This window comes from Acinonyx jubatus, chromosome E3 (assembly GCF_027475565.1).
Source record: "Acinonyx jubatus isolate Ajub_Pintada_27869175 chromosome E3, VMU_Ajub_asm_v1.0, whole genome shotgun sequence".
Lineage (NCBI taxonomy): Eukaryota > Metazoa > Chordata > Mammalia > Carnivora > Felidae > Acinonyx > Acinonyx jubatus.
Window position 1 is genome coordinate 26092770 of NC_069398.1, and position 71443 is coordinate 26164212.

A 71443-nucleotide genomic window follows, 5' to 3' on the forward strand; every position below is an offset into this window, starting at 1 on the left:
CCCCAGGAGACTCACGCAGATTTCATATAAAAGGAACGTCACAGTCCGTGTTCGGTGTCTGATTTCCCGTGCTGTTACTGTGTCTGTGGGATTTGTCTACGTCGTTGTGTGTATAACAATAGCACATTCGTTTTCATCGCTCGTGGTATTTCATTTTATCAATTTACCACAGTTTATTTACCCGTGCTGATGGCAATGTACATTTGGGCTGTTTCCACGGTTTTGCTATCGCAAATAATGTCGCCGGGAACGTTCTTGACATTTTGCGGAGACATGTCCTCATTTCTCGTGGGTACAGGGCTAGGAGCGCAATTGCTGAAGTTTATGGTAATTGTATGTATAATTTTTGAGGAACTTCCAGACAGCTACAAAGTGGTTGTACGGGGGGGCGCCTGGCTGGCTTAGTTGGTGGAGAGTGCAACTCTTGGTCTTGGGGTCACGAGTTCGAGTCTCACCTTAGGTGCAGAGGTTACTTAAAAATAAAATCTAAAAAAAAGGGGGGGTGCAGTGGTTGGCCCATTTAATATTCCCATCAGCAATGTCTGAGTGCCAGTTGTTCCTCATCCTGCCAACACTTAAAATTGTCAACTTTTTAAATTTTAGCCATTCTGGTGGGTGTATACGGGTATCTCATTGTGATTTTAACTTTTGTTTCCCTGATGAGTAATGATGGTGAACACTTTCCCACATGCCTTTTGGGCTTTTGAACATCCTTGTTTGCGAAGTGTCTGTTCAAGTACTGTCCACTTAAAAAAAATTTTTTTTTACATTTACTTATTTTTGATAGAAAGAGACAGAGCACAAGTGGGGGAGGGGCAGAGAGAGAAGGAGACAGAATCCGAAGCAGGCTCCAGGCTCCGAGCTGTCAGCACAGAGCCCGACGCGGGGCTCGAACTCACAAACTGTGAGCTCGTGACCTGAGCTGAAGTCGGACACTTAACCGACTGAGTCACCTTTAGCTTTTAACATTGACCCAGAGAATTTTAAATCTCAGAGAGCCAGGCCTCAGCCTGCCCCCACATCCCCTCCCCGAGCTTGGTGGCCCCGGTGTCTGGGAAAACTCCCTTCCTCCTGGGTCACTGGCCTACTGCCGCTTTCCCTGGCCCCCGTTCTTCCTCCAGGCCCTGGAATTAATAAAAGCTCTGAGCTGCCTGTGGTTTTTGGAATGAGTGTTTGTTCCGTCAGGATTCAGGCAGCGAGTGGGGTCCCCCATCCCCTCTCCATCCGCACTGTTTTTTCCCATCTGGTGCAGGACAAGCTCACCGGTTCACACAGCTCGGTCTGAGGGTCCCCAGACTGAATCTCCAGGAAGCCTCCTCACCTGATCTTTTCTTCCTCTTTCCTAAACCCACCTGACAACCTGGACCTTCCTGGTCACTTCTCTCCACTCGTTCATAGATTCAAAGCCAGGGGAGCTCATCCCCTCTCAGGATGGCAAATAGCTTCCATCACCAACCATGTTTGCCTGGCAACGGTGGCCTGAAATGGGGTTAAGAAGGATTCTGAGGATATCCTGGTTTAGCGGGTGAGAACCATGCAGTTGCTTGGTAATGTCTGCCTGGGAGCAGGCGGTAGGGGTTGTGCTTTTCATGTCTCTGATCTAGTCTGAGTCCCCATTCCCCATTAGCACTAATCCAAAGTAGAGGTCAGATGCTTAAACAACTGAGCCACCCAGGTGCTCCCTCCCGCCCTTTTAAAAGTTTATTTATTTATTTTGAGAGAGAGAGAGAGAGAGCATGTGGAGGAGGGGCAGAGAGAGAAGGAGAGAAAAAGAATCCCAAGCAGGCTCTGCCCTGTCAGCACAGAGCTTGATGACGGGCTCGATCCCACTAACCATGAGATCGTGACCTGAGCTGAAATCAAGAGTCGGATGCTTAACCCACTAAGCCACCCAGGCGCCCCTCCCATGATTTTCTTGATGCCAATATTCGAGATATAGAATGAATGCATCCGGGGTTTCACGTGATGGTCACCTGCCCACTTCCTCCACCCTCTAGCCCCAGTCATTTTAAAAAGAATGGAACTTGGTGGCTGACTGTGGTTCCCCCTTTGAAATAGTTCTCTCCAGGCGACTTTCAGGAAAGGCATCCACAAACAAGGCGGGTAAACACAAAGGTGTGAAAACCCTAAGTGCTGATGAAAAGCACCGGGGGACTCTGGGGTGTCTAAAATAGTCCTTGGGGACTGCTCCGGCACCTTCTGTGACAAACCCACCCGTCTTGACCTGACGTACCACCCTTTCCCGCTCTGAGCTGGCCTCGGGATCCTCCACCCTTCTCCAGACGTGATACACACTTAATGGCACGCATACACGCGCGTGCACACACACGCACACACAGGGACGTGAACACAGACAGTGTCTCTCTCTCTTTCTCTCTCCCACTCACATGGCAGTTAAGAGCCAAGGTTCTGGGCTCATGTGCCTCAGGTTCAAGTCCCCACCGTCCCATTTTGAGTCCCAGTTTGACTCTGGGTGAGTCACCCTCCCCGAGCCTCAGTTTCCCCTGTGGTGAGGAGTCAAGGAGCACGTTGCGCACGTCGGCTGTGGGGTAGCCGCTCGGCAAACAGTAGCTGCAGCCTCCTTGCGGCCCTACTGGGATCCCTGGTGCAGGAAACTGGGGCAGTGAGAGGGGTGTGGCCCGGCCCCAGGGGCTCTGCAGAAAATTCGTCTCCATGCCCCCTGCCCAGAGCTCGGCACTGGGCCGGGGACATAGTAGAGGCTCAGTCAAGCCCTGTTGCGGGAGGGAGGGCAGGCGGGAGGACCAGGATTTTGCTCTCAATCTTGGGGTTGTTTTCCCTCTGCGAAAGACTTAATTTGTTTCAGAGGCATAAAGGGGCATAAATTCTGCCTGTTTCTGGACCAGCTAAGCTGGGAAAAGGCCGCTGCGGCCTCCGCTGGACGAGAGGGGCCCCGGGAGGCGAGCCCCACCCTGCTGCTCGGTCTCACTGCCCTCCTGGGCCCCATGTTCTGTGCCTTCTGTCATGTCCGCCACCCCGGCTGGGCCCCGGCCAAGCCCTTGCTCGCTGGTGAGGGCCAAGCCGCGGCCGTGCCAGGCTTAGCGGAGGCCCTTGGCCAAGAACAGCCGAGCCGTTCTCAGGAAAGCTGGGGGATTAAGCCGCGGGCCAGCGGGGACTCAGGTATCTGCCTCTTGCCGCAGCTTGGGGATGAGGGGCACGGCGACCTCCCAGCTGCCAAGGCTGTGAATGCGCGGGGACCGGCGCGAGCCGCCCACCCGGGGACATGGGGACACAGCGCTGCCTGGGCCAGCTCGCTTGGGGACAGCCTTCGGGAAGGAGCCGAGGCCACATGGCTCCTGCCTCCTGTCTCAAATAGTCCTAGGTCCCGGGGCCTGGAGCACTGTCCCCCCCCCCACCGGCCCAGGGCCGGACTGGAACCTGGATGACAGCAGCCTAGTTCCTGTCCCCGATGCCCCAGACGTGGGCTCTCAACTCCTTGGAGTCTCCTGGGGTTGGGTACGAGCTCTCCTCCTCACCTCCCATCTAGAGCGTGCCTCTCCAGTCCTGTCCTGTCCAGATCCAACCCATCCTTCCTTCAGGACTTGCTTGCCTCCGGGAGACTTCTTTGACCTCGGGCTGGATTGAGGTCTCCTTTGCCTCCCTCCCCCCCCCCCCACCCCCCGGGGCCCTATGGCGTGACATCAACCACCTGGACTGCCACCACCATCTGCAGTCACCTCTGTCTCCCTTAGACAGGAGGCCCTTAGAGGTCACCCTTCCCGCCTCTACTCCCCGGACTCTCTCTTGTGACCCTAATGTTCTCGTTGCCCTCTGGGCTGTGCCTGCCACTGGCTGGGCCCCATCAGAGCAGGTGGCCGTCTGACCTGGCCTGGTCCTCTGTCTGGGCCTCCTCTAAGGCCCCTCCCTGTGGGCTCAGGCGGGTGGGGGTGTCTGCAGGGACGCTGACTCAGATGTTATTTTGGGCTCCCCTTGGGCCCGGCATGCTCTGGGCCCTCAGGCCTGTTTAGACGGCTGGGCCGGATGTGACCAACTCCAGGCACTTGGTTCTCCGCAAGGCTGGGTGAGAGGCAGGCCAAGGCAAATGCCGGCTGGGGGTGGGGGGTGGGGGTCGGGCAGGAAGGACAGGCCTGGCAGGTCAAGGGACCCAAAGAGTGACCGAGGCCCTGCTCACCTCAGGCTCTGTTCTTAGCTCCAGGGGTCCTAGCAGAGGCCCTGAGCTGGGGGACAGGTGCACTCGGCCTTGAGAGGTCATTGTCTGGTAGATCCATGGTCTCAGAATCTCAAATTAGAATGCCGGTCAGAGGCATCAGATGTCAGAGGGCATGGCCTCGACGGCCCTCACACAGACATAACACCTGTGCCCCTGTGGCAGGGGCCTGAGGCCCATCTCGACCTGGGTCTCTGACTGTCCCCCTCTCCCATGCCCCATTTTAGAGCTGTCATCTCAAAAGCTGCTCAGCCAGAAGCCAAGAGGCAGGTGTCCTGTGGGCCCTGGGCAAGCTTCTTCTCCCGGTGGGCCTCGGATTCTTTGCCTGTGGAAAGAGGTATTTGGTTCCAACACCCTTTGGACGCTGGTGCCCTGTTCACCTGTGGGCCAGGACAACCCCGGTTCTGCTGTTCTGATGTGGCCCTTCCAGACGGGGGCTGGTCGTGCCTGACTCTCTCTCCCTGAAGTCGTCTGTCCTGAGCCTCTGCCCCGGGCCCTGGCCAGGAAGAGTCTAAGGAAACGTGAACATCTTTGCACTCTGTCCACCACGTCCAAATTGAAAGCAGAAGAGGCCGGAGCCTTTGCTGTTAGCTCCTGCAGAGCAGGTGACCAGCCTAGGGCTGCGGCCGGGGGCCCAGGTGCACCCCGGGGGCTGACGCCTGTGCAGGGTCCGTCACCGCCACCAGCTACCTCGGTGGGAGGTCTTTCTGAGGGAGGGTGGGGCTGGGCCACTGACACTCTCTCCAGCCGCCCTGGGGGACCAGGGAAGCACACCCATCCCAGAAATGTTCCGGCGCCACCTGAGTGCTGTGCGTGTGGACAGCGCTCCCCACCACTGCCACCTTGCTTGGTCACCTGCAGCACAAGGCCAGGGACCAAGGTGAGATGAGACAGAAGGCCGAAGGGGAAGGAGAAGCAGGGCATGTGGTCAGAGGAGGTGTCCCAGGGAAGGCCCCGTGGCTGGCTTCTGCGCTCAGAGCAGGAAAAAGGAGGAAGAGCGGTTGCAGGCAAGACACCAGCGGGAACAAAGCCTGATGTGTCCCTGTCGCCATGAGGTGAGGGCGTGGGGATACGGGTGGGCCCCTTCCTATGCTCCTGTCTAGGTGGAGACTCAAAAGTTTCTAACTCTAGACCCCTTGGAGTTGGAAGGCCTCGAGGGAGCCCATTGTATGGAGGGTAAGACTGAGGCTCAGAGAGGGGCACGGCTTGCCCAGAGTCAAGACCCGTGGCCAGTAGGGGAACTGGCACCCAGGTCTCTGTCTCCCACGTTCAAAGACAGTGCTTGGCCAAGAGGAACCTGGGCGTGGGTGGGGGGCAGTAGACCTCCATTCCCAGCAAACTGCCCCCCCTCCCCACTCCAACCTGATCCCAAACCCAGAGATAGTCCCACCGGGTCTCCCAGGCAGGTGGTGGAGAAGGGTGGCCTTCCAGGGCCTGGGCCCCTTTGGACTGAGGACATGGTTGGCCCGGGAAGCCCAGCGTTCAGGCAGCCGCCCAAGTATGTGGACGGCAGTGTGGACAGCATTCTCGCCACGTTCCCAGAGCATGCACCAAGGAAAACATGGAATGTTTCTTGGATGACACAGTCTCCATCCAAAGTCATGCATTCCTGTGGGAGGGCAGTGAGGAGGGGTCGTGGCTGTCTGCAGACGTGGGTCCCCAGGTTGTGCCCAGAGCCAAGGGAATCTGTGTTGGATGCATCACCTGGTGGCTGTGCCATTGGCTCGTGGCTGCAGTGCCTGGGCAGTGTGTCAGCAGACGCTGGCCTTGTGCGGACGGCCGACGCCCTGGTTCTCTTTCCTCCCTGGGGCGCTCAACTAGGACATCTCCCGACTAGCCTGCCCTGGCCCATGTGTATCTCCAGCCCCGAGCAGGCAGCAGGTGCAGCCCTCGACCTTGTACACATTGACTTTCCCTTGTTCATGTGTCCTGCCTGGGCACCAGCTGGTAGGTCCCGTGCCCTCTACTTAGAGGGGGGCGTGTCCTCAACCTGGTCTGGACACAGGGTCACTCAAGGCAGTTTACCAGCATGGGTTCTACCACCGATTGAGTTTGGCTTGAATAATGCGTCCTCTCCCCACCTCTAGCCTCAGTTTCTCCCTCTCTTAGCAGTCTTGGCCATTGCCTTCACAGTGGTCACTGTGATCAGGATGGAGGGCAATGGGCCAGGGCTGGGCTGGGGGGGGGGGCGGCGACAGAGTGAACATGTGAGGGGGTGGTGTGGAGGCCCCATCCTTTTGGTGTCTCAGTGATGGCCTCTTCGTAAAAGGAGGGAGCCTCTGGCTTTGAACTTGGAGATTCTGAGTCCTGGACAGTCCGAGGTGGAAGTTGGGGACCCGGAGAGGGCACACCTGAGGCTTCCGGCCTAGACAAGCCCAGTCAAAGGGGGTACAGTCTGGGAAGACTGCTGAATTCTCCGAGCAAGAAGGCTGGGCTGACACTGGGGGGCAGTGGGAGCTGAGGGCTCCCTTCCCTCTACCTTCGAGAGGCCGCGATGACTCTGGAAGAGCGGACTTGGGAGATGGGTTTTGAAGGTTGAATAGGAGTTTGCCAGCAGATCAGAGCAGAGAGGGATTTGGGAGCCAAGGCATCATGAGTGCAAAGGCCCTAGCGTGTCAAGAAGTGTGGGCACATCCAGGGACGTGCGGGAGGTCAGGAAGGCTGAGTGTGAGAAGGGCCATGAGGAGCCACGAGGGACGGACCTGGCCTGGGGGCAGTGATGAAGGGGCCTGAAGTCAGGGAAAATTCTGCAGCAGGTCTGCCTTGAGAGTGGATGCAGAGTTGGGCAGGGTTCAGTGATGAAGCAGAATCTGAGCGGGAGGCATGGGGATGGTCTGAGCAGTGGCACAGAGGCGGCAGCATGGGGAAGAATGAGGGGTCCAGGACGGCTGGTGAGGGAATCGAGGCCTGGCCCTGGAAGGCCCTGGAAGGTCCTGAGGCCTCCTTCTGTCCAAGATGGCTGCCTCATCCTGCTCTGGTCTAGGTGTCTCTGGCTGGTACGGAGAAACCGCAGTGCTCACCCCACTATGGTTTACATCGCTTGCATACCTCTGGGATCTTATCTCCAAGGGTCTGTCGTGCGTGCCCACCTTGCCAAGTGGTCCCGTCGCTACTTGCCTCATAAATCAGGCCTGTCTCTCTCTACCACCTCCCCGCTCCTGCCACACCCTCCTGGTGCTGCCTGGCCTCACCCCGAGTTCCACCCAGCTGGGGAGGCAGAGAGGGGCCCGGAAGCAAGCCCAGGCCCCGCCCGGGAGCTCCGGAGCTGCAGGGAGGATGTCCTGGCTGACCTGGTTTTCAGGAAATATTCCCAAAGATCTCCAAAGATGGCTCCTTGGGGGGGGGGGGGGGGGGCGGTCAAGCCTGCCACTTCCTGCTGCGGCCTGACCTAGGGTGGGGTCAGGAGCGGGCAGATCCTAGTTGCCATTCTCAGGAGGCTGGACACCAGCCCTCTTCGAAACTCACAGGCCTGGGTCTACACTCCACGTGAATTACAGCCACCACTGCTCTTCCAGGCCTCGCGTCCCTTGTCTGGAAATGGGTGCATTCACTCATTCATTCAACAAACACGTACTCTGTGTTTGTCCCTGTGCCAGGCCCCAGCATGGAGATAAATCGAACAGAGCCTCCTTTCTTAGAAAGAGGCAGAAGATAGTTGGGGTCTCCCGCCCTGCCCAGGCTGCGCTCCATCCACACCGGCTCAGTTCAGCTCACCCTGCAGGACCGCCTCTGACAGGACCACGGCTCAGGAGGCTCTTCCGGGCCAGAAGGCGGCTCTTTGCCTCCAGCACCCATCTTGCTTTCCCACTGGGCGTTTCTGGAAAGGGCCAGGGAAGGCTTGGGGCCCAACCCTCTGGTCTCATTCCTGGCTGCCCACATCAAAGGCATCCGCCTGGGAGCTCGGCAGATGCCCCTGAGGCCTCCCCAGACTCTGGGAGGACCTGAGCTCGAGGCATTTAGTCTCTGGAAAAATCTCCTTCTAGGCTCTTCTTCCCAGCAGTGGGCTCCTGAGAACTCAGGTGGGGTGGGGGGAGAATGAGGGTGGTGCGGCCTGTTGCCTCCAACGAGCCCGCCAAAAGCCACCTGTCAACCACTGGCCTCAGCCTCGCTGAATCTCAGACACGAAAGCAGGCGAGCTGGAGGATTCTACCTCTGTCAAGTTCAGAAACGGCCAAAGTAGTCTCTGGTGGGAGACGTCAGAGAGGGCTTCTCCTTGCCGGGGCGGGGGCCCGGTGGGGGCGGGGGGAAGAGCTGTGACTGGAAGGGGTTATCAGGCGGCTTTGCGGGGGGGGGGGGCTTGACCGAGTTCTGTAGGTTGACGGGGGGCTCTCAACTCAAGTGTGAATTTTCACAAACTGAACGCATTGGTTCAAAAAGGAGTTGTGATATTTTACAATATGTGTATGTATATGTACGTGTGTGCATGTGTGTGTGTGCAAATCTCTCCCTCTCTCTCTCTCTCTCTCTCTCTGTCAGTAACAGCAGCCACTTAGCTCTATATTCAGGACAATCTGGCTAATGCTCTCTCTCCACACGATTGGGTTCAATGCTGGGGAGGTGGGTGGGTGGAGGGAGGTAGGGACTATAGGTCCCGCCCTCTCACCCTGGACTGGCACCCTGGGGATGGGGAAGGGCCCCTGGGGCCCCGTCCAGCTGCAGGGACCAGCGGCGCTGGCCAGAGTGGACAACTGTAGCCCCCTCCCGTCCCTGCTAGCTGGCAAAAGGGGGCTGCCCGGGCTGTAAACCCCTCAGGGCAGACCTGTGCACCCCGGAATAGCTCATTGTTGACCAACCGACTGCCCAACATGCAGACTGCTGCCCACCGCTGGTCAGGATGCCCAGAGGCAGGCTGGAGGACGGTTGTCCCAGGGGTCAGGGAACCTTCTGGAAAAGAGCCGTTGGTTCAGCTGGCATAGACTCGGGGACAAAACAAAGGGGACAGATGGTTGGATATTTGCACACACACAGTCACGGACACATGTGGGTGTCCACATGCCTAGCTTGGCCCCACACATCCAGACACACATGTACCCTGCTGTTGAGGGGCATTTGTCCCACCCCGGACTCGGAGAGCCTTGGGGTCAGCGCTGGGGCCTGTGTTGGGTGGCCCTCTGTTGGATGACCAAAGGGGTGAGGCACAGCTACCTGGAGCACCCCAGGGCCGCACCCTGGTGGAGTATAGACACACTGGGAAGGGTAGACACATCCTTGCCAGGTCTCTCAATGGCTTCTCGGACTGGCTATGTCTTGGCTGGAAGGTCTGGCTCTAAAGAACCGTTGGAAAAACCAGAGAGGATTCTGGGAGGAGCAGTGAGGTAGGGGGGCACAGATGGAGCCCTACACTGGAGATCTTAGTCTAGGGCCCTCTGTTCCACGAGGATGCCACACGTGTCCCCGTCCCCTCGCCCCTGCCACCTCCTGATGGCATTAGCCTTTCACCTCCCCCAGCCCTGGCAGCTGGCCGGGGTCCTTCAAGGGTCTGCTTTTCCTGTGCAGCATTTGCCAGCGACCCCTGACCTCTCCCTGACCCCTCCCTGACCCCTCTGCTGCCTCCTGCCTCCCACCCTCATTGCATCCCAGCCCTGACCTCATGTCTGCAGGGCTGCGGGCAAGGGTGAGATAAGGCGGGCATTGCACTACTCCCTCCTGGGGACCAACGGGAAGGGCGGGCCGGGCTGCCAGCCTCAAGTGCGCCCATGACTCACCAGGTGGGCAGGGCCGAGGCTGGCATCCGGGAGGAAATGCCACTTCCTCTGGATAAGGCTGCAGGCCCTCCGGTTTTGCCTTATGGTGTGTGCACTTGGGGTTTTGTTTCAAGTTCTCCCCCTCCTATGTTACAAAGATATTCTCCAACGGTTTATTCTCCTCTTGCTTTTCCTATCTAGGTCTGTCTTTTATCGCTTTGGAGTCACCTTCTTAGGAGAGACTAAGTCTGCTTCGGTGGTAATTTTTCGCCATAGAGTGAGCCCATGTCCTCAACCCGACTAACCATTCCATCCTTAACCCGTGGACCTGGGGCTGAGTTCAGCTCCCTTTGAACCGGCTGATCTGTTCTGTCGCCCATCTGGCTGTTTTTGTACCCGGATCATACTGTCTTCCCGGCCGGGGCTTCGTAGTCTGTGCTAACAGGAGGCAGGGCCAGTCCTCCCCTCTTGGTTCTTTTTTTCTCAAAGTCAGCTAGCCACTTACAAATCTTTATTCTTCCATATATATATTTTTTTAATTTTCTTTTTTTGAACGTTTTATTTATTTTGGGGACAGAGAGAGACAGAGCATGAACGGGGGAGGGGCAGAGAGAGAGGGAGACACAGAATCGGAAACAGGCTCCAGGCTCTGAGCCATCAGCCCAGAGCCCGACGTGGGGCTCGAACTCACGGACCACGAGATCGTGACCTGAGCTGAAGTCGGACGCTTAACCGACTGCGCCACCCAGGCGCCCCTCTTCCATATATTTTAAGTGTTTATTGATTTTTGAGAGAGAGAGAGAGAGCAAGTGGGGGAGGGACAGGGGGTGGGGGGACAGAGGATCCCAAGTGGACTCCGTGCGGACAGCCGAGAGTCCGATATGCGACTCAAACCCATGAACCGTAAAATTATGACCTGAGCCAAAGTCGAACGCTCAACCCCGACTGAGCCACCCAGGCGTCCCCTCCATATATTTTAGGGTAAGTTTATCAAGTTCCTCAAAACTATCCAGCTGGAATTCAGGATCTTGGTTCAGAGGAGGACTCCACCGGCAACACGGCAGACGGGAGGAGGATGATATTTGTGCGTCTTAAGCAACAAGGGACTGCGGTTCTGGAATACACATGGGATGTGAAATGAGGACGGATAGACTGCAGCCCCTATAGCAAAATGGGCAAAGGGTATGAACTGGCCATTTGCAGGAGAGGAAATGTAAACAACCAGAGAAGAGAAAGAACCACTCAAACTCACTTATAATCAGAGAAATGCAAATCAGAATAATAAGAAGATACTGCTTACCACCCATCAGGCTGCCAGGCAGTAAAGAGGTAGGTACTGGCCAGTGTTGGCAGGATGTAAGCAGGAGTGGTCCCAATGAGGGGCCATCCAGCAGCGCTCCATTCAGTCAAGTGCATGTAGAGGCAGGGACAGGGCTTCCCCAGGTGCCCATCAGTGGAGTGTGTGTGCAAAAGGTGGCCACGCCCACACCAGGGCACCATGTGACAGTCACGTGTGAAGCCACAAGCCCAGTGGAGATGAGACTAGGTTGTTAGATCTTAAAAACAGAGCACGAGGGGCGCCTGAGGGGCACGTGGGTGGCTCAGTTGGTTCAAGAGTCTGACTTCGGCTCAGGTCATGATCTCGAGGTTCATGAGTTCGAGCCCCGAGTCGGGCTCATTGCTGTCAGTGCAGAGCCTGGAGTCTGCTTCGGATTCTCTGTCTCCCTCTCTCTCTGCCCTCTTCCCTTCTTGCACACTCTCTCTCTCTCTCAAACAAATAATATAATAAAACATTAAAAAGAAAGCATGAGTGGAAAAAATAAGAAAGAAGTACACCCCACAGCCCAACTCCACTCGTGTAAATAACACCCCCTCAACAGCCAGACACATTTGAAAAAATGAGGTGAAATTCACATAGCGTAACATTGACCCCGTTTTGAAGCATACAGTCCGGTGGCATTTGGTACAGTCACGATGTGGTGCAGCCACCAGCCTAGTTCCAAGACATGCCATTCCCCAAGAGGAACCTCCATGCCAGTTAAGCATCCAAGAATACACAGGAATAAAAAAGACATGCTTGGGAAAATTTGCCTGTGGGGGCACGAACAGGATTGAAAGGAACAATATAAATGAAGCTTCCTAGGCACGGGGAATATAGTCGATAATACAGTAACAGTATGATAATACGGCACTCGGACTTGCAGAACGCATGTGCATATGTATTGTTGTGCACCTGAACTCATACAATATTATTTTTTATTTTTTTTAAATTATTTTAATGTTTATTTATTTTTGAGACAGAGAGTGACAGAGCATGAATGGGGGAGGGTCACAGACAGGGAGACACAGAATCCGAAGCAGGCTCCGGGCTCCGAGCTGTCAGCACAGAGCCCAGCGTGGGGCTTGAACTCACGGACCGTGAGATCATGACCTGAGCCGAAGTCAGATGCTTAACCGACTGAGCCCCCCAGGCGCCCCGAACTCATACAATACTGTATGTCAATTACTCTTCAGTAATAAAAAAAATTAAATCAGTCAATCCTCTCTACTTGAGGGCCGAAAAGAGATTTAAAAATAACATATAGGGACACCTGGGGGGCTTAGTCGGTTAAGCATCTGACTCGTGATTTCGGCTCAGGTCCTGATCTCACAGTTCATGGGTTGGAGCCCCATGTTGGGCTCTGTGTTGACAGTGCAGAGCCTGCTTCAGATTCCCTCTCTCTCTCTCTCTCTCTCTCTCTCTCTCTCTGTCTCTCTGACCCTCCTTGGCTCACATGCACTCTCTCTCTCTCAAAATAAATAAATAACCGTTAAAAAAAAACCATATAAACTGGAGGTTCAGGTTCCCTCTACTCCAGGCATCCAGGGATCAAAGACCCTGGAAAGACCCCAGTGCCCCAGAGGAGTGTCCCCTATCCCCTCTCGGCTCCTGGCACACGGCAGGAGACCAGGGTGAAAGTGGTAATTTGGCCTTGGAAGGAGGTGGTCGGGAGGAAGCAGCCAGTGTCGGGCAGGGGCTGAGAGGTGGACCCTGTAGGGGGGTCTATGGGGTGGTGCTGTGGGGGTGGAAGGGGTGGGAACCTGAGGGCCGTGTCAGACACCCCCCTTCTGCTGGCCCCTGGTCTCCAGGGCAGAGCAGGGCTTCATTTTCTGAGCAAGAAACCCAGACATGAGGTTTGCCAGAGGCCTTTTTGTTTTTTTGGATTTGAGCATTTATTTATATGAAAAGTCTTACCAAGGTATAAACATTCTGGGCCTTTGCACATGCTGTGGACTTAGCTGGAATGTTCCCTCCAAGCCCCCCTCCCACTGGATGTCCGCCTGGTGAACTCCGGCCACCCCTGGGGGGCACCTCCTTCAGGAAGCTTTCTCTGCCCAATGTCTTTCTCTGCACCCCAGGGTGCTCACTCCCCCCCTGGGGGGACCCACAGCCCCTCACGTGTTGGTCGCCATCCGTTTCCATGTCAGTGCTCCCCCCCGCCGCTTGCTGGGGATTCTCCAGGGCAGGAGGCTGCCTTGTTGTATTTTCCCAGGTGGTGCAACCCCATGGGGTTCAGAAACGTCAGGTGCACAGATAACCGGTGGGTGTTTAGCTGCACCTGCCCAGGCTCTGGACCAGGGTGGGGGCTATCTTCCCAGCGCCCAGTCGTTGGAGTCTGAATCGAGGTGGTCTCCAGGACCCTCCTCAGCTCCCTAGGAGGCTGGGGCAAACTTATTCTCTCCTGCCAGAGGCTCAGGGCCTGTGACAGGGAGCTCTGGTCCCCAGGGTGCTGGGCATTCAGTGTGTGTGGGTAGTCAAGACCCCCGACTCCGGAAGGGAGAGGGGAGAGGGGGCAAATGAGGCTGTCACGTTGGGGGGCTTTCTGAAGGGCCCAGGGCTCCTATTTCCATCTCAGCTGCCCTCGGTTGGCTCGAAGGACGAGGACACATGCGTAGCCTGCTCACCACCCACCCCGAGGCCTTCCATGGGCCCCCGCCCCAGCAGCTTCGCATGCCTTGTCTCCAAATGGGTTCAGTCTTCCCAGACAAGGGGCCTTGTCTGGGCCAGTCTGGGGGACTTTTTTTAAGCCCCCAGTTTGGGAACGTGAGGGAGAGAAGGGATTTTTTTTTTTTTTTTTTTAATGCATGTACTTTGGTTTTCTGTGCAACCAGCTCCCAAAGTCACTGCTCCCCTCCTCGCTTGGCAGGGCTGCCCCCCTCGTGCTGTTGACCTTGGCTGCGGGTTTGCGGGGGCTGGAGCTCTCACACCATAAATTCCTGTCTTCTAGGAATCCAGCCTGGGAAAGAAAGGAAACACGGAGGAGAATATTTGATTAACATTTTTCCAATGTGACCACATCACAGAGACGTGTGGCCGGAATTCTCACCCTGGACTGGGCAGGGCAGGACTCGGCTCGTGCCCAGCCGTGGGGAGGGTGGGCTGGGCTGGGGGCCCTTCTGGCCCGAAGGAAGAGTGGGGTCTGAGCTGGCATTGTCCCTCGGGATGGAGGTTTTTGGATGGGAGCCGGGACAGGTCAGACCCCGGGACAGATTTCCCCTGGGCGAGCTCACCTTTGACCTCAGTGGTTCTAGGGCTGCACCCTGAACTCGGGACGGGCCCCAGAGATGCGAGGCTCTGACCTTGTTTTAACCGTCAGCTCTCCACTCTGGACAGAGCCCTCTCTGAGCCCAAACTGAATCTTGACCCTAATCCCAGACTCAGACCTGGCCCAGTGACCTCTGACTGAAACCCCAGGCCCAGCCGGGGCTTTCCTCTGTCACTGAACACTCACACAGAAGCCCTTCATGCTTCCCTCTCCGTCCCCAAACCCTGAGCCTTTGTCCTCAGCCTGGAACTAGTTCAGTGGGACTGTCCTCAACCTCACATCTCCAGGCCTCTGGCCAGCCGGCCCCTCTCCTCCCCTGTCTCTCCAGGACAGACCCCTTCTACCAAGGGGTGCCCACCTGCGCCTGGGCCCCTCCCCCCACCTGCTCGACCACCAGCTATCATTGGCACTTAAGCACTGCACCATCAAAGGAAGAAGACAACCTTCCCGGAGCCCCACTCCCACCTCTGGCTGCCCCGTCTCTCACCTCCCTGCCCCGGCCAGTCTCCAGAAAGCTGTCTGCATACTTGTCTCCACTCCTCACCTCCTTCTCACTCCCCAGCACACTTCGTCGGCCTCCTGCTCCCACCCAGGTCAGTGGGGACCCCACGGAGCCCAGCCCCACCGGCACTGCACTGGTGTCACCTCAGCCTCATCCAACACCGGACCACCCGCGCCCCCCCCCCCCATACCGTCCCCTTCCGGGCTCCTGGGGCCCCACTCGACCCTCCTTGGTCCAGATGGGCGGTGCTGTCTCTGCCTGGATGTCCGTCTCTGGCACCTCAATCTCAGTGGTCCAAACCCAGAGACCTCCTCTTCCCCCCAAACTGCTCCCCCCGCAGTGCTCTAGGTCAGCGAGGCAACTGTCCCTGTTGAACAAACCTGAGTCCCTTCCACACACGGGCCTCTTCGTCCCCGTCCCAGGTCCAGCCGCCAGCATGCCAGGAAATGTCATGCTTGTCCATGTCTAGATTTCCACTAGGACAGCCCTGTCCTGTTACCCACACCCACCGCTCCCTACCCTCGTCACCCCTCCCCCCTTACCCCTCTGCTCCCCGCCTTCCCCTTGAAGCTGGCATCCGATTTCCACCCTATCTCTTGGGACAGCTTTCCCACCCTACCCTCATCCCCTCCTGCCCCTTCTAATCCAGTCTGACCTGTTAAAAACGCCAACCGTAGAGTGTCACTTGCCTACCCCCCGCACTAACTGCCCACCACCTGTAGGACAACATAAGAAACCCTTGCCGTGCGCACAAGGCCCTGTGTTCTATGGCTTCAGACCCCCACAGCGATCTCGCCTCGAGTTCTCTTGTTCCGACTCTGGGTCGGCCACCCCGGACACACCCGGGTGTATCATGTGCCCCTCTCCCTGGAGTCCTCTTTGCCTCGTTCCCTCCGGCTGGTGGCGGCGTGACTGGCTCATGTCTGCTCAACCGTCGGCTTAGTGCAGACATCACCTCTAGCGGGAAGCCTTCCTTCCTTCCGAGGGCTGGTCTGGGCCCCCTGCTCTGGGCTGCCATGGGGACCCGCGGAGCACAGATCACATGAGTGATAATTTCCTGGCTCACTGACCTGAAGTTTGGAAGCCCCCCAGGAGCAGAGACCGAGTCTGGGCGCCCACCACTGTTTTCCCTGTTCCAGGAACACGGCAGTCCCTCCAAACCATTTTTGGAATGAATGAGACAGGGGGCGCCCGGGTGACTCAGTCAGTTCAGCATCCGACTCTTGATTTCAGCTCAGGTCATGATCTCACAGATCGTGACATCAAGCCCTGCGTCAGGCTCTGAAGCCTGCTTAAGATTCTCTCTCTCCCTCTCTGCCACTTCCCGCCCCCCAAATGCAATGAATGAACTAAAGAGAGCTCTAGGTGGGTGGGTCCCTGGCTTCTTTCCCTCCGTGTCCCCAGGGACAAGAAGAGGGCAGGTTCAGAGGAGGGGATTTGCGGGCTGCTGAACTAATGCATTCATGAAAAGCCAAGGTGGCAGTGGGGCCAAAGTGAAGGAAGGCTGTTTTCCCAGAAGTGGGGACTGACGGACCCAGAGTGGTGGGCGGGGAGGGACAGAGTCCCGGTAACTGAGCATTTCCCTTTTCCAGGGACCAGGAGGACATTAAGGCTCAAGGGAGGTAACAGGAAAAGGAAGCAGGCCTGGGTGTCTGGAGAGAGAAAGAATAGGTTGGGGGGCCCGGGGGACACCCCTCAATCAGGTTTGCAGCCCTGTGGCATGGAGAGGATCCTCACTTGATAAAGGGGCTCTGAGGCCCAGGGAGGGTCTGCATCTTGCGACAGCAGCCAGCGGCAGAGCTGGACCCTGGAACCAGGACCTGGACTTCGGTACACATTCTCAGTTCCCAGAAGATTACACCCCCTTGGCTTTGGTCTTCACTTCCCATGCTCAATCATCACCCCTGGTTGCCCACCTGGCTCTCCTCAGCTGAGAGCCCACCTGGCTCTTGGGAGCTTCCTCCACCGCTCACTCACAATCCCCGTCTTTGAGTCTCTGGACCTGGTTCCACACTGGTCTCCCATTCCCCAAACCCACTAACCTCTCCACCCACCCATCCTTCCTCTCCCTGCTGCCCACCTCAGTCCTGTACTTGAACCAATCCCACACCCCGCCCTCCCCGACCCCTGGGATCATTTATACATTGATGTAGCGTGTACTGAAATGGTGGGGGGTGAGCCAGGTATTAAGGACAAGCATTTTTTTCTTAGAACACCACCTATGGACCCGTATTTCATCTGGAAAAATACATGGGGGACATTTTTTTTGTAAGAAATTCAAAACAAGAGAAGGAAAGGGAACAGGATCCTGTGCATAAGAACAGTATTTGCTGTGCACCCACGTGTCAGACACTGTACTGAGTGCCTCACATGCATGCTGACTACAACCCCATGTGAGGTTGTCATGGGGGGAGCCTCCACTGCCATCCCCACCTCATATTTCTATGAGAAGGGACTTCACCAAGAGGACGTTCCTGGCCTCTCTCTCCTCTCTTGTTCCTCTTTCATCAGGATACTTGTATTTCAACTGTGGTCTGTAGTAACTTGATGGGGGAAGGCTCTTCCAGCAGGTGGAGGGAAGACCCAGGGGGTCCAGCACTACCTATGACACAGGTTCAAGTGTATCTAAGTCAGGGATGAAGGATCAGAGTGCCCACTGAGGCTTTGCTTTTTGGCTTGATTTTCTAATCATATTTTCATATCTTTTTCTTGCCTTATTGCAAAGGCTGGACTCTCTAGTACAACGTTGAATCAAGCTGTGGCAGTGGACAGCAGTCCTCAGTAATAAGGTTAATGTTTTATCTCTGTGACTTATTCCTGTAGCTATCTCTCAGTTTGTTCTGAACGTGTGAGGCAGATGTTATTTATAGAATTCCTAATACTCCATTTTACAGCTGAAGAATTCTGAGGTAGCTTGCCCAAGGTCACACATTTATTCAGTGGCAACGTTCCTATATATAAATCCCAATGAGTTCAACTTCAAAGACCATAATCTTAGCTATTATGCTATAAAGCCTTCCATAAAACATGTTCTAAAAGAACAATAATTTAATAGCGTGCTACTAGAGTAGATCAGAAACACGCACCATTGGAACAAAACACAAAGCAGCAATTATATACAAGAGCCTACTATATATAAAAACGTAAGACTTGGTAAAGCAAGTATTATAATGAATTTGGAGGGACAGCAATTTGGGGTGTGAGAAAATTAGCTAACACTTTATATTTATAAATTTATATTTAAATTATCTCCAGGCAGATGACAGAGTTAACACTTACATAAGTAAGTAATAAAATTCTACAGTAGCTAGTAGGAAACATTGCAGTCTTTCTTACCTTCTGGAAAAGCATTTATACATTTTTGTTAACTTCCTTAGCTTTTCTTAAACTTCCCAAGTGGTTTATAAGTTTCCAAGCAATAGAAGAAATCAGAAGGAAAAAGATGAATCTTTTTGGCTCTGGGATGGGTGGTGTGTGGGTGGCGGGGGGAAGGAGTAGTGCCCCAGGAGTGACCACGGGGGACAGGGCCACAGTGACCAGAAATCATCTTTGAAGATCGAGAAATACACACCAACACACCACTGCCAAGTCACCGGTGTCTGGAATCCCTGGGCAGCCTGTGAATGCCCACACGGTTCACACTGTTAGGGCACAGTCACACCCTTGGTTGTATGCTAGAACTCTGGTTTGCAATCTCACACCCTTGAACTTCCATAGACATATCTTCTCTTGGCTTTGCCATCCCCATCGACCTCCTGCCAACGCGCACCGTTGGGGACTTGCTTTGAGATGTCTGTGCACATGTAGGCGCTTGCACACCCAATGGGAAGGTGCAGCCCGTGGCTGGGCACAGGTCAGGGCTCCACCCGTCTGCACGGTCCAGGCCTCTCTGGGTGGCCACCTCTCTCCATGGTGTGGTAGCTGTGGACCCTGTTAGACTCCACCGGGCCAGGAGGCCTGAGCCCAACCCACTGGCCCAGTGGGAGCCCACTCGGCCCGCTGCTCCACTCCCTGCCCCTACATGGGACCCCTCTCCAGCCCAAGAGGGATGGCACATCTCTGTCTGCTCTGAGCCCTATTTGCAGGCCCTGAAGGTGAGTGGCATGTTCTTGGCCAGGGTGCAGGGTCCCATCATTCCTTTCACCTGCAGGGTCAGCTCTGTTCTCCAAGGGCACCTACCCAGGCTGAGGCACCACCACCTTCTCGGGGGGGCTCCAAGGGAGCAGGGCGGACCTCCACTTTGTGCCTCCCAGGTCTGCTCCTGCCCACCAAGCCCCACATCTGCCCTTTACCCTCCTCCAGTTGGTCCAACCCCAACACCCAATATCTGTCTAGGCTTGCCTCCCAGCCCCGGAACCCCCCCCCACCCCAACCCTCAGGATTTGAGCTCTACCCACAGCTGTGTCTGGAGCTTGGCTGAGCGTGGGTCCAGTCTCCAGGCCCTTGTGAGCCCCTTCTCTGGAAGGCCAGACCCCCATGCCCTGCCTCTGTGCCTGGGGACTCCAGCCAGAGCTGAGCACAGTGCCTGGCATATACCGGGCCCTCAACCAATATTTGCCAAGGGAGTCAATTCCTCGATCATCCCCTCAAATAGTCCAGTGAGCTTCTCGACCCATTCCCTTAGTCTGGACCCTACAGGTGGGCTGCTTTGGACCAGGGGATGAGAACTTGCTTGACTCCATTCTGTCCGTGCCCCCTCTTCCCTGCCCCCCCAACGTATGTATGCAGGGATGGTGCGTCCTTCCCAATTCAATGTGCCTTCTCCTGGACACGAAGGCCAGGCCTTAGTGCCACAAAGTACACTGAATGGTGCCCTTTCGGTTGACCTAAGGTCTTCTGCAGGCCTGGCTCACCCTGGACCATAGCCACTCTGTCCCATTTGCCAGTCCGGCTCTTCCACCTGGACCCTCCTGTGTCAGGCGACCTTATGCATTTCCCTCTCGGGGCTGGATGGAGGGTTTCCAGGCAGCTCCAAGGACATGCTGAACCGCTTCCCTTCTCAGCCAGCCCTTGCTTCCCCCTGCCTGTTGTCCTGCAGCCTGTGGTTCGAAATGAAAAAGGTGATGGGGGGAGGGTTAATCTCCTTGTAGGTCAATGTTGTGCAAGATTTACAAGAAGCGTTAGGGCAGGGGGGACCCATATCTCCCCACACGCCTTAGAGAGTCTCCCCGCCTTACTGCGCGATGACCTCGACAGAAAGCTCATCCTCCCATCTCTGATCTCGAAGAGCTTGGGTTTGCCCTCAGCCCCAACATGTGACGCCCTGTCCGGTGCACCCACAACAAGACAGGGAACTCTGGGAATAGCCGGTGTAGGGGAGATGCTTCTAGTCGCCTGCACCTGTGTCCCCGAGCTGGATGGCTAGTGTACCCCTCTGGCCGGGGACAAGGCTGCAAGTGGGGCTCAGGCTTTTTCTGGGCTTCAAATGCACTGACTTTTCCAGGGACTTGCCCCCAAACTTGGATTTCGTGGGTCCTCGCTGTGGCCCCCCACGGGACAAGTAGCCCGCTCTTGGGCACCCAGCCTGATTGCTGCCCGGCCTGAAGTCTTCGGGGAGGGAAAAGCATGTTTTAAAAACACACAAAAACCCCATCCTGTCTGAACTGAACATTTTCTCCTGCTTGTCCAACACCATCATTTACATTCTTGGGCTGGTCAGCAGCCAAGATATTTATAACATTGCCCTGGCACTCCATCTTGCCTAATTGGCGTGGCCGACGGGGCCCCCATCCGTCATGGTAAGTGGGCCTTTCACCGGCCTCTGGCGGGCTCTCAGCTGCCCGGGACATTCCCAGGCCTGGGGGAGGCTGCCTCCCCATGCCCCCCACCAGTGGGCCCGGCCATGCCAGAGGAGCCCCCAGAGCGAGCATGTGACTCAGGCCAGCGGCCCCATCCAGTCCGAGTGACTTGACGGCCTCTCCCAGACGTTCCCAGGCCTCCCTGCTGCCTTCGAGTTCCCAATCACCCCTCACTCCACCCTTCTGATGAACAAAGGTGGCTCTGTCATTCTGCTGTCTGGTGACTTCTCGGGCTCCTTGCTTTGCAGGATGGAGCCTCAGCTCCGTCAGCCCGGGGAGGACCATCACCATCCATCCCATGACCCGTCCAACCTCCTCGCTCGCTCTCCGCCCCAGCCACATGCCGTTTCCCACAAGGGAAGGTGTGCTCCAGACCTATGGGCCCTCCCCTGTGCCTGGCATGCTTCACCCCCTCTCAGCTTGCTTAACCTCTGTTCCTCCTCTGGTGTCTGCCTTCGACGCCCCCTCTTCTGTGAAGCCTCACCACCTGCACCCCACACTTCCCACCCTCTGGGGAAGCCCTGGGCTCTTTCACCACACCATCCAGCACATTCATCATCAGACTGTCCTTGCTTGACCTTGAACTCTCCGGGGGCCAAAAGGCGGGCCTCCTTTGTGCCCCCACGTGGTTACGGAACAATCCTCAGCACTGCTGAGAAATCCATTACTGTGTCCCTTGGGTCCTAAGGATTGAATGGTTTTTGTTCCCCAAGTACCGTATTTCACCAATTCCCAGACGACGACGGGGTTACCACAATCTCACATCTTTGAAATTTGGGATGGCGCGTGCTGATTTAGTTCTTGGAGTCTTTATCTGACTGAATGGGCCGTAAAACAGAGGTACACCTTGCAACCGCTGACTTCTCGGACTCGATGGCCTATAGCAAAGGCATTGAGGACGGTTTGTGACCGAGACGGCAGGGCGGCTAGAAGGTCAGACCTCAGAGCTGCCCGCCCTGGGCTCTGAACCTGGCTCTGCCGTATTCTGGTTGCGAGATCCTGGGGTGACTGACCCTGGCTTCTGAGCCTTGGTTTCCACGTCTGAAACTTGGGGAGTGTTGATGTCGCCTCCCTCGGTGGGTGGTGAGGTGACTGCATTCAACACGAGAGAGCGTTGGAAATGCTCAAGAAATAATGGCCACTGCAATTACCCTGCCTGGTAATGCATCCAACAGAGATTTGAATGCCATCCCGGGGTGGGGATGATGGCTGGCAAGGCAGACACGGCTCTCACGGGCCTTGGTTAGTTGCAAAGGCAAAAAGGTAAACACGCAGTTATAAATCAAGGAAAATTCCTACAAAATGGCTCTGAGGGAACGGACTTGGGGCGACCCGGTTTGGAGTGCTGAAGGATGCAAGGTACGTACCAGCCGGGATGGGAGGGACCGGGGGGGGGGGGACCCGCTCGGTGCAAAACTGCAGGGAAGGGCTTCTAGACAGAGCGAGCAGTGAGTGTCAATGCACGGATGCAAAGAGAGTGAGACAGCGCGGGGAGCGTAGATGGAGGTTAGGTCACGAGGTCATGCCAGGTCACGGGGGACCTCGTAGCCATCGAGGGGTGGCAGTTTGGCTCCAAATGCAGTAGGAAGCCTCTGGGAGGAGGCAAGAGAATGGTGGGGTCTGATGTATGTTGGAAGCTGGGGCAGGGGGCCGGAGGGGGTGGAGAGCAGCTTAGCGGTGCTGTCCAGGGAGAGCGGGTGGTGCCTTGGGCACAGCGGTGGCAGCGGGAACCGAGGGAGGCGGATTCGGGATTTATTTTGGAGGCAGAATTGACAGGTCTTGGCAATGGATCGATGTGGGTGGCAAGAACCAGGAGGATCCAAGGGTGCCTCCCAGTTTTCTGGCCCCAGCAACTGGGCGGACGATAGTGCCGCTTCCTGAGACAGGGAAGATACGAGGAGGAGCAGGTTGGGGAGGAAATCGAGAGTTTACTTTCGGACGCGTTAGGCTTGAGCTGCTATTTGCCTTTGCCTGGCTCACGGCTAACAGAGCTCCATGGGCCTCAGAGTTGCAGGGAGGCCAGAGAGCAGGGTGTCTCCAGCCCACATGTGGCCCCAGGAGGTGTCTCAAAGCGCTGAAATTGCTCAAGCATCTCTTATCCCTCCTTGTCAATGCCAGAGGCCACCAAGCCTTCCCGGTCCCTGGTAGCAAAAAGCCCTCCATCCTGCGGCCCAGAACGACCGAGGCCTGGTCTACAGGCCCAGCTGGTGGGGGGTGGGGGGGCAGGCGTCCACATCTCTCTTGGGACTCCCCATCTACTACACGAACTCTGGGCCGGCCCCTTCTTCATCCCCCAGTTCAGCCCCCACCTGCACATCCTGGAGCCTCTGTAGAATTCTCGAGAATCACACAGCCTCCAGTCCAAATTCCGCCTCTCCCAGCCACATCTACCAGTTATGAGCTAGGTGGCGGATGGCGAGCGTTCCACATCTGTGCAGTGAGGGTGATGACATCAGTGCCCCCCTTGGGGGGTGCTGTGAGCAGGCGTTGAGCCAACGCTTGTAAGAGCTTCAAACCAAGGCTGCTCCAAAGCAAGCCCACAGGCTGCTCTTTGCATTATTTATTATGGCGAGGCACCTCGGTCAAGCCGGCTGTAAAGCCCCGAGTGTGACATCCCCAGGCTGGGACCCCAAGCCTTCCCTTCTTTCCCAGCCTTCCCCTCTGGGGGACCCCCGACAACGCTTGGGTGGTGGGTGGCAATGCCAGTTAACGGGAAGGGAGGGGGCACTGAGTCACCCCCTATTGGCATACGGTGGCCTCTGGGGCCTGCAGGCAGGGTTGGCCTTGTCTGGTGACTAGAGCAGGAGCTGGCAGGGGGCCAGGGAAGGGGGGACAATGGGCCCTTGTCTTTGCCGAGCTTTCTCCTTCCAAGATGCTCCAGCCCCCAGACAAATATGACCTCACTCCTCCTTAAGGATCCAGGACGGAGGACAGACATCGGCCCTGAGTTGGAGCCACCCATCCCGTTTCACAGACTGGAACACCAACTCACTGCGGGGGAAGAAGACAAGGGGGCACTGAGGCTCTGGCCCCGGTACCTGGCCTGAATCCATGCCCTGTCGGGTGGTCACCCCCAGGGCGGGGACCCCAGAAGGGCCAGGCAGCCACAGCCCAGATGATAGTGGGCACGCTCGTGGGTCAGACAAGCTGTGATCAGGTCCCGCTGCCGCCACTCCCAGCTGTGTGCCCTGGGCAATTCAATCAGCTTCTCTGGGCTTCAGTTTCCACATCTGATAGGGGCCTGGCCGCCTCTTCCCTGCAGGGTCCGGTGTCCTTGAACATCCCTGATGAAGGACAAGGGCTCAGACCAGGCTGCTTAGAGCCGTGGTGCCCGCCCTCTACCGAAGGGGTGATCTTCCAGGGCAGACAGGTTTGCTTGGTGATGGGGATTAGGGCCCACTTAACCCAAGCCCCCAGGGGATGCTCATGCCCCAGCCTCCACCCTCCGCCCTCCAACCTCCACCCTCAGCCGGGGGCCCTGCAACAGGAGGGCCAGGTAGGGCCCGGCATTTCCCACTGACCCATTCTGAAAGGACATTTTCAGACACTGGTCCTGCTAGCCTCACACACCCCTGCCCGTGGCAGCCCTGACTTCTGACTACATCCACCCTGCCCAGAGAGTCTTCTTCTAGCTCGTTCTCCAGCCCCACCTCTTCCCGGGAATGGCCCCTGTGCCCCACCTCCTCTCTAAAGTGCCCTATTGGTGGGGCGCCGGGGTGGCTCAGTTGGTTAAGTGTCCGACTTCGGCTCAGGTCGTGATCAGGTCCGACTTCGGCTCAGGTCATGATCTCACTGCTCGTAGGTTCAAGCCCTGCGTCAGGCTCTGTGCTGACAGCTCGGAGCCCGGAGCCTGCTTCAGATTCTGTGTCTCCCTCTCTTTCTGCCCCTCCCCTGCTCACACTCTGTCTCTCAAAAATGAATAAATGTTAAAAAAAAAAAATGTGCTCATGGTAATCCATGCAGATGTGTGAGCCTCGGGTGAGAGCAGGGACCTCGGGGCTAGAACATGGTGGCCACAGGATGGGAGCTCATTTCATGACAATACGCATTCATTCTCAAAGGTCATTTAGAATAACCTCCCACTGCAATGAAGCAAGGAGGGCCCAGAGCGGTCAGCTCTCCACGAGCTCACACGGCCTGGGCCGGAACGTCTGGGCCCCATGTTAGTTCTCAGAGACAGACCCCCGTCCTGCAGGGTTCAGCCCAGGGACCCAGGTAAGGGAGACAGGCAAGTGAGGCTGGGGCTCTCCTGGAGGCCACCCAGGCTCTGGCCTTTCCCTTGGCCCCAACTTCCACTGTGCTGCATTCCCAGTGAGATAAACAAGGGATCAGTGGGAGCAAAATGAATGAAGTAACGGGGAAGATATGAGCAGCCGCGCCCAGCCCCCGGCCCGCCCTGCCCGCTGCCCGACAAGGAGGGCTTTGGAAGAGGCCAGGCACCCCCAGCCTCGGCCGGTGCCAGGCACCAAGGGAGCTCCGCCCGGGCCAAGCCTCGGCTGATCCCCAGGCTCAGGACACAAGCCCCTCTCAGAGCTCCTGGACCCTCCGTGGGCCCTGTCCCCGGGCCCCACCCTCCTCCCTGGCCTCTTCAGCCCCCAGCCCTCACCGAGCTGGAATTAGTTCAAATCTGGAGGCTTGGTGATCTGGGGAACGCCTCACTCCCGTGCGCAAACTGACCGAGCCCCCGAGCCATCTGGAACAGCATGGGGCTCGCCACCCTGGCTCAGTTGCGGCTAAGGTTTGGCCCGGGGCGGCCCATCCACGTCTGTGGGAACCCGCTGTGCCTCTGCCCGTGAGTGGTGGGAAAGCTGTTTATTCCTCAGACTTCCCCACGCCCAGTGCCAGCCGCTTGTCCCGCGGCCATCCTGTCCTCTCTCACTGGAACTCTGGGGGGCATCTCCAGGACCAGATGGGAGGCTGGCACTGCTGATTCGGCCTGGTCTCCAACCAGGCTGGATGCGGGCTCAGGCACCTTCCGCTGCTGAGATGTAGACAAAGAGCCAGTGTCAGCTGGACGGGGCCCCGCCCACTGGCTCCGGGGCCTGGCTTCCACTGCAGGGAACCGGGGCCTGTCTGTGATCAGGGACCCCCAGAGCAGAGTGCCCAGTTGCACCCTGAGCAGGGAGCCTGACACAGACGGGGCCCGCCCACTGGCCTCATCCTGGGCCTTCAGGCGCCCACTTTTCCAGCTGACTTCCCGCCACCCCCACCCCACGTACCTTCTGCTCTGACCATCAAGAGCCATGTCTGATTTCCTGACACACCTTCCCTCCTCCATGTGAGGGTCCCTCGATCTGGAATTCTTGTTCACCAGCCTCCTTCTGCACTCGACATCCTGGGCCTCACTGCCTGCTCCAATGTCACTCCGAAGAGACTTTCCTGCTCCCCGCCTTGTCTGTACTCGCCCTTCATTCTGACAGCTACTAGGAGCACTTGTCACCCTGGACTAACTTGCGTCCCCTCCTCACCGGCGCTGTCTGATGTCCCAGATGGGGTCAGCCCAAGACAGCTGGGAGAGAAGGGCCGACCAGCCTTGTGATTGTGCACACATCTTAGGGGTCCCGAAGCATGTATTAGCGTGTAGCTGGCTCTACCATTTTTCAAAGAAAATTGAGCCCCAGGCAGGGAAGTGACTTGCCCAGACTCACTCGGCTTCGCTGGCCCCAGGGCCACACTGGTCTGACCCCTGTGATCATTCCCTGCCCCGCCGGGGGGGTGGGGTGAAGGGGGAGCTCAGGGACCACAGCCTTGGATGGTGGTTCAGACACAGGCTCACCTGGTCCCAGGTCCCAGAAGGGGCTCAGGGGAACACATGGCAAAGAGAGAAAGAAGAGTTCTGAGATGGAGGACTTACCCAGAGCCGAGGCCCAGAGCCAGGGGCCTGGACACCGCGAGCAGCCAGAAGGAGACCATGCGACACAGGCACCCAGGACACACAGCAGCCCGCCCCCCGTGGCACGCCGGGAACACGGGTGGTGAGACCCGCCAGCTCACTTGAACTGGGGCCCAGAGCCCCACCCCACCCCCCAGCCAGCACTGTGTCTGCCCCCAAGGGCCTCAGGGCTCCCCCATGAGCCGCCAAGTAGGGCTGCCTCTCAGACCTGATGCTAAACACACCCGATTTCAGCAGACAGACGTGGGAGGCACCCCCGAAGAGGCCAGTGCCGTCTGAGCAGAGCAGCGATGAGGTGACCCCTGACTCCCTGCCAGGAAGCCACTTAGCGGCAGCTGCGGGCGCACCGGAGACACCCAATCTGTCAGCATGGGCCACGTGACTGGCCGGCGTCCAGCCATGGCCTCGAAGGGAGCCACCAGAGGAGGGCCAGATGTGGCTGAGGGCCCCGGCTCAGAGGCGGGAGGGGGCTAAAGTCACCATCCTGAAGGAGACACCTGGCTTGGTGACGAGCTCTGAGTTCTCGAAGCCAGCTTTGACGACAATCCACCTGCTGCTTTCTCTGTCCTCCCTGTGAGGAGCACCTCGGAGGCTTGCCCGGAGCACTAAGGTCAAGGTCCTAAGGTCTGTGCCTTGGCCACTTACGAACTGTGCAGTGGCTGTGGGCAGGTCCCCTCACTGCTGACCTTCATTTTCCTCTTCCATAAAATGCACAAAAAATCTCCATCTTGAAGGATGATGCCGAGCAATGCATATGAGGTGCTCAGGGAGGGGGGCAAGAGGAGAGAGAAGTTGGGGTATTTACCCCCAGGCTCTCTTCATACCTGGTCGTAGCTTTGACAGTGGTTGTACCTCTAGGGTCTTGGCTTCCGGGGTGGGGGGTCCGCACTCCAGGAACACCCTCCTTTCCGGGACCCCTCCAGGCCTGAACCGGGCAGATCTCAGCTCCCCACGTTTGCTGTGTTGGGCCTCAGCCTCCCTTCTTGGTTCCCTTGCCCCCACTCCTTTCTGCACACACTCCCTTCCTTATAGCCACTCTGTTAACCTCTTTGGAGGTGTCCCCACCCCCTGCCAAGACCCCCCTGATACAGAACCCAACACAGGCCCTGTTGTCCCGGAGCTGCTTAACAAATGATATTCACTCCCACCAGCTTCCTCACCCTGGTCTCAGAGCTGGGAACTAGGTCCTTTAGCCCTGAGACCTGAGACGCCTCCCCCACCCCCTACCAAGTTAGCTGACTTCTCCCAGTGGCTCAGGCTTCGCCTTTCCCTTCATCCACTGCACAGCCTGGTCCACAGGTCCAAGCTTCTGACTCAGTTTCCCTATCAGGACAAAACTCCCGCTTCCTTGGCTCAGGACTACTCACGCTGGCACCTCCTTCCTCATGGAAGCCAGCTGTGTCTACCAATGGCTGGCCTGGACCACCCCACTCCCGCTGGCCATGTGCATTGTGTATGGGCCAGATGGGGCATCCCCTATAGCCAACTTCCCTTCCCTCCTTACTGTGCCCAAGCCTTGCCTGATCTCTCTCCGGACAGTGCTGTGGGTCTTCTGTAGCCTTGCCTCAGCATGCCCAAAAGGTCCCTTAGGCTCACATCTGATCTAACAGGCTAAAGAAATGGAGTGGGCCACAGAGGCCTTGAATGCCGAGTCCAGCAGCTCAAGTTGTAGCCTGAAGGCAGTGGGCTATCGAAGGGTGCCAGCAGGGGCTGGTGACACTGCAGGTGAATAGCAGAGGGATAGAGGTGGGACAGGAGTCTGGGGGAGCAGTGAGGAGTTTGCTAGTACTAACCACGAGAGAGGAGAGGGGCTAGTGGAGAGGAAGCCCAGGCTGCAGGAGAGAAAGCCACCATGCTGTCAGAGGGGGACTGAGCCTCTGCTGTCTGCCCTGTGAGCCAGGATTTGTTCTGCCTATGCTTTTGGCTTTGAGAAAGACGGCCCAGGGAAGTGTGTTGTGACCTCAGGTGCCAGGGGCCAATGGGGCAGGAATGGAAAGAAAGGGAGTGGACAGGAGGGATATGAGCAAAATGGGGATTGTGTGGCTTCAGGCAACACAACAATGGCTCAGTTGTGTCTTGTGGGAAACTGAGGACACCCAGGCCTAGGAGAGCAGCAGTGACATATGCACAGTGACTCCTTGTCAACCTTGAGCCCTTCTCCTTCCCTGCTGTAAGAAGGCTTCCTTCAGCAGTGTCTGAAAGTATAAAATCTCTCCACATCCTGCCAACACTAAGAATTATCGGTTTTTTGCATTTTAGCCATTCTGGGTGTGTATGTGGGGGGGGGGGGGCGGGGCGTCTTATTGTGGTTTTTCATTTTCATTTCCTTGCTGGGTAATGATGTTGAGCACCTTCCCATGTGTTTATGAATCATTGGAATAGCTTTGTGAAATGCCTGTTCAAGTTTTTTTGCCCATTTAAAAAATAGGGTCTTTTTTTTTTTCCTTTTCGATTTATGAGAATTCTTTATATATTTTGGATGTAAGTTCTTTATCAAATATATACATTGCAAATATTGTCTTCTGGTCTATGGCTTGCCTTTTCACTTTGCTTCTTTTCTATCTTCTTTTATTAAGATATAACTTGAAGGCAATTAAATGCACAGATCTTAGGTACAGTTCAATCTTTGTTTTGAAAAATGCATGTGTTACAAACTTGCAACTAATAGACAGGCCCTGGAAGTTTAATGCATAGTATACCAAATATAGACAATGATATTATATTATAATCATCAGACCTGCTAACAGTCTATATTTAATTATTCCAACCACAAAAGAAATGATCATTATTGATATGACATAGGTGCTAGCTGTCAATACAATGGCAATCATATTATAATATATAAATGTGTCAAATCAACATGTTATATCTTTTTTTTAAAGTTTATTTATTTATTTTGAAAGAGAGAGTGAGTGTGTGAGCAGAGGAGGGACAGAAAGAGAGGGAGAGAGAGAATCACAAGCAAATCCTGTGCTGTCAGCAGAGAGCCCGATGAGAGGCTCGATCCCATGAATGAGGAGATCATGACCTGAGCCAAAATCAAGTCAGATGCTTAACTGACTGAGCCACCCAGGTGCCCCAACATGTTGTATATCTTAAATTCACACAATGTTATATGTCAAATATATTTTGAGAAAAAAAGAGAACATCTAAAAAAAAAAAAAAAAAAGGAAAAATGCATACGCTAACGTAAACCCTACCCCATCAGGACACAGAACATTTCCAGAAAGTTCCCTCATGCCTTTCCCAGTCAGCCAGCAACCCTGATCTATTTTGCATCATCATAGATTGATTTTTGCCTTTAGTGATGATTTTTGATAAACAGAAGCTTACAAATTTTAAGAAGTCCAATATATATTTTTTCTTTTATGGTCAGTACTTTTATGTCATGTTTATTAACAAATATTTGCCTGCTCCAGAATCATAAATTCCCTTATAATTTCTTTATGGTTTCTGCCTTCATATTTAGGTCTATGATCCATCTGGAACTAATTTGTGTGTGTGTGTGTGTGTGTGTGTGTGTGTGTGTGTGTGGTGTGAGGTAGGAATCAAGGTTCTTCCCGCCCCCGCCCCATACATATATCCAGGTGTTCCAGTAGCATTTATTAAAGAGATCTTTCTTTTATCATTCAACTGACCCCGTGCTACCAGCGCAGAGACCAACGCGGGGCTCAATCCCGCAAACCATAAGATCATGACCAGAGCTGAAGTAAGATGCTTAACCAACTGAGCCATCCAAGTGCCCCAACATGTTGTATATCTTAAATTTATTAATCTAAATTTACATAAATTGTATTTGTCCCTTTGTCATAAGTCTAGTGACCATACAGGCAAGGTCTGTTCCTAGACTCTATTTGGTTCCATTTGATTCCTTTTTATCAGCAATTAAACATGGTCACGTCTCCCCGCTGCCTAATCCCCTCTGACCCTCCCTTAACTCCATTCTCTCCTTCCAACTCTCTACTTCAAAACAAAGCTATTTTAACAGTTCACCATTTCCACCCCTCATCTCCCACTTTCTTCCGCAATCCCTTCCCAAGGTTGGCTCTGTCACACCCATAAAACAGCTCCCTCCTGGTTCACCAATGACCTTTTGTTGATTAATCCAATTCATCTCGCCTTTTGCCCCACGTGGCCACAGCCTTTGATAGCGGTTTCCACCTTCCAATCCATGGATCCCTTTTTCCTGTTCTGTGACTTGCACTCTTGATTTTCTTCCTATCTCTTCAGCTACTCCCATCTCTTGCTACTCTCCCTTTTCCATCCCTAAAGTCAGGGCTCCTTGAGGTTCGGTCCCAGGTCCTCTTCTGTCTCACTTCCTACATCCTCATCTGGGGCACTCATCTCCTCCCACGACTCAAATCACCCTCCACGGTGAGGGTTATCCACTCTGGCTGCACATTAGAATCCCCTCTGAACTATGGGGAAATCCCAGTGCCAGGTAGAATCCTCAGAGGTTTTATTGGTCTAGAGGTGGGGCCCAGGATTTGGTATCTTTCAAATGTTTCCAGTCTTCATTCTGAACCACTAAGAAGTATTGAGATCCGCTAGTGATGCCCAAATCCTTCACTCCAGCATGTCTGTCTCCACATAACGCCACCCTGCAAACTCAGCTCAAATCTGAGCTCACCTTCCTCTCCTTTCCAAATTCACACCCCAGCAGCATTTACTTGAGTTAGAAACCTAGGGGTTATTTTTCGTTCCTCAGCTTCTCTCACTTCGGACATCCTCATGGCTAGCCAAGTATTGCCAAATTCCTCCCCAGACAATTCACCTTTTTCCACCCCTGTGCCTACTACAAGCTGAACGTTAGGGGCATGGGGGTGAGCAGAGCAGACTTCCTGCCTTTATAGGACTTACAGTTTAGTAAAAGATGAGTGGGAATGGGAGTGAGTGAGTGAATCAACAATCATGTATTTAATCTCCCTGACATGGTCCTGAACATCGCCCTTGCCTCCCTGGTCACTTGGTGTAATTTGTACGTTTATTTTTTACAGCTTTATTAAGGTTCGATGGACATATATTACCAGCATGTACATTAACAGGCACAGTTTGTTATGTGTTGACTTATATACACCCATGGATGTGGGTGTATGATCTGATGGGATCAGCATCACATTTCAGATAACGAACACATTCATCACGCCCAACAGTTTCCTCCTGTCCCGTAGTAATCTCCCACTGCTAACCTCCCACCAAGTCCCCAGACAACTCGCTATAGATTTGCTTGAATTTTCTAGAATTTTATATACTTTTTTTTTTTTTTGGTCTGGCTTCTTTCATTCAGAATGATTATTTTGAGATATATCCATATTGTAGCAGGTATCAGTAGTTCATTCCTTTCATTCCATCAGAGGAATATGATTATACCTCTATTTGTTTATCCATTTACCCATTAATGGACATTTGGATTATTTTCAGTTTGGGACTCTTACAATTAAAGCTGCTATGAATATTCATATACCGTGTGTGTGTGTGTGTGTGTGTGTGTGTGGATAGATGCTTTCATTTCTCTTGGGAAGTACCTGGGAGTAGAATGGCTGTGTCCTGTGGTGGGAGTATGTTTAGCTTGTTAAGGAACTGCCACACTATCTCCCAAAGTTGTTTCATGTTTATACTCCCACCAGCCATGAATGAGAGTTCCAATTTTTAAACTGGGTTGTTTGTCTTCATACTGAGTTGTAAAATCTCTTCATATATTCCAGATACAAGCCCTCTGTTGGCTCTATTTTACAAGAATTCCAGTCTGTGCCTTTCCTTCATCATTTTCTCAATAGTGTCTTCGAGGAGCTAAAGTTTTGTATTTTAACAGCGTCTAGTTTATTGATTTTTTCTTTTATTATTTGCGCTTTTTAATATTGTATTTCAGAAATCTTTGCCAAACTCAAGTGGTAACTAGGACTTTCTCCTCCTAGGTTTTCTTCCAGAGTTCCATAGTTTAGCAATGACAGGTCTGTGATCCATTTTGAATTTATTTTTGTGTATGGTGTGAGGTAGGGGACTTCTACCGGTCTTACTCCTCCTCTAATCCACACTGTAGGGTGGTTTGGCCAACATTCAAATCTTACCATGTCACTCCCCTGCTTAAACGGTCTCCCACAAGGCAAACCAACCAGCTGCAGCTGTGTAGGTGCCTCGGCTCACAGCTGGCCTTAGCTGACCTCTCCAGTCTTTATCTCCTTGTTCCGTGACCACCAAAAGCTACTTCTCAGACATCGAATGTTCCTCCCTCGCCCCTGGGTTTGGCACATGCTGTTCCTTCTGCCTGGATGCACACTCTCCCCACAACCCCATCTTCCCTATCACCATAAACCTCTGGTGTTTCTTGTGGGTCCTTCCCAGATTAACTTAGACATTGCCTCCTCCCCCAGGAGCCTTGGACAGGGTTCAAATGATGCCTCTGAGCCCCCAAATTGTGCTGATACAGTGCTGGTCGCTGGAATCATAATTATCTAGTTATCTGCTTGTTTGTCCCTCACCCAGCTCCTTCAGGGCAAGGACAGGTTTCCCTCATTCAAGACATGAGTCAAAGTATTTAACAACCTCTCCAGGACACACTGGCTGAAAATCAACCCGGCCTTGGGGTGTTTGGGTGGCACAGTCAGCTAAGCATTCAACTCTTGACTTCAGCTCAGGTCATGATCTCAGGGTTTGTGGGATCGAGCCCCGTGTCGGGCTCCATGCTCTCGGTGCAGAGCCTCCTTGGGATTCTCTCTCTCTCCTTCTCTCTCTGCCTTCCCCCACCACCCTGCTTGTGCTCTCTCTCTCTCTCTCTCTCTCTAAATAAAATAAACTAAAAAAGAAATTGAAAATCAGTCTGGTCTTTATCTGTGTCCTCGGTGGCACGAAGGAGGCCTGGTCTGTTGTGGCGTGAACGCCCCAGGCATTATGCCTGCACACCGTCCCCTCTACCTGGGCATTTTGCTCCTAGGCACACTGACCTCATGTGTGCTCCCTTGGGGCGGGGAGGAGGCCTTTGGGAAAAGGAGGAGCTGGGGCTGGAGAGGGCTGCAAAAGCGGAGGTTTGGGCAACGCAGGTTGTGGAGGTTGAGGAAGAACGGGCCCAGGACCTCAGTTCGGGGTGGGTTTCGGGGCCTGAGTCGGGGCACAGGGGGGAAACCCTGGGGAGGATCTGTGATTCAGGAGCTCCGGGCCCCAGGCAACTTCAAGGCTTTTGCACGGTCCTGCCAGCTCCGGCCAGGCAAGGGGGTGAACCTGAGGTCACCCCAAGCCTCTCGCTTGCTCTCTCAAACAGCCGCCTACCACAGGGGACCCGGGAGGCCAAGTCAATAACGTGAAACCATAAAATGTCGAAGGCGTTGAAAGTTTGGACAGAGGAGCAGACGCAGCAAATGGGGCCTTTTCCCAGGCAGCTCGTGTGGAACAAGCAAAACAGATTTATGAGCGTCTGGTGGACACGGAGTTGTGGGGGTTGGGGTGGGCGCTGGCCCGAGACGCGGAAGTTTCTAGCGCACAGGGCAGATGATAAATGAGAATTAATTGCACAGGTCCCATGACCATGATTTAATATGCGCGAAACTCTGCCTCTTCCTTTTGTGTGCTTTGTTACAGTGTCATTTGGAGGAACATAAATGTATTTATCGGCGCTTTTGTGGGCTCTCCCAAGGCCTCCCAGTCCCCACTCAGTCCTCTGTTCTCCGAAAGGCAGACAATCAGAGAGAGATATTGGCCTCTGCGTGTGTATGGGGAGGGGGGGCTGCAAGCCCGTCCTTGGCTGGGATTGTGGGCTCCCATGTAGCTGCATGGCCTGCCTTGGGGTCATGGAGCACATCTCATTCTTGCTCTAGACTCTGGACCGTCCGTGAGGCTTCGAACGTGCACGTGTACGCGTGTGTGCACCCTTGAGCTTTTCCTGAGTGCCAGACTTTGCCATAGGGAGGACCGAGGAGCTTGGCTGTTCGGAACCATCCCTCCCTCCAGCCTGTCTCTCGGGGATCAGCTGCTTTGTGGGGGTATGGTTTTCCTGACACCCTCGGCAGCTTCTTACCTTCCAGCACGGTCCAGGAAAGATGATGCATCCATTTCTCAGATGCCCTTGGCTGGTGTGGAACAGGTGGAGGCGTCTCGGGTTCCAAGGCAGCCTTGAGACGTGGGAGGAACAGAGATTGTCTGGGCCTGGTCACCTCAGCCTCTTCGGGTCCTGACGGGAGCCCCTGTCCACCCAGGTTAGTGGAGATGGGTTGATCAGAGTCAGAGAGCCTGGGAGGTGGCTGCCTCTTCGGGAGCTGCACGTCCTTGGGCTGACCCTTCTCCTTCCCCAGGGCATCCCTGAGCCACCCTGCCTCAGTCACAACCACCCCAACCACCAGCACCTCGGCCAGCCCCAGAGGGCCCCGGGCTGGTCCCCAGTCTCCAGAGCCCTGGGCCCAGTGCCGGGGGAAGCCGCAGGGGCCCCAGGGGCTCAGAGGCCACAGCTCTGGGGGCTGGAATCCTAGGCAGGTGGCCGGGGACCTGGTGTCTTCGAGGAGCTTACAAACCCTCCGGGCCTGCCGTCTGGAGTCTCAGGCAGCAGTCGTCTGATTGCCACTGTTTGCTTCTGGAACTCCAGTCCTGACGGAAGGGAGTGTGTTTGGGAAGTGTTAGGCCAGGCTGTCAGCGCATCATAAAGGACGAGCAAGATCAACAAAGCCCCCGCCACCTTGCACACCACCCGGCTCTGCCACCGGGCGGTGTCCTCCCCTCCACCCACCCTCCCCAGCCTGGGGATCTACAGCCTATTGGGGGCCTGGTGGGGAAACCTTAGCCCAGGGCCGCTCAGCTGCATGAGTACTCCAGCTCCCGAATTTCCCGAGGTGGGGGCACCAACTTTGGTCATCAAACAATCTAGGGTGAAGGTGTGACCTCAGGTAACCTGTCATACTGTCATACCAGGGTGTCTGAGAACTGCCCCAGTATTTTGCTTCTGGGTGGAGAGAAGAGAGGCGCCGAGGGGCACCTGGGGACTCAGTGGGTTACCCATCTGACTCTTGATTTCAGCTTAGGTCATGATCTTGCAGTCCGTGGGTTCGAGCCCCGTGTCGGGCTCTATGCTGATGGGGCACCGGAGCCTGCTTGGGATTCTCTCTCTCTGTCTCTCTCTCTCTCTCTCTGCCTCTCCCCCACTCTCATTCTCTCTCTCTCAAAATAAATAAACTTCACAAAAAAAAAAAAAAAAAAAAAAGGAAGCGACAGGCCTGAGTAGCAGCTTTGGGTCCCTTAATTGTCTCTAGGGACATCAAGGTGACTGCCATCACCATCGTATTTTGCTGTGAAAAACTCTAGGCCTCTGAGGATTTTCCTGTCCAGACCAAGAGGTCTTTCACCAGAAGATTCGTGGAGGGACATCAGAGGACTTGCTAAATTTTACCTGTATGCTTACAGGTGCATTTTTCCAGGCAGAGCCTCAGAGGTCAACAACTGTAGCTCAGGGAGGGGAGGGACAGAGAGACAGGCCCCAGGTCTGCAGTGAGGGCTGAGCACAGCCCTTCTAGATGCCCAAAGGCGTGCTGTGAGGCTGGTATCGTTACAGCCCCCCCTTCTAGCCAAAGGAAAGTGAGAGGCGAATGAGGCCAAGGTCACACACACCTGTAAAGGAGAGAGCCGGCCTGGAAGCCTGGCCTGGAGGTCTGCGGGCTGTCTCTATCAGAGACAGAGCTACAGATGGCAGGCTCTGGGTGGTGTGTGTGTGTGTGTGTGCTCACACCCTCACGTGCAAGCCTCCCCACCACCCCCCCCCCACGCACATGCACACACACATGCACATCCATGAACGCAAACCCCAACACACACACGCGTGCGCATCTGTGAGCACCCAGGGCACGCCCTGCCCCCCGCCCCCCAGCATGTGGCAGAAAGAGAGCAGGTTCCCACCCGGCACCCACCGGCCGAGCCCTCGCTCACGCCCGTGGGTGATAAACTTTCCCACCACTGCTCCGGGCGGGTGAGGCTCAATGAAATGATGGATGAGAAGCCCGGGGGCCCAGGGGCCCAGGGCCCGGGCGACGAGCGAGGCCTCAGCAGGATGGCATGCAAACCCCGTCCAGACTGGGGCGTCACCCGGAATAAGATCATGAGGCAAACACGAGCAAGGCTGTAAACACGGGCAGACGATGGGGGAGACAGGCCCTGGGGCTCCATAAAGAGTGTCCAGCCCGCCAGAGCTCAGGGCCCGCTTGGCTCGGGGGCGGCCGAGGGGACGGACGGTGGGCGGGGGGCTGCTCCGGGCTTGGCCGGGACAGCCGTCTCGGGCCGCGGCTGGCCGGTCCAGCTCCGATTTGGCCGGGAAGCCTGGCCTCCGCACAATAAACAACAGATAAATCGCAACGTGTCTGGAACTGGTGGAGAGCGGGGCGAGGTGCACGGGGGTCACCAGAGGGCCTCTCTCCCTCCTTGGCGGCCTCCCCCTGGGAGGAGGGCCCGGCGCTCCAGGGGGACTCAGCCCTGGAGCCCCTAGAAACCGCTGGGGGTCAGGGGTGCTGGGACCAGAGACAGGATGCGTGGAGTATGTGGAGCCAGAGAGGGACTTTGAGGTGAATTTTCACCTGGAAAATTCCAAAGGAGTGTGAGGGCTCGGTGTTGGGTTGAAGGGCTGAAGGGCGGGGGGCAGGGAGCCCCCCCCGCCCCCCGCTCCTCTCCCCCAGCCTGCAAAGCCTCAGCTGCTCTGGGCACCCCCAGCCAGGAATTGGCCCCCAAGCACGGGACCCTCCCCTTTTCTAGAAGAGGAAGCGGAGACAGAGCAGTGAGGGCTTTGTCTTCCCGGCCTCTACCCTGCCTCCTCTTTGTGCACCCCCCCGGAACCCCTCCTTGGAGTCTCCCCCTCGCCCCCAGGCAACCTCATGCACCCGCTCCACCTGCTGAAAACCCCCTCCGGGGGCTGCATTCTGGAAACGTCCACCTGCACGGTCCCCAGGCTCCTTGTAGGCTCGGGCCCCAAAGGGCCCACTGCACTGCTCCCCTGCTGTGGACCTCACCCCTACTGTCCCAGCCAGAAGCCAGGGTGCTGGGCCTGACCCGCTCACCCTTCTCCACTACCGGGCCCATCAATTCCTCCTCCCCAGGTGGCCCTTCCTGTTCCCTCCCGTCTGCCCCCCACCCCCGGGCAGCTCGGCCTTCCGTTCCCCGTGGCTGACGCGGCGGCCGAGAGGTTCTGCGAGAACGACTTTGTTCCCCTCATTGGCTCCGCACAGTCTTCAGGACAAAAGCCCGTTCTTAGGGTGCCAGAGGGTCCACCTGGCCTGTCACTCGTCACCCATTACCTTCTGTCCTCTACCACTGGACACCCACCCAGGCGACCTTTTGCAGGGCCTTGAATTTCGCCATGTTCCACCCGCCACCAGGTGCTCCTGGAATGTTCTGGCAACTCACCCCCTTCCCTAGTCTGAGCAGGAGTTATGGCCTTGCCCCAGGAAGCTGATATGAAGGAAGAGACTTGGACCTGCCCTGAGAAGTAAGTTAGTCTAAGGGGGGAGACACAGTCATACTCTGCAAAGGGTTTGAGGGGGGAAGGCACAGCCTTGGCTCAAAAGTCTAGTCTGAGGGGGGCACGAGGCCTCCTCTGAGAAGCCGTAATCAGAGCAGGGAGCTGTCACCCTGCCCCGACAGCTGTGACCTGCGGGAGGATGTGGCCCTTCTCTGACAAGTCTGCATTCAACTGGGAAGGTCACTGGGTGTGGGCCTGCCCCCAGGACACCTTCAGTTCCGGGGAGGGCCTGTCAGCACCGGGTACAAGCCCGCATCCACCTTCAGGAAGCCCGGTCCCAGACGACGCCAGAGAGATGCCAGACACAGGGCCAGGCCCGATGACAGCGTTGGCCCTGCCAGCGGCTGTAGGGCCAAAGCTGGGCACATCCAATACTGGCCCCGACGGCCTGCCGAGGAGCGCAGAGGGCAGGGGCACCGGGTGGCCTGTGGGTAGGAAGGGAGGCGGGCACCCCTGTTCCCCTAACCCAGGCAGCCCCTTGTCCCAGGGCAGAGACATCTAGGAACACTCTGCTGCCCTCACAGGCCCGCCCGGCCACATCAGGCCGACCTCTGTGGGCAGAGGGGTCCCAAGTCCTTAGTTCTTGGAGTATAGGTCCCCAGTGGCCCACCTTGAACCAGAAGCTCCCTAGAGAACGCAGGGGTGGAGAGTCACTATCTGCCAAGTGCCCACCATGCGCTTTAGCAGCACCCCGGGGGGAAATGCCCTTGTAGGCTCAGATAGGGTGAGTGGTTTGCCCCAAATGCACAGCCAGGGGGTGGGAGAGCTTAAATTCAAATCCAAGCGCTCCCATGTACCAGGCTGCCTCAAAACCTCCTTGGAGGGGGTCGGGTCTCCCCTATCAGACACCGATAACTTGTGCCTCTCCTGGGTCCCATCAACTGGCCCCAGACCCTGTGGCTGCACACAGCTGTCCTGCTTGAATACGTAGTCCAGTCTTCAAAGAACACCCCAACAGTACCAAATGCAGGAATGAATGAATGAAGGAATGCATTCCTTGTGTCTCCTCTCCGGGCCAGATCCCACACAGGCCACTGGGACCACAGAGAGAAGGAAACAGGGTTGATTCCTGACTTAAAAAAAAAAAAAAAATTATGTTTATTTATTTTTGAGAAAGAGAGAGAGAGCGCGAGCAAGTGGGGGAGGGGCCGAGAGCGAGGGAGGCACAGAATCCGAAGCAGGCTCCAGGCTCTGAGCTGTCAACACAGAGCCTGATGTGGGGCTCAAACCCATCAACCGTGAGATCGTGAGCTGAGCCGAAGTCGGACGCTTAACCGACTGAGCCACCCAGGCACCCCTGATTCCTGATTTTCATTAGGAGGACAGCCTAGAACCCAAATCAGTGCCCCTGAGCATAATAGTCAATAAGCCATATGGGGTCACCGGGAGGGAGGGGCAGCCAGGGGGGAGCAGTCCACCCCTCAGGCCAGAGAGGGGAGTCAGCAGCATGCTTCATGGGGTGGGGGGGCATTCAGCCAAATCTTTGGGGAAGGATTTTCCAGGCCTAGGGCTGAGGAGATATTGCCAGACAGCCCAGACTTTCCAGGGGCCACACGTGTTTCACACAGGGAGACTGGGACCCAGGGAGCATGGAAGCCAGGGGCCTTGACGGCTGACTAAGGAGCTGGAACTTTCTCTGCAGTCAACAGGGAGCCAGGGAAGATTTAAGGCTCAGGGCGACACCCCCAGCTTGTCACTATTGTAAGCCCACAGTGATGGTCGATGAGGCTGGACAGGCAGGGTGGTCCTGGGGACAGAGGATGGTGAAGCGTTCCAGTAAGGGACGGGGAGGTTCGTGCTGGCACAACGGCCATGTGGCCGCCATTACAGGGCTGCCAGGACATTGGTGGGGGGGGAGGGGCTGGCAGGTTCGCTCGCTGAGAGAAGACACCCAGAGGAAGAGGGAGCGTGCTGGAGGGGAAGGTGGTTGGGTGCATAGGCCTCAACTTTCCTCCTTGTACCTGGGCCTCAGCTCCCCCTTCTCACCTCAGATAGCTTTCCTCCAGGTGGGTGGTGGGCAGTGAGGGAATCCTTCACCCAGGCAGCCTGGAGCTAAACTCAGATGACAGGCTTGGCCAGAGGCGGGCTCAGGGGCCTGATGCCTCCCGTTCAGTGAGGCTGTGTGCCCATAGGCAGAACCCAGGCACCTACTCAGACCCCGCGGCTGCCATGGCGGGCTGCAGGGCCTGGGCCTGCTTTGGATGGGCACTGAGGCCTACTGGTGTGAGAATCTGTGCCAGGGCCATGGGGAAAGAGGGTGGTGGCCCCAGGAGCTTGGGCGTTCCAGCCGCCCACAGAGCAACAGGCAGCAGGCCCTGGCAGGGAGCAGGCTGGACTGTGGGTGGCAGGGAGCCCTGGCCCGCAGGCAGCTGGCTTTCTACTCCTCCCCGGACCACCATCCAGCTCATCACTTTTCCCCACGGGCCCAGTCAAGTGGATGGAGACGGGGGGCTTTCGTGTGTGTCTCACGAGGGGGCATCAGGCTTGGCATCTAGCCCCAGCCCTGCTCTGGCTCAGTACCTTGGGCAACTGACTGAACTTCTCTGAGCCCGTCTCTCCACTCTGAAATGAAGAGATGAACTTGGCATCGTGCCTGGTCTCTGGTGGGGACTCACTGAAGAAGGGCAGCTGTAGACGAAGACAAAGCAGGCAGAGACCCCTGAGCGTGACTGCGGCACAGGAGGAAGGGTCTAGATCTCCTGCCAGAGATCCTAGCGTTGTCGTCACTGTCTTGATTATTGCCTCCTAGAGGCCTCCTCTGGACAGGGGCCCCGGGCCTCTGGGACCAGTACAAAGAGCACAGGAAGGGGGGGAATGTCCAGACTCCCCTTGACCACCCCTTGACCACCAGTCTTCATGACATTAGAAGGTTTTGCTGAGGGTCAGAAAGACATCACCAGCCCAAGGTGGCAGGAGGGAGGGGAGCCCACTTCTGGCTGTGGTTCCACCCTTACCTGGCCTTTCTCTGGCTTTAGTTGTCCTTTGTACCCAGTGGCCGGGCATCCAGCTTCTTTGACCCCACACAGGCCACTCCCCTTCGGTCTCCAACACTGCTTGCTCAGATTCCCATAACTGGGATGCCCTCTTCCTCTTCTCTGGTGTTCCGAGCCCTCCTGGGGCCCCAGCACTCGCCCAGTCCCGGGATCCTTGCCCCAAAGCAGCCCAAGTACTTTTCACGGAGTCCCACAGCCGGGTTTGGGCCTGTACATTCCCTCTCAGCCCAGCCTGATGGCCAGGGGCCCAATCTTCTCCCCTCTTTGGCTCAGGCCATGCGCTTCAGGGCAGGAAGTGGGCCTCGGTGTCCCCATGTACCCCTCGCAGCCTGGGCACGTGACCCCAAGCAGTGCTCCCCCCTGATTCTACCCCCACCAGCTCTGCGTCCCCCTCTGTAACGGGGGGCGACACTGCCCCCGTGTGCCTCGTGCACAGGTAAGAATTCGAAGTAAGTGCTGTCCGTGGATGTTCTCAGTGAATCCTCATTGCGGTCCTGGGAGGTAGAGTCTGTCGTTTATTCCCTGTTTATAGGTGAGGCGATGGAGGTTTGGCAGAAGCAGCGAGCGTCTTCCCCAAGGGCTCAGAGCCAGTGAGAGAGGGAGCCGGAAATGCACCCGGGACAGCAGACAGGGCGCCCCGCTGGGCCGCGCTGCCTTAAAGGAGCAGAGGCTGTGCACATACTGTGCACCCTGTCGAGCTCTCCGTGGGGAAAGGGAGGGTCGCTCTTGTCATCTGACCTGTGGGAGAGGGAATCAGTGACTTACAGAAGCCACGCTGAGCCCATGGCACAGCCAGAGTGCTGACCCCCACTTCAGGCTCTTCCCCTATCTCGGGACCTCCCATTTCCTTGAGTCACATGTGAGGACAAATCTCCTTGGCTCCAGAGCGCGTGCATCAGGTGGCTCCGACCATGATCTGCCCACAGAGTCTTAGGTGTTGGCTGCATGGGCACCGAGCCAGTCGGCCCCGACCTCTCCACCACCAGGCCACCATCACCGCGCAAGGCAAGAGTCCCAGTTTACAAACGCATGAGCCCAGAGGCAGCCGGGACACGCAGTTCTGGCCACACCCCGCATCTCGGATCACCTCTTCAACCAGAGACATGCCTGTTTGTTAAGAAACGTCTAGGGGCGCCTGGGTGGCTCAGTCGGTTAAGCGGCCGACTTCAGCTCAGGTCACGATCTAGTGGTCCGTGAGTTCAAGCCCCGCGTCGGGCTCTGCGCTGACAGCTCAGAGCCTGGAGCCTGTTTCGGATTCTGTGTCTCCCTCTCTCTGACCCTCCCCCGTTCATGCTCTGTCTCTCTGTGTCTCAAAAATAAATAAACGTTAAAAAAAAAAAAAAGAAAGAAACGTCTAATGTGGGGCACCCGGGTGGCTCAGTCAGTTGAGCATCGCCTCTTGATTTTGGCCCAGGTCACGATCTCACGTTTGTGGGATCAAGCCCCGGGTCAGGTTCTGCGCCTACCATGGAGTGTGCTTAAGATTCTCTCTCTCCCTCTGTCTCTCTGCCCCTTCCCTGCTTGCACTGTCTCCCCCCCACCCAAAAAAAGAAATGTCTAATGACGTCAGGGGTCCGACCTGACTGCTGGGTGGGGGATGATAAACTTGGTAGAGGTGAGGGTGGAGGTACGTTTGGAGGTGAAGGTAGAGGTGAGGGAGGAGGAAAAGATAGGATGGAGGAGATAACAGTGGTGACGGTGACACTGCTGTGGCGAGTGATATTGGAGGCAACAGTAACAGAATAACAGCTGGAGGAGAATTGTTGAGAGCAGCTCTTGCTTGACCCAGGCCCCGACCCTGAACATGGCTGCTCGCGCAGTCACAGATTTCACTTCAGTCTCAGGAGCCCCTCTCACCAGTGTCACTGATGAACATTTGGCTCCAGGTAGGATAAGGGGCAGTAAGGGGACCCAGTTGCCTCCGAGGCATTCGCTAATGTGAACGAAACATCAGGCGTGACTCAGGCAGCTGATGAGGTGGGGGTTCCCAATCCAGGAAGAGGCCCAGTGCCTGGGGGGGAGGGCGGGGGGCAGACAGTTGGGAGGTAACCTGGGGACAGCCCCTTCCGTTCCAGAAAGGAAGCGAGGCCCAGGCCGCAGTCATGCATGATAGCAAAGGCATTACTGAGTGCATGTGGAACGGCCCTGGGCTCCCGGGCTATCAAGGGAAGGAGGCCAAGCCCAGCAGAGGGTCTGCTGAGGATGACACTGGGACAAGAAGGCTCCAGGTGCGGTCCGAGCGTGCGCTCTGAGGCGGCCCCTGGGCATTCCAGCATCTTTGGCGAGACCCGCAAATCCCTCCTCTGTGGTCATCATCGACACGCGAATACTGCAGGCCCGCCATGACCAGGCCTCAAGCTTTTCCATTACCCACGGGCGTCCTGCCCCACCCTGCCGCCGGCCGCAGTCCCCCGGCGCACCCACTGCTGGCCTCTGCCAGGACCCCCGGCGAGGGCCTGGCCTGGAAGAGCCTTGCCGGGGTGCCGGCCAGCCTCCCCAGTGTGCTGCCCGGGCAGTGGGCCTTGCCAGGTGTCAGACTCAATTTCCCGACCCTTCTTGTCCAGAGAACCAAACATCTCGTCCCTCCACCCAAGGCAGGTCCTCCCAGGCCGCTTCCTTGGCAGCACGAAGACCCCTGGGGGAAGAGGGGCCAGTCAGACTCACCAGCCAGGCGGGGGGTGGCGGGGGGAGCAGAATGCAGGAAGGTCATTCACCCCATTTATCACCTACCTCTCAGCAGGCTGCCGGCCAAAAGGGAGGCAAGGTTGCCGGATGGAGGGGCCGGGGAGGAAGGGGCAGCTGCGGGCAGGGTGGATGGAGGTAATGGGGTGGGGGGACGCGGGGTCGGGGGGTCTGGAGACATGGGTTCAAGCCCCTGACTCACCCTGTCCCGTGGGCAAGACGGGCCCAGCGTTCCGCTGGTAAATAAGGTCAGTGAGTAACAGGACTTTTGAGGTCCCTCCCACCTTCCATTAGTCAGCAAACTTCCCTCCCACAGCCAATCCCACGTCCCTTGCACAGCTTTGCATTGGTTGTTGTTGTTGTTTTTAAACAACAGCTCTGTTGTGATAGAATTCACATACGGTATACTTCGCCCACTTAAAGTGTAAAACTCAATGGTTTTCAGCATACGCGTGGAGTTGTAAGGCCATCTCCACAGTTAATTTCAAAACATTTAATGGCCCCTTTAGCCACCACCAACACCCAACGCCCGATCCTTCCGAGACCCCCATCCCCCACCAGTCCTAAGAAGCTACTAATCTACTTTCTGTCTCTATAAACTTGCCTCTTCTGGACATTTCATGGAATCATTGCTCCTTTAGAGAAGGAGGACACTGGGCAGACTGACTGCCTGTTGCCCCCAAACCAGCTCCTGTCTGGGGCCCCCTACTGCCCCAGGCCCTGGGCTCCGCACTGCCAGGCCTTTGGGCCGCAGACTCGTTCTGTTCCCTCCATCTAGCGCGAGTCCCATCTCTCTCTCCTTCTTGGTGACCCCTTTCCTTTTCTTCCCCCAACACTCACCAGCCAAACCCCTCTCCAGGGACCACTGTGACATTGTCCACTTCTCACTTCCTTCCCACGGTGGGAACAGTCCTAAAGTAAAAACCCAGTCCAATCACCCTGACCCAGCACAAAATCTTTCTACAAGTCTCCATTACCCTCAGGATACAGCCCAGACTTCTGCCCCCGCCCCAGTGTGTTCTGATCTGGATCCCCCTGATCAAAGGTGTGTGTTTGGGAGATGATTCCAAGAGATAGGAGGGAGGAGAGGGAAAGCACGAGAGCCCTAAGAAGGCTCTGGAGATCTGCTATAGGCAGCAGGGGCTCAATTCTGCCAGAATCTCCGGGGATTGCACAGAATGCTACCCAGATTGCTCTGTTCCAGGGACAGGAGACGGGCATTTTTCGGGTGGCCCTCATCCCTCACGGGCCAGGAGAGCTAACCCCCATCCCCACATTCCAGGTTGTACTTGCTGTCGGGCCAAGAGGGCCCCCAGCTTGGAAGGCTCAGACAGAGAAAGATGCTGCAGTCAGTTCTCTTAGAGCACCCCACCCAGATCCCCTTTGCCAGGCTCTGCACCCACACTATGTGGGCTGTGGACCTTGGCCCTTCTCCAGAGAACACCCCTCAGCTGATGGGAATCATTAGCTTGGAAGCTGAGCAGCCTACAGTCTAGGATAAGCTAAAATGGGGGCTCCCTTGCCTCGGGTAGGGGGTCAACACTGGGATGCAGTTTATGCTCCAGACCTTCCCTGTGGATCGGGCCGAGAACCAACTTTCTCTGAAGCCACATTCTGCTTCCCCGTCTCAGGAAATCGTGGCACCTAATCCTTAACTCGGGCTCTGCTTCTGGGGAACCCAACAGAGCCAGGCACGTGTGTGCGAGGCAGGGCTGCTGACATCAGCCAGAGCTGCCCACCAAAGCAGCGGGGGAAATCCTAGGCGGGCGGCTACACCAGATCCGCAGCTTCTGACCACAGAGGCCCGACACGTCTCTGTGTCTCCCCTCCTATCTCATTCCTCCCAAACTGCAGCCAAATGCAGTAGCGCAGGAGGAAATGTGTCCCTGGGGAAATGTGGGGCCCACCCCATGTCATGACTGTCTTACTTTGGTCTGGACCACAAACCTCACAAGGCCACGAGGACAAGAACTTGGCTGCACGTGGGCCTCGGAATAGAGTTAGAAGGGCAGACTTGGGGACCAACAGCCTCGGGCAGAGTCTGGCTGAGGGTGGCCCTGTAACTGGAAGGTCAGATTTGAAAAGGAGAGCAGAGGGTCCCAAAGGCAGGCATCATTCAGCCTTGAGGGGGGCCCATGAGGGAGTAGCAGTGTTCTCACATGACATTCAAAGTCCCATGTGGGTGGGTGGATAGTCCAGGGAGCTGAGGGCCAAATACAGAGGCCGAGGAGGGGTGACTGGCTGGGGGTGGGTGGCGGAGACAGGGACTCAGGTCTGTTGCAGAAGGCTCAGGTCTCACAATCAGGGACGGCCCTGTGAGAATAAGGCCTGCACTCAGAGAGCAAACATGCGGTTAGATCAAGAGCCAGGCTGACTTGAGGTAAAGCCCCAGATGGATGGTCTAGAACTATTTAAGTCCCCCGGTCCCAGGGCAGGTCCAAATGGGCCCAAAGCCTGAGGTGGAGCTGAGCCCACCCGTGAGAGAACAAGAAAGAGGCTATCAGTACCAGGAAAGAGAGCTCCCCCTAGGTCAGGAGGCAGGTGGCGCAACTCTACACACCCAGCAAATTTGAATAAATGCCTGCTGACTGGCTAGCTCTCGTGTAGCCAATCAACAGCTCTGAGCACCAGTTATTGAACAGCACTCATGTTAGGTGATTTAAGGTCCTGTCCACGCACTTAGCATCTCTTCTGGAATTGGGTGGATACTGGCTTTCTGCAGACACATTCAGGCTTCTGCCATAGCCTAGCACCCCCAGAACTAAAAGTACCTTGGGACCCAGGATCATGCCCACTGACCCTCTCAGGGAGGCCCAATGAAAGGGGGCTCCTCAGAGTAGAACCACATTTCTCCTCGGGTTACAGCTGAATGAATAAATGAAAGTATAAAACTCACCTGGTAAAGGTAAATATATAGTCAAATTCAGAATACTCTAATAATTTAATGGTGGTATATATATTACTTTTAACTCTAGTATAAAGGTTAAAATACAAAGGGCTTTAAAATAACTATACCTGAGGTGCCTGGGTGTCTCAACAGCTAAGCATCGACTCTTGATTTCGGCTCAGGTCATGATCTCACAAATTTGTGAGACAGAGCCCCACATCAGGCTCCAGGCTCAGCATGGAGTCTGCTTAGCATTCTCTCTCTTTCCCTCTCTGCCTTGCTTTTACTCTCAAAATAAATAAATAAATAAACTTAAAGAAAACACAGCTATACCTACAAGAATTTGTTCATGGGAACAATTCTATTTACAATAGCATCAAAAAGAATAAAATACTCAGGAATAAAGGTAGCTGAGGAGGTGAAAGATCAGTAGAGCAAAAACCATAGAATACTGATGAAAGAAATTGAAAAAGACATAAATAAATGGAAAGATATCCCATGTTCATGGACTAGAAAACAACATTGTTGAAATGTCCATTCTATCCAAAGCAATTGACAGATTCAGTGCAATCTCTATCAAAATTCTAGTGACATTTTTTTTTTGCAGAAATAGAAAACACAATATTGGAATTCACATGGAATCATAAAAAAACACTGAATAGCTAGTGTAATCTTGAGCGAGAAGCTGGAGGTATGACACCTTTTAATTTCAAATTCTATTACAAAGTTATGGCAATCAAAATAATATGATACCAGCAAAAAACCCAGACATATCAGTTAGTGAAAGAGAGTAGAGAGCCCAGAAATATGCCCTTGCATGTGTAGTCTACTAATCTTAGACAAAGGCTCCAAGGATACACACTGGGGAAAGGATAGTCCCTTCAATAAATGGTGTTGGGGAAAATTGGATATTTACATGCGAAAGAAGGAAGTTGGACTCTTAAACCCCACACAAAAACTAAACATAAGATCTGAAACTGTCGGGATGCCTGGGTGGCTCAGTCAGTTAAGTATGCAATTCTTGGTTTCAGCTCAGGTTATGATCTCACAGTTTGTGAGCTTGAGCCCCACATCAGGCTCTGAGCTGGCAATTTGGAGCCTGCTTGGGATTCTCTGTCCCCCTCTCTCTCTGTCCTTCCCCTGCTCATTCTCTCTCTCTCTCTCTCTCTCTGTCTTTCAAAAATAAAAAGTAAAAAAAAAAAAAACCTTAAAAAAAAGATCTGAAACTGTAAAACTCTAAGAAGAAAACATAGGGGAAAGTCTTCTTGACATTGGTCTTGGCACCAAAAGCACAGACACCAAAAGCAAAATTAAATAAGTGAAGCTACATCACATTGAAGTTTCTGCACTGCAAAGGAATCAACCAACGAAATGAAAAGGCAACATACGGAATGGGAGAAAATATTTGAGAACCATATATCCAATAAGGGGTTAATATCCAAAATATACAAGGAGCTCATGCAACTTAATAGAAAAAAACAAAATGAAACAAAAATGAAAAACAAGGATCCTAACTTCAAAATGGGCAAAGGACCTGAATAGAGCTCTTTCTCCTCCAAAGAAGACATACAGATGGCCAACAGGTAAAAAAAAAAAAAAAAAAGGCTAAGAGGTATATGCATCATATGCATCAGGGAAATGCAAATCAAAACCACAATGTGATATGACCTTACGTCTGTTAGAATGGATATTATCAAAAAATTTTAAAATAACAATTGTTGGAGAGCCTATAAAAGAACCTATGGGAACCTATGGGGTGCCTGGGTGGCTCAGTCGGTTAAGCGTCCAACTTCGGCTGAGGTCATGATCTCCGGTTCATGGGTCTGAGCCTTGCATTGGGCTCTGTGCTGACAGCTCAGAGCCTGGAGCCTGCTTCAGATTCTGTGTCTCCTTCTCTCTCTGACCCTCCCCCACTTGCACTTTGTCTCACTCCAAAAAATAAATATTTTTTAAAAATTTTAAAATTAAAAAAAAAGGAAAGGGAACCTTTGGCATGCTTGGGTGGCTCAGTTGGTTGGGCATCCAACTCTTGGCTTCAGCTCAGGTCATGATCTCACAGTTCATGAGATCAAGCCCCCCATTGGGTTCTGTTCTGACAGCGTGGGGCCTGCTTGGTATTCTGTCTCCCTCTTTCTCTCTCTGCCCCTCCCCTCTCTGCTCTCTATCTCCCTCTCAAAATAAATTTAAAAAATAAAAATAAACTTAAAAAAAAGAAAAAGAACACTTATACATTGTTAGTAAGGATGTAAGTTGGTACAGCCATTATGGAACACAGTATGGAGTTTCCTGAAAAAATTAAAAATAGAATACCATATAATCCAGCAATCCTAATCTGGATAGCCATCCAAAGGAAATCAAATCACTATCTCAAAGAGCTACTGCACTCTCATGTTTATTGCAGCAATTGCCAAAGCCAAGATATAGAAACAAGTTAAGTGGCCACTGATGGATGTATGGATAAAGAAAATATGGCAGATACATAATGGAATATTATCCAGCCTTTAAAAAGGAAGGAAATTCTGCTCCTTGTGACAATGCGGATAAGCTTGGGAGACATTATACTAAGTGAAATAAGCCAGACACAGAAAGAAAAATACAGTATATCATTTATATGTAGAACCTAAAAAAAAGTCAAACTGATATTAACAACAGAATGGTGGTTACCAGGGTCTCAGGGTTTGCTGAATTGAAGAGATGTTGATAAAAGAGTGCAAATCTTCAGTTATAAAACGAATGAGTCCTGGGGACATAATTTACAGTATGATAGCTATAGTTAATAATAACACATTGTATACTTGAAATTTGCTATGAGAGTAGATCTCAATTATTCTCATGTCAAAAAAAGTATAACTATGGGAGAGGATGGATATGTTAATGATCTTGATTATGGTCAATATTTCACAATGTGTACATATATCAAAACATCATGTTGTGTATTTTAGATATATACAATTTTTATTTGTCAGTCATATCTCAGCAGAGCTAGGGGAAAAAGAAGAATTAACATCAGTTTTTCAAGAACTCATCCAAAAATAGGAGGCAACATTTCTCAACTCATTCTTTGAGGCCCTGATAACCAAAACCAGACAAAGACAATACAAGAAAACTACAGACTAATAATCCTTATGAATACAGACACAAAAATTCTCAACAAAGTACTAGAAAAATGAATCCACTAACATACAAAAAGTATTATACTGTATGACCAAGTGGGATTTATCCCAGGAATGCAAAGTTGATCCAACATACAAAAATCAACTAAGTTGATATACCATATTAACAGAATAAAGGGCAAAACTACATAATCATCTAAATAGATTCAGAAAATGTGTTTGACCAAATCCAACACCCTTTTTATAGTATGCACATTCAACAAACTAGGAATAGAAAGGAGCTTTCTCAATTTGATAAAGAGCATCTATGAGACATTCACTGTTAACATCATACATAATGGTGAAAGCCTGAAAATTTCCCCCTAAAATCAGGAATAAGAGAAGGGTGTCTACCCTCACCACTTCTATTCAATGTTGTATTGGACATTCCAGTTAGGGCAATTAGGCAAGAGAAAGAAATAAAAGCATTAAAGTTGAAAGTATCAAGCAGAATTATCTCTGTGGGCAGATGACCGCATCTTGTACATAGAAAATCCTATGGAACAGGCAGACACACACACACACACACACACACACACACACACGCCCCTTTTGGAACTAATAAATTAACCAAGCTTGTAAAATATAAGAGAACTACTAACAAATCACTGGAAATGAATACTTCAAAAATGAAACTAAGAAAACAATTCTTCTCATCATATGCAAAAATTAGCTCAAGTTATCATAGATCTAAATGTAAGTGCTAAATCTATAAAATTCTTGGAAGAAAACATAGGTGCAAATCTTTATGACCTTGGAATGGTGAAGGTTTATTAAATACAAGGTGAAAAACACAAGCAAAAATAGAAAAAAACAAATAAATTGGATTTCATCAAAATTTAAAACTTTTGTATATCAAAACACCATCAAGAAAGTGAAAAAGACAACCCACAGATTGGGAGAAAATATTTGCAAACAGTTTATCTAATAGAGGACTGGTTTCCAGAATATATAAACAACTCTTACAACACACTACTAAGAGATAAATAACCTATTTTTTTAATGTGAAAAGGATTTTAATAGACATTTCTTCAGAGAAGATGTACTTACAAATGGCCAATAAGCACATGAAAAGAAGTTCAACATCATTAGTCACTAAGAAAATGAAAATCAAAACCACACTATGATGTATCAAAACCACTGTGATGGCTATAATAAAAAAGAAAGACAATAAAAAGTGTTGACAAGAATAGGGAGAAATTGGAACCTTCATACATTGCTGGCAGAAATATAAAATGGTGCAGCCACTCTGAAAAATAGTTTGGCAGTATCCTGCAAAGTTAAACATAGAGTTACCAAAGGAACAATTCTACTTCTATGTATATACCCAAGAGAATTGAAAACATATGCTCACGCAAATACTCAAACACAAATGTTCAGAGCAATGTTATTCACGATAGCCAACCTCATGCCCATCTACTGATGATTGGGTTAATAACATAGTATATCCATACAATGGAATAATATTCAGCTGTGAAAATGAATGAAGCTCTGATACGTGCTATAACATGGACTTTGAAACTTGGACTATGCACTTTGAAAACATCATGCTAAGTGAAAGAAGCCAGCCACAAAAGGTCACATATTCTATGATTCTGTTTATATGAAATATCCAGGATAAGCAAATCCATAGGGACAGAAAGTGGTTGCCAGGGACTGGGAGGAGGAGAAAATGAGGAATGTCTGTTAATTGGTATGGGGTTTTGGGGGGGGCGGAAATGAAAACGTTATGGTATTAGATAATGGTGATGCTCGTGTGACACAATGACTGTATTAAAAAACGATTGAATTATACACTTGAAAAAGGTGAATTTTGTGGTATACGAATTATACTTCAATAAAAAAAGAAAAAATAAGAAATCTGTGTCTATATCTACTAAAATTTGTATTTTATAGTCAAAGTTTCCAACAAGGAACAATTCCAGGCCCAAATGACTGGAACTGGTAAATTCCAACGGCTTCACTGGTAAATTCTAGTAAACAATTAAGGATGAGGTAATAGTTAGAGACTTTTAGAAAATATAAAAAGAAATACTTCCCAACTAATTTAATGAGGCCAGTGTTAACTCTGATGTGAAACCAGACAAAGATATTGCAAGGGCAAAAAATCCTCACAAAAATAGATGAGGGGTTAGCAAACCTTGGCCTCTGGGCCAAAAGACAGCCTGCAATCTATGTTTATTAAAACATAGCCACACCCATTAATTTACATATTGTCCATTGCTGCTTTCAAACCATGGTGACAGAGTTGAGTAGTTGTGGCACAGATTATATGGTCTGCAAAGCCTCAAATATTTACTACCTGACTCTTTTAGAAAAAGTGTACTGATCCCTGCTATAGGCCAATAGCTGTCATCAACAAAGATGTAAAAATCCTTTAGAAAGATTAGCAAATCAACCAAGAAATATCCAAAACAGATAAAACATTAAAATCAAGTGGAATTTATCCCAGAAATACAATGTTCGTTTAAAAAAAAAAAATCTGGGGTGCTTGGGTGAGCTCAGTTGGTTAAGAGTCTGACTCTTGATTTCAGCTCAGGTCATGATCTTACAGTTCGTGGGATCGAGCCTCAAGTCAAGCTCTGTGCAGACAGTGGGGAGCCTGCTTAGGATTCTCTCTCTCCTTCTCTCTCTGCCCCTCCCCTGCTTGTGCTTTCTCTCTGTCTCTCTCAAAATAAATAAACAAACATTAAAAAATATATAAAAATATTTAACAATCAATGTAATACAACATATTAATGGAATAAAGGTTAAAAATGACACAGTCCTCTCAATAGTTGCAGAAAAAGCATTTGATAAAATCCAACATCCATTTATGATTAAAATACTTTGCAGCAAACTAAAAATAGAAGGGAAATTTTCCCATCCAGCATATAAGAAGTTTGGAAGTCACCACTCCGTCTTAACAAGTTGAAGGCTGAATAAACTGAAAAATCAACAACTCTTCTTAGATAAATCAGAGAAGTGAGGTCATGGGGAAAACTCCTGCCCCCAAAATTGCAGTGACAGATGAATAACAGAGAATTTACAACTTACTGGAGCAGAAACCCATGAGCAGAAACCAGCAGGAACCAGTGCTGGGATAGGGAATTTCTGGAAGCTCAGTGTAGACGAGTCTGAGAGAGAAAAACTCCAGGGGGATCTAGTCACAGGGCAAACCCCTGCCCCCCCCACTGTTGTGACTTTTACCTCCTGGAGCTCTCCCAGTTTTTCACAGTGAATATCAGAGAAAAATTCTCTCTCGCTTCTGGCAGAGGGAGGGAAAACAAGCCATTATGAAATACAACAGAGCATTCTGTTCTTCTTAGCAAAGTCTGCCCTCACAAGAAACTGTCTAATCAGAACCTCCCTTGCTGGGGATTTACCAGAGCCTCGCTGACTTGGGGAAAGAGAAATACCCAATGGCAGCCCCCTCTAGCTCCCCTGTCCCACCTAAATGGAATTAGATAATGATGATGGTTGCACAACTTGCAAATATACTAAAAACTATTGAATGGCATGCTTTAGAAAGGTGAATTTTGTGGTATGTGCATTATACCTCAATTTAAAAAAAAAAATAGAAAGCCCAAAAAAGTCTGTATCTACTAAAATTTATATATTATAGTCAAAACTTACTTCATAAAACTTTCACTTAGAATAATATTCAGAATATCAATCCTACAGTGTCTGCTCTCTGATCGTGATAGAATTAAAGTAGAAATCAAGAACAGAAAGACAGCTAGAAGATCCCCAAATACCTGGAGATTAAACAACATGCTTCTAAACAACGTACGGGTCAAAGAAGAAACCTCAAGAGAAATTAAAAAATACGTTGAACCAAATAAAATGAAAACGTCATTTATCAAAATTTGTGGGATGCAGCAAAAGCCGTGCTTAGAGGGAAAGTTATAGCACTGAATGTATTTAAAAAGAAGAAAGATCAAAAATCAATCAACTAAGCCTCCACCTTAGGAAACTAGAAAAAGAAGAGCAAATTAAACCCACAGTAAGCAGAAGAAAAGAAATAATAAAAATGAGAGCAGAAATCAATAAAATTGAAAACAGGAAATTGATAGAGGAAATTAATAAAACAAAAAGCTGGTTCTTTGAAAAGATCAGTTGAACTGATAAGCCTCTAGACTAGGCTAATTAAGAAGAAGAGACAAAGGGCTCAAATTTAACATCAGAAATGAAATAGGAGACAGTTATATAGGTCTTATGGACATTAAAAGGATAATAAAGGAGTATTTTTTTCGACTCTTTGCCCACAAATTTGATAGCCTAGATGAAATGGATCGATTCCTTGAAAGACACAATCTGCCATAACTCACATGGGTAAGAAATAGACAATCTGAGTGGGCCTATACCTATTAAAGAAATTTAATCAATAATTAATAACTTTTCCAAATGCAAAGCAGCAAACCTAAATGGGTTCCCTGGTAAATTCTAACCATGAGCTCCATTTGTTCAAGAGATAGAGAACCATTCCGGTTATCCATCTAATCATTTTTGGTAATTGTGGTTATTGAGGAATCAGTCCTGTGGGCTCCATTGGGATGTCTCCCATCACTACAACAGAACTGCTTGGGTCTGTGGCATGAGAGATTGGAGGAAAGAAAAGGAAAAAAAAAAAAAAAAGGATTTCTCTCCTTTCTCTGAGCTTAGGAAGTCCCTTCCCTGCTCCTCGGGCCAGAGCTAGAAGGTTTCGCCTGGACGTCTCGCTGTTTATGCCAATGACCCTTTTTGGTTTCCAGCTGTACGTGCTCGGGCTGCAGGGTACCATAGAGCAAAAGAATTAGTAGACTCACCAGTGGTTCAGGGGTACTCCAAACTTTTGCCTTCCTTCCCAACGGTCTTGCTAATATTGACTTTTCATCGTCCTCGGATAGATCTTCCATGTATTCTGTCCAGGTTTCACAGCTGTATTCAGTAGGAGAGACAGGGTGGAGTATACAAACTCCATTTTACCCAGAACCGAAACCTAAAGATTTCTGGACACACACGAAAGCGGAAAGAATTAATCGCCAGCAGATCGTCTCTTCAACAAATATTAAAGGAAGTCCTCCAGACAGAAGAAAAATGATACCAGATGGAAATATGGATGTACATAAAGGAATGGAGAGCGTCAGAAATGGTCAGGACGTGGGGAAACGTAAGAGCCTTTTTTTTTCCTTATTTTTAAAAACCTTTTCACAAGATCATTGACTCACTCGAGCAAAAGTAATGACAACGTATTGTGGAGTTGGTCACATGCACAAGCACAATATATGACAGCGTGAGCACAAAGACTTAGAAGGGGAAAACTAGAAATATAATAATAGGGCAAAGTTTTTACGCTATATTTTAAGTGGGAGTATGCTGCTTGATGGTACACTAATAAGTTAAAGATGTGTACTCTCAGCCATAAAGCAATCACTAAATCATAAAAAACTAAGAGTTATACCAAATAAACCAATGAATGAGATAAAAGAGAATCATAAAAAATATTCAATTAATTCAAAAGAAGGCCAAAAAAGAGGGAAAAGGCAGCAAAAAACAGATGGGTCAAACAGGAATCAAATACCAGGAAGGGAGATTTAAATCCCACCATGTCAATAATAACATAAAATGTAAGTGGTTTATGGCAGGGAGAGCAAACTATGCCTGCAGTGTGTTTTTACATGGCCCTCAAGCTAGGAAAGATTTGTATATGTATAAAGAGTTTAAAAAACAGAAGAGGAGAAGGGTAGGTAGCAAAGACCATATGTGGCCCACAAAACCTAAAATATTTATTACCTGGTCCTTTACAGAAAACGTTCTTCAACTGATGGTCTAAATGCCCCCAATTCAAAGTTAAAAGGCAGAGGGGCACCTGGGTGGCTCAGTCGGTTAGGCGTCTGACTTCGGCTCAGGTCATGATCTTGCCGTCCGTGGGTCCGAGCCCGACGTCAGGCTCCGTGCTGACAGCTCCCAGCCTGGAGCCTGCTTCGGAATCTGTGTCTCCCTCTCTCTCTGTCCCTTGCCCAGTTGCGCTCTGTCTCTCTCTCTCAAAAATGAATAAATGTTAAAAAAAAAAAAACATTAAAAGTTAAAAGGCAGAGATTGTCAGATTGGATAAGGAAAGGCAAGACCCAACGATGTTGCCTAAATAAACCAAAAAATTTAAAAATGAAAAAAAATATAGGAGTGGCTGGGTGGTTCAGTCGGTTAAGCATTCAGCTCTTGATTTCAGTTCAGGTCGTGATCTCATGGTTCGTGGGATTGAGCCCCACTTAGGGCTCCTTGCTAGGTGTGGAGGCTTCCTGGGATTCTGTTTCTCCCTCTCTCTGCCCCTCCCCTGCTTGTGCTCTCTCTCGGTCTCTCTCTCTCTCTCTCAAAATAAATAAATGAATACAAAAAAAATTTAATGAAAAAATATATATGATAATAGAAAAAATATATATATATGAATATAATATATAATATAATAAAATCTGTCTCTGCACTCAGTTCCTGGCACACAGCCCCTAAAACCCATGTAATTTCCTAAGTGATAAGAGCATGAGGAGCATCTTTTGTTTTAATATTTGGTCTCTGACCCCAGTTCTTAACACAGAGTTCCTAAATCCCTTGGAATTTCCTGGGTGATAGCATTGTCTTTTGTACTAACGAGCTGGCTCTTGGTGAGCTCCTGGATGGGGGCTGGTCATCCCATTTCCAGTCCCTCCCCCTTCTCTGTAGAATGGGATGTGGGGTTTAAAGTTCCAAACTTCTAATCATCTGTGAGCCACTCTAGCAAATAAATCAAAACTGAAGAGGGGGGTTGTGGGAACCTCAGATCTATAGCCAATAGGTCAGAAGCACAGGGTGACAACCTGACTTGCAATATATTTTACATATATTATAAATATATCTATATTTATATACTTATATATTTTATATATTTATATATACTTTTATATTTTATATATTTATATATTTATTTATATATATTTATATATTTTATATATTTATATATCTATATATAGACATATAATTATATATATTATATATTATATATATTTATAGATCTATAAATATATAGATAATATATAATATATTATATATTATATATATTTTTATATATTTATAATATACAGATGTCTACATATGTAGATATATCTATTTTATTTATATATATTATATGTATTAATTTATATCTAACACTAATCAAAGTAAAGCCAGAGTGCCTGTTATATAAATAACAGACAAAGTAGATTTTGAGACAAAGAATATTACCAGAGACAAGGAAGGTGATAATGATCACCTTTCATAATAATGAAGTGGTCAATTCATTAAGAGCCCGTCACGATCCTAAAGGATATGTTCCTAAAAACAGAGGTTCAAAATACATGAAGCAAAAACTCCATGCAGAGACAGATGTGTCAAGAACCATAGTGAGAAATTTTCAACACTATCCCTTCAACAATTGATAGGACAGCACATGGATAATCACTGAGGGTGTAGAAAATTCGAAAAACACTATTCACCAACCTAGCTGACATTTATAGCACCCTCCACTCAACAATAGCAGAAAATCTTTTTTTTTTTTTTTTTGGTGCATATGGAACAGTCACCAAAGTAGAACATATTCTGCACCAAAACACAAGGCTCAATAAATTGATTAGGAGTCAATTCTCAGAATATGTTCTCTGACAACAATGGAACTAAATTGGAAATCAGTAAGAAAAAAAAGATGAGTGGGAAATCCTCCCAAATATTCAGAACCTAAATAGGACATTTCTAAATCACCTATAAGTCAAAGGAGGAATTACATGGGACACTAGAATGTATTTTAAATGCATGAAAATGAAAAGATAGCAGATCACAATTTGTAGGATGCAGCTAATGTGGTATTTAGAGGGATTTTGTTTTTAATTCCAGTATAATTAACATACATTGTTGTATTAGTTTCAGGCATGCTATATAGTGATTCAGCAATTCTATACATTATGCAATGCTCATCACAATGAGTGTACTTTTCTCCATTTTGATTTATTTTCAATTTTTTAAGTTTCTATTTTTGAGAAAGAGAGAGAGAGAGTGTGAGCGTGAGTGGGGGAGAGGCAGACAGAGAGACACATACACACAAAGTGAATCTGAAGCAGACTCCAGGCTCTGAGCTGTCAGCACAGAGCCTGACACGGGGCTTGAACCCATGAACCGTGAGATCATGGCCTGAGTTGAAGTCAGATGCTCAACTGACTGAGCCACCCAGGCGTCCCTCATTTTTATTTTTTGAAAGAGAGAACACACGACTGGGGAGAGGGGCAGAGAGAGAGAGAGAAAGAGAGAAACTCACTAGGCTCCACGCCCAGCACAGAACCCATTGCAGGGCTCAATCCCAAAGCCGTGAGATCACGACCCAAGCTGAAATCAAGAGTTGAAAGTTCAATTGACTGACCACCCAGGTGCCCCAAGAGCAAAATTTTTAATTAAGAAATATTATCAAACATATGCAGACTCTTTCAGAAAATTGAAAGAGAGTACTTTCCAATTCATTTTTTGAGGCCAGCATTACCTTGATACCAAGAACAAAGATCTTGCAAAAAAAGAAGAAGCAGGAGCAGCACCTGGGTGGCTCAGTCAGTTAAGCCTCTGACTTGGGCTCAGGTCATGATCTCACAGTTCCCGAGTTTGAGCCCCGCCTTGGGCTCTGCACTGACAGCTCAGAGCCTGGAGCCTGTTTCAGATTCTGTGTCTCCCTCTCTTTCTGCCCCTCCCCTGCTTACACTCTGCCTCCCTCTCTCTCTTTCAAAAATAAGTAAACAAACATTTTTTTAAAAGGAAAAACTGCTCTTTAAAAAACTCAGTTTAGGATGCTGTTGTTGTAATTAACAGGCCAATATTTTAAAGCACTCCATTTATTTAAATTTAACCATAGGGGAGAATATTTTTGGAAAATAAATGGAAGGATAGAAACGCTCAGTAGAGAAATAGAAGATATTTGAAAAGAACCAAGTAGATATTTTAGAACTGAAAAGTACAATAATTAAAATTTAAAGTTCTCCAGATACACTCAATAGCAGAATGTATATAACATTAGAAAGAGCCAATAAACTTGAAAATAAGCTTTAAAAATTACCCAACATGAACAACAGAGATGGAATAGATTAGAAAAATATGAGCAGAGTATTAGTAGAGGACAAAGGGTGTGGTATAGAAAAATATATGAGGAAATAAAGGTTTAAAACTTCTGAAACTTGGGGGGGAAAATACACTTACAGATTCAAGAAGCACAGCATATCCCAATTAGCATAAGCTCAAGGAAATCCACACCCAGATACATCATAATAAAAATACTGAATACTAAAGAAAATAGTAGACCAATTTAAGAAAATACCTTAAAAGTAGACATAGAAAAATTACACATTACACACAAGGTAATAATTACTCGAATGATTAGGGATTTATCATCTGAAATTATGAGGGCTAGAAGGAGTTCAACACAACACCTTTTAAGTGCTGAAAGAAAAAATTTCTCAACCCAGAATTCTATATCTAGGGAAAATATCCTCCAGGGATAAATGTAAAAGGCATTACAGGAATAAGAGAATTTGTTGGCATAGAACTACAGTAAAAGAAATACTCAAGGAAATTCTTCAAACAAGAAAGAAGTAATACCAGAGGGGATCTTAGACCCTCAGAAATGAAGGAAGAACAACAGAAATGGTAAATAATTGGGTAAATGTAATAAAATATTTTTCCTTTTGGGTTCTTTAGAATATGCATAATTAGGGGCTTTATTTTTAGAACTCTTTTGGATTTTAATGGTGTTTTCAATGTATGTGAATGTAATACATATGAACATCAACAGGTTAAAGAGATCTATACTGTGGTAAAGGTCTTACATTTCACTACAAGTGGTAAAATATTAATTCTAAGTAGAATGTGAAAAAATTTTAGTATATATATATATATATATATAGAGAGAGAGAGAGAGAGAGAGAGAGAAATACTATATAGAGAGACTATATATATATATATATATATATAGTCATTGCTGGAGTAACCACTAAAAAAACTATATAGAGATATAGTAAAATGATCAAATGGTATATTAAGATGTAATACTAAACAATATCCAAATAACCTAAAAGAAGCAGTAAAAGGGAAAAAAAGAGGAATAAAAAACATAGGGAACAATCAGAAAATAATGAAGAAAATGCTATTTCTAAATCCAAACACATCGATAATTATAATAAATGTAAAGGGTTTAATCACACCAATTAGAACACAAAGATTGTCAAAACAGATTTTTTTTTTTTTAAGATATGACTATACAGTCTAGTAAGGTAGGATGAAAGTAATAGAAGGGAAAAAATATTCTGTGTGAACATTAATCAAAGGAAAACTCAAGTGGCTGTATTATCAGAAAACACACACCTTGGAGCAAAGAAATTTAACAGGGATAAAGAGGGAAATTACATGATGATAAAAAAACAAGACAACCTGATTTAAAATGTGAAACATCTAACCACAGAACTTCAAATATCTGAAGCAAAAACTGACAGAATTGAAGGTGAAATAGGCAAATCCACAATTATAGTTGGAAACTTCAATGCTTCTCTTTCAGTAATGGATAGAACAAGTAGAAAATCAGAAAACATAGAAGAACTGAACAACACCATCAACCAACTAAAATTGATAAAACACTCTATCCACAACAGTATAATATACATTCTTTTCAAGTGCACATAGAGTATTTATATTTATATTTATATTATTTATATATTTTTTATATTTGTATTTATATCCTCAATAAAAAAATAAGCCTTGGGGCGCCTGGGTGGCTCAGTCGGTTGAGCGTCCAACTTCGGCTCAGGTCATGATCTCACGGTCGGTGAGTTCGAGGCCCCCATCGAGCTCTGTGCTGACAGCTCAGAGCCTGGAGCCTGCTTCTGCTTCTGTGTCTCCCTCTCTCTCTGCCCCTAACCCACTCACATTCTGTCTCTGTCTCTCTCAAAAATAAATAAAAACATTAAAAAAAATTTTTTTTAAATAAGCCTTAATAAATATTTTAAAGTTAGAATTATATAAACTATGTTCTCAGATGATAATGGAATTTAACTAGAGATGAGAGGTCAGTAATAGAAATAAAACTGGAAAATATTTAAATATCTGAAAATTAGCACCACACTTCTAAATAATCCAAGGTAAAAGAGGAAAAATCAAGGGAAGTTAGAAAATATTTAAATTTGAATGAAAATGAAAACACAACTTATCAAAAACTATGGATGCAGCCAACATACTCTTCAGAGGAAATTTATAGCATTAAATGATTGTATTAGAATATAAGAAAGGTCTCAAATCAATAACCTAAGCTTTCACTTTAATAATCTATTTCTAAAAAGAGTAAACTCAAAGCAAGCAGAAATAAGGAAAAAGCAAAGATAAGAGCAGAAAACAATGAAATTGAAGGCAAAACCAATAAAGAAATCATTTAAACCAAAAGCTGGGTTTTAGAAAGGATGTAGAAAATTCTTAAGCCTCTAACCAAATAAGAGAAAGAAGAAAGAAAGAAAGAATGAAAGAAAGAAAGAAAGAAAGAAAAGAAAAAACTGAATTAGACAAATTTCTCAAAAACCACAAACTACCAAAACTTACCCAAGGTAAAACAGATAACCTGAATAGTCCCATACTATTAAAGAAATTGAATTTGTAGTTAAAAACTTTCCAAAGAAGAAATCTCCGGTTCCAAATAATTTCTCTGGAGAATTTTACCAAAGATTTAAAGAAGAAAAACACCAATATTATGCAATCCCTTCAAGAAAATAGAAGCATGAACACTCCCAAATTGGTTGTATGAGGCCAGCAGTACTTTTATACCCAAACTAGACTATGATAGTGCAAAAAGATAAGTCTACACAGACCCATGGTCCTTAGGAACATAGACATAAAACCCTCAGAAAGAATAGCAAATTGAATCCATCAATATATAGTGAAATAATACACCACAAAAAAGTGAGTTTTATGCCAGCAGTACAAGGCTGGTTCAATATTTGCAAATTAATTAATGCAATCCATTTTATTAACAGTCTAAAGAAGAAAAAGCATATGATCATATTAATGTATGCAGGAGAAGCGTTTGACAAGATTCAACATCCATTCTGGGTGCAACCTCTCATCAAAATAGAAATAGACAGAAAATTCCTCACCCTGATAAAGGTATCTACAAATTACCCAGAGCTAAAATACTGGTAAAGAACTGCATGCTTTCCCTAAGTTCAGAAACAAGATAAGAATGTTCACTGTCACCACTTCTATTTAACATTTTATTGGAAGACCAAGCTAGGACAATAAAACAAGAAAAGAAATAAAGAGCACACCGATTAGAAAGGAAGAACTAAACACTGTCCCTATTCATTAAACACATATAATCGTCTCCATAGGAAATCCCAAGAAATGCACGAAAAACCCCCAAAAACTATGAATAAATTTATAAAGATAGAAACATACAATTTTATATATATCTACGCACTATCAGCAAACAATTGGGAACTGAAAATTTAAAGACAGTACCATTTGGAATAGCATCAAAACAAGAAATACCTGGGTATAAAACTAAAAAAACAAAAAAACAAAAAGACACGTGCAGGATCTTTATGCTAGAAATTACAAACACTTTTAAAACGAATCTAGAAAGACCTAAATAAATGGAGAGGCATACCATGTTCATGGATTAGAAGACTTTTATAAGGAGGATGACAACACTTTCCAAATCAACATCTTAAATAGAGTTTTGTACATATATACAAGCTGATTCTAAAATTTATATGTAAAGACAAAGGAACTAGACTAGTTACAACAAATTTGAAAAAGAAAAATACAGTTGGAGGACCCACCCTTACTAAATTAAACAAATAGTTATCATATGATCCGAAAATCTCATTCTTGGGTAGGTATCCAAGAGAAATGAAATCATATGCTCACACATAGCCCCATATACAAATGTATACAGCAGCTTTATTATGATATATAATTATGTATGTAATATATATATTATATATTACATTACACTATATTATATATTATATATATAATTATATATTATAATAGTTTGAAACTGAGAAAAATCCAGATGTCTACTAAAAAGTGCATGAATTTTAAAAAGTGGTATATCCAGGTGCACCTGGGTGACTCAGTCGGTTGAGTGTCCGACTTCAGCTCAGGTCATGATCTCACAGTTCATGGGTTCGTGCCCCACGTCCGGCTCTGTGCTGACAGCTCAGAGCCTGGAGTCTGCTTCAGATTCTGTGTCTCCTTCTCTCTCTGCCCCTCCCCTGCTCATGCTGTGTCTCTCTCTGTCTCTCAAAAATAAATAAATGTAAAAAATAAAAAATAAAAATAAGTGGTATATCCATACAATGGAATACTACCCGCCAATAAAAAGGAACAAATTACTGATTTATGCAACCACATGAATAACTCAAAAAACTATGCTACTGGAGGAGTGATGTCAGTGAACACGGCAGAGGAAGAAACTCCAAAATCCCATCATTCAACAAAAGTACCAAGAAAAGAAATGCAAAAACCGTCAGAATAATTTTTTTTTTTTTTTTTTTTTTGCGACTGTGGAAATTAAAGGTTTGCCGCAACCCGAGAGTGCGTATTCAAGAAAAACAACGGAATCTCAGCAAAACAGCAAGCTTTGTGGCATTTAAACTTACCCCAGTCCAATCTCCCACTCTCCAGGGCCGTGGGAGTCTTCACAATTATAGCGCCTATTGCTAGTGGTGGAGGCGGAACCTACCTCATTCACAAAAAAGAAAATGTAATTTTTTAACTTCCAATCCGGTAGTAAGATCAGCTCAGAAGGCTAGCTGATACTTGCTTTTTTTTTTTTTTTTTGCCTGACGGCAAATGTTTTAGTCCCATTCTGCCGGAGGCACTGGATAGCAGTGGGGCAAACCACAGTATAACCAAAAAGCTTGGTAGGAAAGGCTGGGAATGTGTGCTCCATAAGGGATGTAAAAGCTGCGCCATATTTCTAAGAATCCAGAAGGTAATGCCTGTGCCCAGGGATGTATGCTTGCTAAGAAAAGACCTGACAAGGCCCTAAGCTCTCACCTCTGGCTGACCTTCGGGTTCGGCACAAGCAGGAAGTGAAAAGTATTGCGGAGCTATAAATTGCCAGGCTGAGGGATGAAGGAGTGCGCAACATGCATATGGAGACCTTCAACAAAGATTGGGAGACTTTTTGTTGTTCCCGGAAGGCATAACAATACTTCTATCCAATCCTTAGATGACCGCGAAGCTGACGTATAACAGGCTTCAGTAGCCACAGATGAGATAGACTACAGAACTGGTTCAGAAAAGCCACTCTACAAAGGCAACAGTCACACACCCTGGGGGGAGGGAGAGAATGATTACCAGAGTTATACATTATAGTATTCAAAATGTCCTGTTTTCAACAAAGAAAAAAGTATGACCCACACCCGGAGAGAAAAAGCAATTGATAGAGATCGTCGTGAATGGAGCCCAGACAATGGATTTTCTAGACAGGCTACAGCAGCTATTTTAGGTATGTTCAAAGAGCTAAAAGAAACCGTGTCTAAAACACAGGGAATATCAGTGGAGAATATCAATAAAGTTTCTTAAATCCTAAACGTGAACCAGATAGAAATTCTGGAGTTGAAAAGTACAATAACTAAATGATAATTTCACTAGAGGGGCTCCACAGATTCAGGTAAAGAAAGAATCGGAACTTGAAGACAGCTCAATCGAGATTATCCAGATAGAGAAGGAGTTTAAAAAAAAAAAGAGGTAGGGAGAGGAAAACTGAACACATCCTCAGAGACCTGTAGGATACCGAAAGCATAGCAACATAAGCGTAATGGGAATCTCAGAAGGAGAGGGAAGAGGGAGAAGGGGAGAAAGAATATTTCAAGAAATAATGACCAAAAATGTCCCAAAGTTGATTAAAACATGACTGTACATATCCAAGAAGTTTAAAAATCTTCAACTAGGAAAAATGCAGAGATCCACACCTACATTCATCATAATCCAACTGTCAAAAGACAAAGAAAGAGTCTTGAAAGCAGCAAGAGATAGTGATTTATCACATACACAGGATCCTCAATAAGGTTAACAGCTGAGCTCTCATCAGACGCCATGGAGGCCAGGGGCAGTGGGTGACATATTCAAGGTGCTGGAAGGAAAAACCGTGCCTGGCTGGCACAGTTGGTAGACCATGAGACTCTTGAGCTTGGGGTTGTAAGTTCAAGCCCCACCTTGGGCATAGAATTTACTTTTAAAAATAAACAAAAATAAGGGCGCCTGGGTGGCTCAGTCGGTTAAGCGTCCGGCTTCGGCTCAGGTCATGATCTTGCGGTTTGTGAGTTCAAGCCCCGCGTCGGGCTCTGTGCTGACAGCCAGGAGCCCGGAGCCTGCTTCGGATTCTGTGTCTCCGTCTCTCTCTCTGCCCCTCCCCCACTTGTGTTCTGTCTTTCTCTATCAAAATATAAAGAAATAAAAGAAAAAAAAATATTTTTAAATAAATAAATATAAATAAAATCTTAAAAAAAAAACCCTACAAACAAAAAAGGAGAAATTAAGATATCCTCAGATAAACAAAAACTGAGAGTTTGCAGCTAGCAGATCTGTCTTACACAAATGGTAAAGGGAGTCCGTCAGGTGGAAATGGAGTAACACTAGGCCGTAACTAAAATCCACATGAAGAATAAAGACCGCCAGGAAATGTAGACGCATAGTTAGATATAAAAGACAGTATAAATATATTCTTTCATTTGTAACTCTTTTTTTTCTATCTGATTTAAAAGACAATTGTACAAAGCAGTAATTATAAATCTATGTTGATGGGCCCACCATGGATAAAGATGGAATTTGAACACGAACAGTATGGTTGGAGGTAACAAAGCCTTATATAGGAACAAACTGTGTGTATACCATTAAAATTAAGTTAGTATTCATCCAAACTAGATTGTTATAAATTAAAATGTTGGGGGGGGGGGCGCCTGACTGGCTCAGTCAGTGGACGATGCAACTCTTGATCTTAACAGTCATGGGTTCAAGCCCCATGTTAGGTGTGGAACCTACTTAAAAATAAATAAATAAATAAATAAATAAATAAATAAATAAATAATAAAGATATGAAAATTTAAATTTTAATTATAATCTCCAGGGCAATTTCAAACAACTAAAAATATATATAATAAAGGAACAACAAAGAATTAAAATGGTGCACAAGAAAACACTTTAAAACACAGAAGGAAGAAATAATGGAGGAACTGGGGGACAAAAAGATATGCAACCTATTAGAAGACAAATAGCAAAATGGCAAAAGTCTTTCTTTATATGTAAACACATAAATTAAACTGATGAATGGATAGATTGGGGCGCCTGGGTGGCTGAGTCAGTTAAGTGTCCGACTTTGGCTCAAGGCATGATCTCAGGGTTTGTGGGTTCGAGCCCCAAGTCGGGCTCTGTGCTCGTAGCTCAGAGCCTGGAGCTTGCTTCAGATTCTGTGTCTCCCTGTCTCTCTGCCCCTCCCCTGCTCGTGCTCTGTCTCTGTCTCTCTCTGTCTCTCAAAAATAAATAAACATTTTTTAAAAAGACTCTAAGAAAAAATTTTTTACGGAAGACAAAGAAAAGACATTTCTTAATGACAAAGGGCCAATCCATCAAGGAGATACAATTGTAAGGATATGTGACCTAACAACAGAGCCTCAAAGAACAAAAAACAAAAGCTTAAGGAATTGAAGGGAAAAATAAACAATTCAACAAGAGTATTTAGACATTTCAATATCCAACTTAAAATTTTTTTATGTTTATTTTATTTTTGAGAGAGAGAGACAGAGACAGAGAAAGAGACAGAGACAGAGTGTGAGGGGGGGAGGGGCAGAGAGAGGGAGACACAGAATCCAAAGCAGGCTTCAGGCTCCGAGCTGTCAGCACAGAGCCCGACGCGGGGCTCGAACTCACGAACTGTGAGATCATGACCTGAGTCAAAGTCAGATGCTCAACTGAGCCACCCAGGTGCCCCAATATCCAACTTTTAATAATGAAGAGAATAACTACACAGAAGATCAACAGGAAATGAAATATATACCAGCTAGACCTAACAAACATCTTTAGAACATTCTACCTAACAACAGCAGGCTATGCATTCTTCTCAAGTGAATATGGAACATTTTCCAGCAATGAGGCCATAAAACAAGTCCCAATAAATTTTAGATGATTGAAATGATAAAAAGTATGTTTTCTGTCCACAATAGAAAGAAATTAAAAACAAACAATTGAAGCAAATTTGGAAAATTTATGAATATATGGAAATTAAACAATATACCTGTTGGTTAACAGGTGGATCAAAGAAGAAATCACAAGGGGAAATTGAAAAGTATTTCAAGATTAGGGGCTCCTGGCTGGGTTAGTCAGTAAAGCATGTGACTCTTGATCTCAGAGTTTTGAGTTTCAGTCCCACGATGGGCATACAGATTATGCAACAAAAATATTTCAAGATTAATGAAAACAAAAATACAACACACCTAAATTTATGGGATGGAGCAAAAGCAGTCTAGGGGGAAATTTGTAGCTATAAATGCCTAAATGAAAAAAAAAGAAGAGAGATCTCATATTAATAACCTAATGTTCCATGGTAAGAAACAGAAAAACAGCAAACTAAACCCAAAGCAAGTAGAAGGAAGGAAATAATGAAAACCAGCATGGAAATAAATGACAGAAAATAGAAAATCAGTAGAGAAAATCAACAAAAGAAAAAGTTGGTTTTCTGAAAAGATCAACAGAATTGACAAATTGTTGTCAGCCAGACTGATGAAGGAAAAAAAAAGAGAGGAAACTCAAATTACTAAACTCAACAACTAAACAAGGGGACATTAATACAGACCTTAAAGAAATAACAAAGATTATAAGGGAATGCTATGAACAATAGTATGCCAACAAACCAGAAAGGCTAGATGAAATGGAAAAATTCCTAGAATTGCACAAACTCTCCAAAAGGACGACTGAAAAAGAAAAAGCAAATCTGAAAACGTCTATAACAGAATTTTAGTTAGTAATCAAACAGATTTCAACAAAGAAGAGCCTGGGTAAGAAGGCTGCACTGTTGAATTCTACCCATGGTTTAAAAAAGTATTAACACCAATCTTTCTCAAACTCTTCCTCAAAAAGAGGAGGATAGAACACTTCCTAAGCCATTCTATGAGGCCAGTATTACCCAGTTACCAAAACCAGACAAAAAATATCACAAGGAAAGAAAATTACAGACCAATGTTCCTTATGAAAACAGATGGAAAATCTTCAATAAAATATTGGAAAATTGAACCTAGCAGCATACAAAAATGATTATACACAGTGACCAAGTGGAATTTTTCCCAGGAATGCAAACTTGTTTCAATATACAAAAATCAATCAATGAAATGTAACATATTAACAAAATAGAGGAGGCAAAGACATGATAATCTTAATAAATGCGGAAGAAGCACTTAACAAAATCAACAGCCTTTCCCGATTAAAACACTCAACAAACTAGCAATAGAAGGGAGTTTCCTCAATCTGATGAAGGCCATGTACAAAAATTCCAAAGCTAACATCATATTTAATTGTGAAAAACTGAAAGTTTTGTTCCCTAAGACCAAGAATAAGACAAGAATATCTGTTCTCACCACTTCTGTTCAACATTGTATTCGAGGTTCTAGCCAAGACAATAAGGCAAGAATTTGCCTGTCCTCCTTGTGTAGGGGACATGCTAATGTTGACGATAAGGCAAGAAAAAGATAGGCATCCAGATTAGAAAAGAAGTAAAACTCTATTTGCAGATGCCATGACCCTAATACACAGAAACCCCAGCTCATCAAACCTACAGGATACAATGTCAATATTCAACCAGTCATTTTTCTGTACATCGGCAATGAACAGTCTCAAAATGAAACCAAGAATATAATTCCATTTACAAGAGCATCATAAAGAATAAAATACTTAGGAATAAATTTAACAGAAGAAGTATGAAACCTATACAGAAACTAGGAAACGCTGGTGAGAGAGATTAGAGAAGATTTAAGTGAATGAGAAAACATCCCATATTCATGGATAAGAAGACATAATATTGTTAATATGGCAATAATTCCCAAATTGCTCTACATAGTCAATGCAATCCCCTTCAACATCTCAACTGCCTCTTTTCTTTTTTCTTTTGCAGTTGGACAAGATGATTCTAAACTTCCAACGGAAATGCAATGAACCTCAAATAGCTAACAATCTTAAAAAAGAACGAAGTGGGGCGACTCAAACTTCTGGTTTCAAAACTTACTACAGAGCTACGGTAATTAACACCTTGTGGCACTGCCATAAGGATAGACACATAGACCAATGGAATAGAATTGAGAGTCTGGAAATAAACCCATATAATCTATGGTTGGTTGATTTTTGACAAGATGGTAAAACCATTAGATGGAGAGAGGGCAGTGTCTTCACAAAAGAGTGCCGGAACAACCAGATACCCACAGGCAAAGACTCAAGTTGGCCCTTCACATGACACTGTATACCTTTACCTCACACCATAACTCAAAATAGATCAAACACCTATAAGAGCTAAAGCTATTAAACTCCTTGAAGAAAATATAGGGATAAATTTGTATGATCTTGGATTATGTGATGGTTTCTTGGGTGGGATACCAAAATCTCAAGCCCCAAAGGGAAAAAAAAAAAAAGACAAATTGAACTTGGTCAAAATTTAAAACTTTTGTGCATCAAAGAACAATACTAGTGGAGTGAAAAAAAACAACCCATTGAAATGGGATGGAATTGCCAGGTCATAGGGTATCTGTTTTAGCTTTTTGAGGAACTGCTAAACATTTCCATGGGGACTGCATTCTACATTCCCACCAGCAATGCATGAAGGCTCCAATTTCTCCGTATCCTAAACAACACTTGTTATCGTCCCTCTTTCTGAGTATAGTCATCCTAGTGGGTAAAAATTAGTATTCATTATGGTTTTAATTCACATTTCCCTAGTGATTAATGATATAGGGCATCTTTTCGTGTGTTTATTGGCCATTTGTATATCTTCTTTGGAGAAATGTCTATTCAAATCACTTGCCCATTTGAAATTTGGGTAATTTCTTGTTGGCTTATTGGTTTCTGAGAGCTAAAACTATAAGACTCTTAGGGAATAAAAATAGGGGTAAATCTTTATAACCTTGGATTTACCAATGTTTTTTCTAGATGTGACACCAAAGGCACAAGCAAAAAGAAAAAAGAGAGACAGGAAGATAAATGGAATTTCATCAAAATTTAAAACTTCTGTACATCAAAGGATATTATCAAGGACGTTGAAAAACAATCCACAGAAGGAAAAAAATATTTTTAAATCACACCTTTGGTAAGGATCTAGTATCCAGGATATATAAAGAACTCTTACAATGCAATAACAAAAAAGACTTGAACAGACATTTCTCCGAATAAAATACATAAATGGCAAAAAATCACATGAAAAGATGCTTAACATCATTAGTCATTAGGGAAATATAAATCAAAACTCCATTGAGACACTATTTCACACCCACAAGGATGGCTATAATCCAAACATGAAAAATAAGTTTTGGTGAGGTTGTGAAGAAATGAGAACTCTCATATATTGCTGGTGGGAATGTTAAATGGTATAGCCACAGTGGAAAACAGTGTGGCAATTTTCAGTTAGTTAAACATAGAATTACCCTATGACCTAGCAATTCCACTCTTAGGTATACATCCAAGAGAACTGAAATGTGTTCACAAGAAAACGTGTACATAAATGTTCATAGTTGGGGCGCCTGGGTGGCGCAGTCGGTTGAGCGTCCGACTTCAGCCGGGTCACGATCTCGCGGTCCGTGAGTTCGAGCCCCGCGTCGGGCTCTGGGCTGATGGCTCAGAGCCTGGAGCCTGCTTCTGATTCTGTGTCTCCCTCTCTCTCTGCCCCTCCCCCGTTCATGCTCTGTCTCTCTCTGTCCCAAAAATAAATAAAAACGTTGAAAAAAAAATTAAAAAAAAAAAGAAAGAAATGTTCATAGTGGAGTTATTCGTAATAGTCAAAAGATGGAAATGACACAAATGCCCATTAACTGATGAGTAGGCACACAAATTGTGATATATTCATACAATGGAATATTCTTCAGCCATAAAAAGGAATGGAATTTCGATACTTTCTACAATGTGGATGCACCTTGAAAAACATTATGTTAATGAAAGAAGCCAGACATGAAAGACCACTTATGACTCCATTCACATGAAACAGTGAAATCTATGGAGACAGAAAGTAGATGAATGGCTGCAGGAGGTTGGAAAATGGGAGAATGATGAGTGATAGTTTAATGGGTATTGGGTTTCCTTTGGGGGTGATGAAAATGGAATTAGTAGTGATGGTTGCACAATATTTTGAATGTACTAAATGCCACTGGATTTTACATTTGAAAAGTTAAAGGGGCATCTGGGTGGTTCAGTCAGTTAAATGTCTGACTTTGGCTCAAGTCATGATCTCATTGGTTCATGAGTTCAAGCCCTGCATCAGACTGCTGACTGCACAGAGCCCACTTCAGATTCTCTGTCTCCCTCTCTCTCTGTCCTTCCCTGGCTCACACTCTTTCTCTCTCAAAAATAAAAAGCACTAAAG

The 71443-nt window shown here is 49.1% G+C and overlaps 1 protein-coding gene and 1 long non-coding RNA gene across 2 annotated transcripts; one reads left to right on the forward strand and one right to left on the reverse strand.

Moving 5' to 3' along the window:
• The first annotated feature begins 3956 nt into the window (after window positions 1-3956).
• Window positions 3957-12650, forward strand: LOC113594497 (uncharacterized). Its single transcript, XR_008294622.1, has 4 exons — window positions 3957-4039; window positions 4414-4791; window positions 10072-10129; window positions 12172-12650. It is a non-coding gene; the product is annotated as an uncharacterized LOC113594497 (long non-coding RNA).
• A 400-nt stretch (window positions 12651-13050) lies between these two features.
• On the reverse strand, window positions 13051-44677 carry LOC106977497 (uncharacterized). Its single transcript, XM_027041863.2, has 9 exons — window positions 44644-44677; window positions 43852-43920; window positions 43492-43756; window positions 41804-41859; window positions 41083-41297; window positions 40649-40756; window positions 35144-35220; window positions 34658-34751; window positions 13051-14147 (listed from the first exon to the last, which is right to left on the reverse strand). The coding sequence occupies exons 1-9, from the start codon at window positions 44675-44677 to the stop codon at window positions 13989-13991; spliced, it is 1077 nt and encodes a 358-aa protein (XP_026897664.1). The 3' UTR covers window positions 13051-13988.
• Window positions 44678-71443: the final 26766 nt, after the last annotated feature.

Coding starts and splice junctions, on each gene's coding strand:
- LOC106977497 (XM_027041863.2), bottom strand. CDS start 44,677: ATGTCACAGTGGTCCCTGGAGAGGGGTTTGGCTG. Junction 43,921..44,643: donor CCTGGAGAGGGGTTTGGCTG/GTGAGTGTTGGG, acceptor CCCTGCCCGCAG/CTGCCCCTTCCTCCCCGGCC. Junction 43,757..43,851: donor GGCCGGCAGCCTGCTGAGAG/GTAGGTGATAAA, acceptor CTCTTCCCCCAG/GGGTCTTCGTGCTGCCAAGG.